Raw genomic sequence first — 72,089 nt, forward strand, 5'->3', positions numbered from 1 at the left:
GTGTAACATTTGCCTTACAGAAATCAGGAGGGGCAAGAAGCATGCTTGCGATCCACTGTCTCTTAAACCACTTCTTTTTACGATTTTCTATCTGGCATGTATAGCTACTATGCATTATTAGTGTTAGTGCTTAAAACATACTATATTCATAAACGATCGCATAAATACATTGGAATCATATTGAAATTTTACCAAAACACGGAGAACAAAATATAGTATTCGTAATCATTTTTCCGGTCAAGTTAACTATATTCTAAGGTTAATCTAGAGATAACTATAAATATAGTTGATTAGACAGTATATTGTTAAAATCAACTATACCGTATAGTTGTTAACAACTATATTTTTTATTGAATTTACATACGCCAAACGTCAAAATTCAACTATAATTTAGTTGACTCAAAGTAAATTTAATTGAGTTTATAATATGTTGCAATGTTTACTCAGCATTTTGTTCTTCTCTATCAGCATATCTGAAAAGATTAACTGCTGCTTTATCGATCAAAAAACACATTGCAACAATCAAAATAAAGTGCGCGTCGGCAAACTTGAAACGTGGTCCCCTGAGTGAGAGGTGGTCATCTTATCAACTACACTAATCCTTACAAGTTAAAAGTAAGTAGATTTGTGAGCATGACTTGAAGTCTAGGGATGTGAATGTTCTCGGATAGTGGTAATTGTCCAAGTTATAATTGATATAGGTACAAGTGGATAGCTGAATCAATGAAGTGTGTGTATTTGATTTGACGTTAATTTAGTGTTGGCGTAAGTTTAAAAAGAAATTAACGAGATAGTAATCTCAACATAAAGAAATTCTTCTGTGTGAAATCAATAGTGGAATAGGAAGTGCGCACTACATTTCCGGCCGTGTATCCAGATTAACCACCGATATCCAAATCCTTGTGGATGCATATCGAGGTGCAACTAATCCCCTGCACAAAACTGTTGAAATTTTGAAAACTGATCTATTGAGTCAAAAGATATGAGCAAAAAAGTGCAACAAAGTCCTCCACGCTTTTAAGGGTTAATGCAAGTAAATGTAGTAACATAATTTCAAATAAAAAACAGCCTACTGTGATGTTCTTTTAAATTCAAATTTAAACATCGCCATGTTCCAACACACCTGTCAAAAGATTCAAACTCTTGTTGGAATTGAAGTGTGCAGTTCTAAATTTGATTTTTTATTTCATTAATCAAAAAATAATTCGATAAGCTCAATTGAGTACCATTCATAAAATCTAGAAAATTACCCGTGCATTTGATTTTGTACACACACAGTAACGCCTACAGCAAACATGCCAGTCTCAGGCAGGGTTCCATTTTTTACCGCTAGGGTTCCGACACGATTGTCATATTGACAGTTGGGGGAACATAAATCATCATTTGACAGCTCGACGCTAGTTCAGGTGAAAATAATTTTCTTTCGTGTTTGCGTGAATGTTTTCGTTGCACCGAGAAGAAAAGATTTAAATTCCCTTAGATTATACATCAATAGAGCAGATTCAATAAAATAATTGTACTATTTTCGTGATTTGGCATGCTTGAACAGTGATAGACAGAATACTTGACAGAGTGTAGCCAAGCTTTTTGCAAACGTCTGCTAGAATTTGCAAAGGCTTCTTGCTGCTTGCCCTCCTCCTTGTGTTATCAGTGCAAACGATCGATATAAATATCAATCATGGAGCATATAACCACCCCGAAGGTAAGTGATAGTTCTTATTAGAAGCAAGTATGGGCTAGGAAATGATGTTTGAGTATTATTGTTATTGTACATCTAAATGTAAATAAGAACTCAATTGAATACAACAAACATATCTTGTACGGTGGAATCACGTTCTCATCATGGTTGTACGTAAATATGCAATCCAATCAATGTGTAAACTTGACATTAATATATAAGGTTTTACAATGCAGATAACAATATTAATTACAGAATAGTAAATTTTGTGTTTTGGATATATACTGCCCATAAAAGCATAAATGTCTTATATTGATTTTCAAGTCAGCACCTTTTTACTTCGCAACATCCATGTTTTAATGTATATTTTACTGTGCATATAAAAATTACCACATTTTGTTTCAAAGCGTTGTGGAAAAATATGAAGTTAATTCAGTCCTATATTTAAAAAAGGCATGACCGATTCTATATGAACTTTCAATCCAAATAACAGCTGCAAAACGTGAATTGTGTTCGAGTTTATATTTTTCGCTTATTAATAGAAGCAAAATGAGTTATCTGTGCGGTTGTGTTAAATGAATATGATATGAAGAAATGTACTAGAAAAATATGAATATTTGTATGAGAAGTCAAATTTCAAATTTTGAGTGCCATTTTCTCATTTCCTACATTTCATGATTTAAAAAATCTAGGATAAGCATGAATTGAATAGAGACATTTGTAGGGACTAGGAGGGATAAACCGATACAAAATGAATGTACGTCAAGGTGAGCCGAGATGCTGCTGTCACGAACTGTCACTGTGAGCCCGAATCTTGAAGAATGGACAAACATGATAAAAGCGCATAATTGATCAAACTGTATTTTTGCATTTCAACAAAGTTGACAACAATCGGTTGAAAATCAATTCCTGCACACCCAAATTTGATCGAATATAAAGTATTGAAACACGCATCTTTTTACTCTTTTCCAATAAAAATGAAAATTTAATGCACATAAAACTATGGCCCTTTTTCCATGTTTGTCTAGAAAGATCGAAGGTGCACAACAAAAGAAAACAAGCCTGCCTAGATTGTCGTTGGTGAGTGGGAATTATCTTGTAATTTGGAAAGGTGTTGTTTCATATTTCGTGAGTAGTATCTGTGCCTCCCGACCAGGGTAGGGGTAAGCGGAAAATAATGAATTAATACAGTAAATTCCCAATTATTTATGATTTATTGATACAGATTTTATAATTGATTATGTAGTAAAGAAAATGCACGAAAAACATGTTTATTTTGAAAATGTTGTTAAATGTGTTGATTGCCACATTTTCTTTATGCACTATATAAATCAGCTATTCAATTTAACATTATCGGGATCATAATCACATGGTAATTTATCTAGTGTGATGATAGTCTCGTTATAATACATTTTGTAGTTGTTCGCTTTTGTTTTGATGCGTATGAAAAGTTTTAGAATAAGCCATCGACTTGGCCGATCAACTGAGTTAGATTTTTTATAAGGCTGATACAAATATTAATTTTCTTTTATGCCACCCCCCAAAATGTGAAATCCGAAAATGTTGAAGGGGAGAAAAAAGTTTCATCATTTTTTTGACATCAGTTAGATTTTTTCAATTTTTAAAGTAAAAATCAAGTAAAATAATTATCCAGAGGACGTTTGAAAAAAGTTTAACAATTATCGTTAAAAATAAAAATTCGAAAATATAACTTTTTCTTTATATTTATTTTTTTGTTCCTTATTTATTTTTATACCCCCCCCTGGTACCTTCAAAGTTGTCTTGGACATGAAAGAAATTAAATATTTGTATCAGCCTAATTAAGGGTAAAAAAGAAAAATGCTCTGCCAATATAAGGCAATCCGTGAGACAGCTGAAGATTTTTTTTATTATCGGACAATTTGGAGGTACTCCGATTTGTATGAAATTTTCACCAGAGGTAGAGCACGTGGATATATGACTGTGTTCAATTGTGGGCCTCATAACCGTGCGTTAACGGCGACAGTAATTTACACGCAATGTAAGTATAACGCAGTAAACCTTTGTTTCTTCTCCAGTTAGAAGAAGCTTTTCGTTAAATGGAGCACTCTCCATTGGTCTGTTTGGTGTTTTGTTTGTTCTTTATTCGCAACCTTTACTATTGAGGCTAACAGTCTTTAATTGTAAACGATGCTAGTATTAAATAATATTAGTTTTAGTATCCGACATTCTTCAAGGCCGTGTTGATTGCCCTTACATTCTGCAGCAGATAAATCTCTACGTCCAGCCCAGACTGTTGCGGAACAACGCGTTGTTGCGTCCTCGCACTTCCAGGACTAATTACGGAATGAACAGTGCAATTACTGGCTTGCAAAGAGTATTCAATAGGGTGGCAACTGATTTTGATTTTAATGTGTCCCGTGATTTGCTACGCCATAGGTTTTCTAACTCTTTAAGGTAGACAGTAAGATTGTGTTTTTATTGGTTGAATTGATCACCGTGAACTTCTATTTAATATTATATATTGGCTTTTCTCGGTGACAACAGACAAAAACAGCATATTTTGCGTTACGCGTTTCGGCTTACTTCACTTCAGCCCTCATCAGACGCCTAAAATTACATTTATTAAACAGTTACAATTTACAAAGAACATTTCAATTTTCACATAAACACTTACAACATGCTGAACGCAACCTTACAGCTTGGTCTGTCACTACTATACTAATGGTTTTCCCAAACCCCAATTAACGAGCGCACCTGTACCCTACCACGTACAATGGTCTATTGGCGAGACTGCGTGGAGAGCCACATACACGGACGACTGAGAGAGGAAACATTGACGAAAATGAAACTGGGTGATGAGCAAGGTGCGCTCGTTAATTGGGGTTTTGGGAAAACCATTAGTATAGTAGTGACAGACCAAGCTGTAAGGTTGCGTTCAGCATGTTGTAAGTGTTTATGTGAAAATTGAAATGTTCTTTGTAAATTGTAACTGTTTAATAAATGTAATTTTAGGCGTCTGATGAGGGCTGAAGTGAAGTAAGCCGAAACGCGTAACGCAAAATATGCTGTTTTTGTCTGTTGTCACCGAGAAAAGCCAATATATAATATTAAATAGAGTGTGTTTTTTTATTGTTTTAATGTTAACGACAACAATTAATACATCATTGGGGCTAGGAGCCTGTTGATGTTCAAATAAATAAATAAATAAATAATATTAGTAATAGGTACTGGCCCTCAGTATCAAGTACTTGCCAAGCAAAAAGAATATTTATATATACATAATGTGTTAATTGTAATTTACTTGCTTATTTCAATTTATCAAATAATAAGATAATGAACTAAAAGCACGCGCATAGATTTTCAGCTTTGTTTTTTTTATACAAAATCATATGTTTGATAAAAATTCTGACTGTTGCTTGAAAGAATATGAACAAATTAAAGCTGCTCGAAAAGCTGCGCATGGTTGCTGCAGTAACTAACTGTTAGATAAAAGTCTCCTAGTGAAAGCTTCTAAGCCCGTGAATTCTACCCACTCTTAAACTAGATGAACGACTCGATTAGTCGAACTGGCAAAGGTAATACCGTGTACCGTAATCCGGGGGCAAATTGATCACTGGGGTGAATTTGATCAGGTCGGTACCGAATAGCATTTCCTTTCAAGGATGCTCAATGCTTCGTTGCCATTACAGACATTTCATGTTTTCTAGTTTATAGATGCCTAATGATGATTTTAAGCTATTTCATTTTAATTAAGGTCAGTTTTGCATAGATATATTCACAGTTTTTGAAGGTGTTAGCAATACTGTTGGAAATGTCGGTACTAAACAATCCGTTGGTGCTAAGCTAGCATGTAAACTTTGAGTGTTGAAAATGTTGTGTAAGCTCTAGTGTGAACTGCTGAACTCATTTTTGAAATCGTACAGCATTACAAAATTAGTGTTTTGCTCATAAAACCGTTTATTGTCGACTAACGTTGTAAGAATTTTGACATCATTTTCAGATTCAGGAGACCCAAATTTAGTAGATGGGAAAATTTTACATTCCAAAATATGCTTTATTATATAGTGATCAATTTCGCCCCAATGTGTCATTTTCAATTTTTGATATTAAAACTAATTGTATGAAATGTTAAATTTTATTTCATAAAAAATTGATTACGTAAACTGATAGAGATCAATGAAGTACTGATTTTACCGAAATAAATTTGACAGCTTTTGGATTCCAAAGGAAAACATGACAAAAAGTTTTGAAATAGTGATCAATTTGCCCCCGGATTACGGTATATGTCTAAACTTGCTTGTTGCTCACACTATTTCCCCATGCTATTTATGTTGGTCATGGTATTTCCCCTATATCTTGCCTCGCTATTATCAATAATAAGTTTATTTATTTTATCGTTTATGTTTTGACGGTACATTGCGAAGGCAAATCTCTAGTTTTAGTGGACCAATGTAGCAAGAAAATTGATGGGTTGGCATTACATATGTTCGCGCTCGTCTCAGGTTCGCTTCCTATTGTTCCAATGATGGCTGCTGTGGAATATTCCACTGCCAGTCAGCGTGCAGCGCCAACCCAACAAAGCAAAAGTTTGGGTTTATCTGAGCCACACGCAAATCATTTCGTGAGCGCCCTTCAAGGAATATAAGATTACGATTCTAATGACACCTTGTTTTAAAATTTTGGTCGATCCAATGCTGAGGAAATTAGCTATGTTTTTTCAGTGTGTTTTTTTTTTTGAAAAATGTCATAATTTTAAGTAAAAATTTAGTGTACAAAATTCAAAAAATGTTTTCGGAAAAATACATACGAAGTAAGAATAACTCTTTGCCTTTTGAATGTGGCTTAGAAAGTTGCAATTGGACGTGTAATTCCAGAGATGTGGACTGAACACTTTTATATGTTTTTTAGAGGGTGAACCCAAACTTATGCACGGGATTGTATATTGATAAGTTTTCAATAAAGTGGATCTTGAGATCCTTCCAACGTTAGAATAGTGATTGATTGTTACAAGAACTTCCCGTACGGCTCCCATAGAGGCTGCTAGCTTTAAGACTAAGTAACTTTGCTGATAAAGGGCACACAAAACACCACACAGACCAATGGAGAGTGCTCCGATTGAAGAAAAACTTCTTCTCACGGTAAAAAGAAGCAAGGTATTATACTCCGAAAAATGACACTTGGCAGTGACGTCATTCCTATCGCAAACTCGAACGAGTGCAAAAGAAAGCAAGGCCTGCTCTCCTTTACTGTCCTCAAGGCCTCGTGCTTGACGATAGGAATGACGACACATGTTTTGATCGAAAATCGTTGTTTACACGTGGGAATAGCCTACCTTGTTGTGTCTACCGTGCTTCTTCTGACAGGAAAGGGATGGATGGTTTACTGCGTTACACTTATAATGCGTGTAAATTACTGCCGCCGTTAGTGCACGGTTATGAGGCCCACAATAGAACACATTTTCCTATGGGAAGCGTGCGGGTGGTCATCGGTTTTTCAGTTCTGTCACCTAAACGGTAAAAGATACTATTTTGGCGTCTATGGACGTATGTTGGAGTATGGATTAATGAAACAAAAAATATTTTTTTTCGAAAATTTTTAATGATACAGACGATAGTTTTTCCGATATTTTTCCGACAATTTTCTCCATGGTGAAAATGTTTTCCGAAAAATGTTTTTCTTTTTATGTTTTTAATAGATTGCTGAGAAATTTCCTTTCGATTTCACTAAAAGACTTTTGTTCTACGATGTATAGTTTAGGAGATATGATTTTTTAAAGCTTGAGGTATATAGGGAAGTCGTGAAAATTCATCTAGAGTTTTCTGGGAAAATAGGCATCCACGAGCTCTACGAATCGGAGAACCTCCGGCTCAAAACCTATCCGATAATTAAAAAAAAAATGCCCAGCTGATTATTTGGTTACCATGAGCTTTTGGCGTTTCGCGATCGAAGTGACCATTCGATTACAAAAGAAAACGTAAACCTTTTGTAACACTCGCATGTTTTGTTCACTCTTTCGTTTCGGTTGCATATACACTTTTGGCTGTCAGTCCTTCCGCGGAAAGTCCTCATGGATAACCTTATAGCAGGCCTGCCCAACCTTTTTGAACCTTTTTTGAACATTTGGTGACGGGCCAAACTTTTTGTAGCCCACAAAAAGTTACTTACAGCTTCCTATCTTTATCGAGCTGCTTGAGCATCTTGCCTTGAATTTTATGAGAATGAAATTAACCCTCTCTTCTGGTAGCACAGCTGATCCACCAATTTTCAACGAACGTTGGTTAAACCGAATTGGTACGATTAGCTTAACAATTATTGGAATAAATTTATACGCTCATTTGTCTCATCAAACATCGAAATAAGTGACCTAAGGGTCAAACTATTGAAAACAATCAACTAACTATTGAAAAACAATCAAACATTTTTATAGTGATTTTGAATAATATAGCTCATTTGCAACAACGTTTGTTCAAGCGCTTTTTTCTACAAAACCCCATAAAAAAAAAAACAGATAAAATGTCGAACAAAGATGTGGGAAAGAAAGGGTTAAAGTTTGTATAGGACAACTACTCAAGATTCTTTCAGAATCCAACTTGTCCCTGGTAGTCCTGCCCAGGATTCTAAAAAACTGGTCCTGGATTTTCGAGAAATCCCTAGGTTTAAATGAGAACTATGAGCAGGATTTTGTAGAAAATATGCATAGTTTTACGTTAGAATATTGTTTAAGATTTGTTTTGTAATCCCATCAAGGAATATATGAAACTGCTGTCTAGTATTTTATTTGAATCCTACTCCAAATTTTATCAAAATTCCACCTAGTATTATATGAATGCCCTACCCATTATTATGTTCCCGATTCAGTATTCATTTTATCGAAGATACTGCCAAAGATTCTATAAGAATTCTGCCCAACCCACATGAGAATCTAGCACAGGTTTCCATAGAATTCATGTCAATGATATAATAAGATCATGCCCAAGTTTTTTAAAAATCTTACTAATATTTTCAGTAATCCTAAACATGTTTTGCTTTAATTTTTTCCAGAATTGTGAAAAATTAACGCCCAGAATTTTGTGACAACCAGTATTTTTTTTTTTTTTTACTAAATTGACCTACAACTTTTATTGAAGTTCGATGAAAATTCAGTATATTATTCTATCAAGAAGTGAAAAATAGGCTTTCTCATTACGAACTTCAAGTTTTCAAATTTAAGCTATATTTCTGTGTAGAATAGATTCAAGGCATATTCAGATTATGAAAAATTGCATAGAATCCAAATTCTAAATATTAATTCAATAAAATTGTTGTTAAAGTTCACTTTGTAAATAAAATAAAAGAAAAGAACAAAATGGACTTGGTATGCTCTGACTTCAAGTTGGTAAAACATTCATCGGGCCACATATGAAACGAATCTTCAAACTCTTCGCGGGCCGAACAAAATGAAGCCGCGGGCCGTACATTGAGTAGCCCTACTTTTGTCTGTCAGTCCTACCGCGGAAAGTCATCATATATCGCCTTATAACAATATATATGGTTTTGTATGAATTTTGCCCAAATTTTTCGTAAAATTAATTTGCTGAATTTTGTAAGAATCAAGCCTTTGAAGTTATATTCTGTTCGACTAGTAAAAGCTGCTACCATCATATTTAAATTAAGCTTGATTGAAGTTCAGTTTTTCTTGTTCATGTTCTTGTAATCTTCTCATAATGATTTTCTAAAGCAAGATTTAAATAAAATAAATTTAAAAGAATTGAAAACAAAATCACCATACAATATTAGCTTGAAATTCATTCGGAAGTTTGAACAATCATCTTTAATTGGTTCTAACTTAAAATAAGTACATTCAACGGGACAGAAGAATAATCTTCAAACTATTCGCGGGCCGTACGTTGGGCAGCCCTGGCTTAGACTGTCGAGAATATTTCATAATTTAATATCCCAATATGAGACATCCCAGTTTGTTCATTAATTTCATATTTGTTCACCTTCACTGCCTATTTTATACATTAACATCACGAATCAGATCACGAATTGCTCATTATACGCTTCATTTTGATGCATAATTTGAAAGAGACCACAAATTCGTTTGATATGGCACTGTAATTAAAGTTCATGCCAAATTTGTACGATGAACGGGTGGATTCAAATCGATTACTTTACCGTGATAAAAACTAAAATCGTGGGCCTTATGATCCGCTTACCCCTATATATACTTACCAGCGTGAAACACGATTGCAATGATAATAAAGTTTCGCTACGCTCAACTTCTTTGGTAGAAATATTTACACAACACGCTTGTTATAAGGTAACTGTTAAAAACGGTCCAATAAAAAGGTGTCAGCGCCTACCGATGGTTGTGTATTAGGGTGCGGCTTATTAATCGGATGTTCTCAAAATTTTTCTTCAAAATTAATTTAATGAATATCTTGTACAATAATTAAATTTACCTGAAACTGTATCAAGTATTATTTAAAAGAAGTGTTGTTTTCATTTTTCTCATTTTATTAGAATAGATCTTTGTTTGATCATAATTTCATGAACACTAAACCGATTGCAATATTTTTACATGTTTTACATTGTGCATAATTATTTTTGATTTCTACTTTTCGAGAATAGAAACGGTTTAGTATCCAACAGATCTATAGCCGGTTCTTCCGGGCATTAAGTCTGAGTGGCCACATCCGGAATATTTTAAACGGTGCAAAACTCTTCATTTCAAATGTTGAACATCAGATCTTAATTATTTATGCAAATTAAAATGATTGTCATCTATATAAATAAAAATGTATGTCACGAAATGACTTACGAACGGGTCAACGGATTTAAATTATTCTTTCTCCGTTTTGTTTATCAAGGGTTTCGACGTGTTCGTGTGTATAAAAATCCCAGAATATTCACCGGGAAATTTGGAAAAAAACGAGCGTGAACGGAGCTGTCATTTTGTATGGAATGTTCCATAGCGTTTTTCAATAGCCTACTTGATGGCAAGACGAAGTTTGCCGGGACCACTAGTTGCACATAAATAAAGATAACTTGGCATGTCCCAAAAAACAGCCCTTTTTTATTTTATTTTTACTTGACCCAGTGACCCACCAGAATAACTCTGGCCATAGGAATATTTCGGAGTTCGTCTGACCACTTCTAGAAACTAGATATGTGTGCCAGTATACTGACAAAAATCATTTGAATCCATTAAGATCTCGTTGAGCGGTGAGGGTTTTAGTATTTTTGATTTCACTCAGGCCTATACGGGTTAAGGTGAAGATGAATCGAAGCCAAACTTCAAATTTTCAAGAGCACGGATCTGGAGAACCAAACATCCGTTTAAGCTGAAAACTTAATCGATTGGTCACTAGCTGGTGGTGACCAATCGATTAGGTTTTCAGCTCAAACGAGTGTTTGGTTCTTCAGATCCGTGTTTTTGAACATTTGAAGTTTGTCTTCGATTCATCTTCACCTTAAGGACATAATGAACACACGGGGCGAAACGGACAGTCTTACTTTCCGAGAATTTGCACATTTATATTCGATCATAACTTTTTCGAATATCAATTCATTTATATGATTTTTGCTGAAGTCACTTACTTGAACAGCATTTGAGTCACATGCATAACATTTGTTTTAAAGTTAGATAGTGTGAAATCTCAAAAAGAAACTTTTGTCCCACTTTACGCTATGTAATTAAGATTGCAAAACTCTTTCAATTTGACAAACTACACTAAACTTAGTTGATGAACAGACCTGTCCTGATAATGATTTTCCATGCAATTAAATTCAGCTCCGCTCTTTGTGAGCTCATCCATCAATTCATCCATCCAACAAAATCCATAAACGAACGTTGTTGTATGTTATTATATAACCATGATAGTAAGGCAACGATGCACATCCAATAAGAGAGCGTCCACAAATAATGTAATGCTTTAATGGGGTTTGGAAATTTGGAAAAGTGTGATAAATTATAATTACACAAACTTTGAATTTTCATACTGAAGAGTAAAATTAGTGAGGGAATGGTTTGAAAATTACCAATTTTCGGGTAGCGTAATTAGTGAAAGTTCCTTAACATACAGTATAATATTTTTCTGCATCTCGGCCTTGACCTTGCTCTGTTTGAATTGTTCATTTCGGTTCAAAATCGCGTGGAGTGGTAGTCGACCGTCGACATATTATTTCAACTCCTGATTCGCTTTGCAGAAATACACATACCCATAGACAAACGCTTCTCAACGCAATGTCTCTCGGCAGCTGCTGCACTCAAAATCGACGTTGTTGAAAGCTTCTACGGAACGCTGGGAGAATATTCTTGGCATGGGTGACACGAGAGAGTATGATTGCTGAAAGCTTGGATGATGGATCAGCTTTTGCAGAGTGATGCCAAGGACCTTAAATGTTTTTTTGTATCCAGAAGTTTAATAGGTTACTAAAAGTTTTTTTTAATAAGGTACCACGAGGCAAGTGGGTAAATGGGGTAAGTGAAAACAATTGATATATTTTACTGAATATGTGAATTAACGTTTTAAACTTATGCGTAAACCTTTGAGGTCATTGAGAACATTACGATAGGTAACAAATTTCTGAGATTTTTCAGCCATTTTTGCATAATAGAGCAAAAAATTGTTAACCTGTCAACTGTTACTCCGTAACAAGTTGGCGGCGCACAATCTTATTCTAATATTTTCAGTAGAAAAAAGTTGCGGAAAATAATTTCCTGTACCATTTTTTTAGTTGTATTCTGTGACAGTTTCAAACTGCAATAAAAAAAAGTTTTAGAATTAATTCGACGTAGACCTAAAAATTACTAAATTTAAACACCGTCAATTTTCTTATCAGGTGGGGCAAGTGAAAAGTTTATCATTAGAGTTTGAATTTGTGTTTTCTCTTAAAGTAGCCATAAGTAAACATGGTTCGCAATTATCATAGAAAAACATAACGTGCTGATAATTCAAGAAACACTATACTCAAGCGTTAAAAGCTATTAGAAATCATGGAAATTCTCTAAAAGATGTTGCCAAACATTACAATATCAATATGTCTACTTCGGGCAGCCAATTAAAAGGAAGACGTTGACTGAAAAGTTGCAATATTAGAGAACACACGGAAATCTCATAGAATGTCTATGTAAATCTAGTTCAAAACATAAAAATGGGGTATAGGTATATCCACATAAAAAAGACCCTAAATACGTTATTGAAGGATTCCGTTTGATTTCTCCCGAAAAGTTATCCGACGTCATATCCGACTTTCTCAAAAACAAATAACGAGCGGTGGAAATTCTACAGAGCAGAAGTGCAATTGCTGTCCTATAATGTAAGAACTAACATTGGAAATGTTGCATTTATAATGTTGTCGAATCATTTCAACTAACATAACTGAATGGTGGGAGTCAAGCTAAAAAATATACACAACCTCATTTGTTTCAATTTAAAGTCTCTAGAATTGGAAGAATCTCAACTATGCGAATTCCATTACCCACTTGCCCCACGGTACCTTACAAATAGTTGTTTGAATTTGAAATTTTGCATAAGTATCTAAAAAAAACTATTTAATGGAAAGTCTTTGGAGTCTCTTTTTAAGAAAAATCTTAAAGAAAAACCGTCGTTGGGAGTGAGAATGAGTACGGATTATTTTTTGAATAACTTTCGCAATTTAACTCCAATAAACTTCAAATTTGGTGTGTATGTGCTTTGATAGTACATTAACAACTGTCCTAAACATTTCATTCAAAAATTTTATTCACAACGGCAGTACACGTAAATAAAAAATGACCCAATCTCACCCATTAGATCTGATGACATTGGGTCATTGTAGATGAAATAAAATATTTTTGAGAATATGATTGCAAAACCATTTACAGCTGAAAAATATTGATGAAATACGATGGAAACAATATGAAAAGACATCTAAGATTGTTCACAAATATGAAAAACCCACTTCAAAGTACGTTTATGCTAAAAAAAATGAAGAGATATGTGCAAAAAGTATATACAACCAGCAGTTATCGTCAAGTTTGCATATATTTTCTTGTTTTGTTTCTTCAAATTGTCCTTCAAATTGCAAAATCGTATTTTCATTGCCATAAAGCCTATCCAATTTGTACTGAAACCGTGATTATTTAAATCCTTCACAAACAGTTAAGTTTCGGTGTTACATTCAGCGATCAATAGATTTCAGGCAGTGTAACGAACTTTCAGTTCGATACATTTTGTGTCAATATAAAATATAAATTTAGCTTAAGTAGATGAATTGTTAAATAGAATTTGTATTAAGTTTCCCCGTCACATACACCGCAATTTGATTTCCCTATAAAAGTTCTTCTGGCTATAAAACAAATTCACGCTCACGGAAACGAGCAGAAGCGAACTCTCCAACTATAAGCCGATGAGTACCATAGGTAACAAAGTAGCGTCGGTTGGTGGCCATCGACTTCTGGGAAATCCTTGTCAGGATTTATTGTCCTTTTGGCTCGTAATTGAGAGGATTTCGGTTAGGTTCGGTTGGTGACATTCGTTGCAACCCGAATGATCTTTCTCTTTGCCACAATAGACTGTTAGTCGGGGCAAAGGCAATTTAGAGACTCGGGAGGTCAAATCCGGTAGCGAGGATTTTCAGAATAATCGCACTTTATCTGAGGGTTTCTGATTGTTACATGTTGACTTTGATCTGTACAGTGGAAGAGGCAGGAGTAATCCAAGTTAGTTCCGCGTCGTGAGGTGATATAATAGATTAGCTAGTTAGAAAGCGTAAAATTTACTTCGCTTAGATCAAACCGTGCAAGAGTAGAAGTGTGCGAGTGGATTTTGGCAAAAGATTTGTGGCAAGCGTGCCAAGCCCGCCACCTCACAATAGTGTTTAGGAAACTATTCCTGACCCCACTCTGCAGCTTCGAAGAAGCCCGGCGGTACACGTGGCCGGAAGGGGGCCGCGTCCGTCAATTTCGCGCCCCGGACAGGGCCAAGAGCAGCAAATCGTTTTCATCAAAAGTCAGTGGAGCCAGCAACCAGCGTTTCCCATTTCAGTGACAACCGTAAGGACAACGGCAGTACCCCTTTGAAGCCCACAAATCGTCGGTGAGGCGCCGTCGGCGCATGAAGCAGTGAGGCGTAGACGCCGGCAGGAGTGCGCATCGCGCGCTTTGAATGAGACGGGCATCGCAGAGATGTGCCGTGACTAAGCGTTAACCCACCAACCACCCGTTCAACCATTGATCAGCGTCAACCGATGCCGTAACCGTCGACACGGATCAAGCCATCCACCGATCAGCAGTGCCCCCAAGCACACCAACAAGACCTTAGCGTCGTCGTCCGGCGACCACCCACTTTCGTGCTGCTGATATGGTACCGTAATTAAATGCATGCAAAACAGTGAAAGTCCCATGCGCATGGTGTCAGCAGTATGCGGCGCCGCCATCTTTTCTAAGCAACCGTTGGATACTCAAATGCTTTCAATGCGGATACTCAAATGATCTTGGTTGCTGTCAAATCCATTAGGTGGGATTGGGGTTGCCATATTCGTGCATGGTGTAGAGTTTTTTTGCCCGATCTCGATTGATGGTTGGAGACGCGTAGCGGCGGCTAACCTTTTTTGTCGGACACTAGCCTTTCCCCCAATGTGAATGCCCACACCGCACAAAAGCACGTGAAGAGAAAATAGAGAGGTAGTAGATGAATATAAAGAAAATGAATTTGTAAATAGCTAGAGTAAGGAGAAGAGAGAAGTCGGTAAAGTAGCCCTACGCTAAATATAAAAATGAACTAGTTGAATTGAATATGGATGTTTGTTAATAAATGCATTGGAGTACCACAGACAAACCGACATGTGTTGAAATTAGTGAACGAGAAGGGGAGATTTCATGTCACTCGAGTACGTTTAGTAGTTCCTTGCTATTTTATTTTACTGGGGAGGTTGGCTCCGAATCCAACCAAGGAACACTCTCTAGTCTTTCGGGTTCAGTTTGAGGTTTACGGATACAGCCAGCCAGTGATGAGAATTGGTGCGAACGTAGTCTAGACTATCGGCTAGGTTTTCTTTTCTCGGACTAACAGTCTAGGGTAATCTAAAGAGGAGTCTTCTTGTCGCAACAACGTAGCCAACCGTGTTTCGTGCTTTCCTTCCACTATTGGACCCCAAAACCCTTTCCCTTGAGAGGTCTTAGCCCGGGCAACCCTGAAAACAGGTGAATCTCCAACTGGAGTAGCGCTCAAGCCATCCGCTAATCTTTCCGGAAAGCACGTTCGGACGTCCGGTTACAGCAGTTTGCCCAGTTATTGACGTCATATTCCCGGTATTTCCAGAATTCAACTCTCTTCTACTTCCGCGAAATGTTTCTATAATATGAAATCCATTTTATAATTTTACGATGTTGCTGCTCGCGAAAAACAAGTTGCTGATTTGATATAGCATAGTGCATTAAATTCGCAAGTCGACTTGTTTTATGTTTGAGAAATTCTGTATTTAGACAGAATAAACACATCTTAATGAGGAAAGAGAACACCCATTTTTAATTTTTTAGGCACCGTATCGAAAAAAAAAAGAATTTTTGTGTTAAAATCAAATGGATTCCGGAACATACGAGTGACGTGTATTGAACAGATTTGCAACCTTCTACTATTACAAAAATAAGGGTTAAAGAACATGCGTGATACTTTGCCCAGGAGAATTTGAATGTTGTACATTTTCTTTAGTTTCAACATACAAGTTTATTGTTTTGTTAAATAAAAACTACTATTTCTGAACGTATATATTTAGATCAATGATTTTTAATATTATGTTCCCTATCATATGAATTAACAATTTAAGTAATATGAGCGGTATAATATAATAATATAATATGTTACTTTGTCCACTCTGACTTAACGCCGACCATATGTTAAATGAAAGTTAAAGTCCTGGTGGATTGGATCCCTGAAAAATTTGATAAATCATACCTTAAATTTCAAACATCAATAAAACCAGAGTTTTACAAAACTTTTGGTGACCTCTAGCTCAAAATTGTGACATGCAGGAACATTTTTAAAAATGGCATCAGATTAAGTGACCCCAAATCTACAAGAGACACATAATTTGATCCTTGAGACACGCAAATGTCATTTTTGTTACACTTGGTAATTATATCCAACTTGCAATCCTTCATTGATATAAGGTGGGTGAAGGTGGGGGCCTTCCTTAGCCGAGTGGCAATAATAATATAAGCAAAGCCATACTGAATGTGTCTGGTTTCCATTCCCGGTCGGTCCAGGATCTTTTCTGTGAAAGTGCTCATTGATCACTAAGCATTAGCAGACTTTGTCTAAGTGAGAACGTATCCCAAAAAGAAGTAGAAGACATAGAAGTTATGTTCCCAATTGAAAGAAACAAAATATGTTACAGTATTAAAATATTTGAGAGATCACAAATTTGCAATTTTGAAAGCTATGTTGAGAAGCTACAGATTTCTATGCAAAAGAAAACTCAATTTCTCATAGATGCTTCTAAGATGAGATTTTCCTGGCAATGACGTCACTAGAGGACTGTTATCTTACATGGAAGCTGGCAGCAGTTGTGTACAAATAAGAATGCATGTTATGAAGCTTAGCTTCTCCGAATTTGTAGCACGACAAAAGAGCTTTTCTCTCTGTTTTGATTCTACTCTGGCATGCCTTTTCCGATGAAGAGTGGAAAACCATCCTGTCTCCATATCTATCTACACATATCCAATCATCACTTTACTAAAGTCAGAGAGAAAAACGCGCGGAATCGCCAGGACTCGCTGCTGCCTGGTGCCGATTATTTGAGTTGAGAAGACGAAGCTTTCCAGTTCGAGTTTTCCACCCGCATCGGTAAGACCAGTTTTCGGCGGTGGGTCTTTTGACATTGTAGTTCAAAGAGGTATTACTGTAATTGTGTTGGTGCTTTTTCCCACACTTCAGAGATACAAAGAAGGATCCATCGAGGCGGGATTTGGTGCACTTGAGAACGCTGCTGTCCTGTTTACAAATTACAATCGATTTTCCGCATAGCGTAGAATTTGCCCTTTTTCTTCAGTAATGTGCATTTGTGATGAGTGAAGCATTGAGTGTGGTGCTTAAAATTTAATTCTTTCGAAGTTTATCAACCAACGGGAGAAATTTGAATGAACCATGGCTGAGCCATTATCTCCCTCCCAATCAACATTCAAACAAAATTTCGATCTCGTGACTCCGGAATTTGAGGAAGATCCTAAAGTGCTGTGGGGCGTTCCCGTTCCACCGTTCGTCTCCGATAAAGTGGTCTCGTGGGTAGAAGAAAACTTTCCCAGTCCACCGCCGCAGTTTATCGAGTTTCAAGGACTAAATGTGTTGAGAAAGGTAAGTAGAAAGCGTGACGGGAATTAGAATTCAAGTATTTCCGAGTAACAAAGTTAAAAGATTCACCAAATTTGGGTAAATTTAGATGTGCCAACAATTTATTTTATTTCTATAAAACTATGTATTGGACACATCAAAATCTTGAAAGTTTTTTTAGTTCTCAATCAATGTTGGTACAGCTGTATATAGAATTAGGGAAAGATCCCCCAGTATTGGACACCTAAGCCGACAAATTCACAATCCAAAAGTTATTGGTGTAATGCGATGTTATTATCCATTTTTGATAAATATCATCATTTTTACTAGGGCCTGCCTGGGAGGGCGGCATAGATATTACACACGAAATATAAGACAACGTTTGTTTGAACTGCAAGATAACTCCAGCTTGCCATGAACAATCAAGGCACACTTGGGGAAAATCGCTAGTTTTCTTTTGTTGTGTACTTTCGATCTTTCCTGACAAACATGGAAAAAGGGCCACAGTTTTCTATGCACTAAATATTCATTTTCATTGGAAAAAGTAAAACGATGCGTTTTTCAATGCTTTATATTCAATCAGATTGAAAGGTGCTCACGTGGCATTACTTGCATTATGTGCATGAATTGATTTTCATTCGATTTTTGTCACTTTGATGAAATCGAAAATGTGTTTTAATCAGTTACGCGCTTTTTCCATGTTAGTCCAATGTTTGAGATCTGGGCTCACAGTAACAGTTCGTGACAGCGGAATCCCGACTCACTATGACGTACAGAAATTTTGTATCGGTTTCTCCCTCCCAGGGGCCTGCTAGTGCACAAAGCCAAAACAAAAAGTGCACTGTTGTTCGATACTTTCTTCGTGAGATTTTTGCCTTTGAAGTTGTAGTGCAATCTCAGAAGTTGATTCCAAACTGTTTCACCTTAACAGAAGTATAAACTTAATGCACAGTCTGACTGAAGTTCAGAACAGCGTTTTTTTAGGATGTCAGTCCTGAAATTAAATAATAAAAGATCATTCATGACAAAAAGGATAGGGCTTGTCGAGAGCATCGCTGTCATGCTTCGCCACTTAATAAGATGCTAATACATGTCAAACCTCTTTTGGGTGACGTTTGGAATGCGAATAAGTAGGTGGAAAAGAAATTCCTAATGGAAGTAATTCACATTATCATTATTACAACTAGGCATCATGTCATTTGCTTGTTTGAACTTAACTATAATGAAGTCTTTCGAATTATTATGTGCTGTAACGATGTGTAAGACATATATGGTCGATAGGGGCAGTATGGGCCACCTATTCAAATGGGTTTGAGTCACCACACTAAATCATAATGAATTTATGATTCCTTAAGAATATAATGTTTTTTGTTTTTTTTTTTTAAGAATTGTTCAACAAGTTGTTTTATTCTTCAACGATGTGAACATAATGTATTTTGTTTTAATTCATTTTATGTTTTATTCTTTAAACATTTTATCGTTCTTCGTAATGAACTGCTGATCTTAACGTTCAACGCTCCGTCATCATAATTCATCATCATCATCGAAACTTCAAAATCAGTTTTTCTGTTCTAATCTAAAAATTATTCGATGAAAATATGTTCACTGTGTTTCGGTTGGAGAATAGAATACAGTGAACACATTTTTCTGTAAATTCTCTTGATTTTGAACGAAAAAACTGCTTTTGAAAATTACGAAATCAATGACGGATCCTTCCTTCTTAATGTGATGGAACCGTTCGGAGAGATTCTTATTTTTAAATTCCGGGTCATGAAGCTTACGGACGTGGGTAAGATTATGGAATGCAGAAATTAGACTCAAAAATGGCTCTTAGGAAAACCTTTATTGCAATTTTTTACGAAGTATCGGCAGTAGGATACATTTTTTACTTATGTTCAATTGGCTTATTATTACTTGATAACATACCTTGGGTTTTGCTTACGATGTTGATGACTTCAGGTAAATAACATAGTTTGCGGTGGAATTCGAATGGTCACGATTAGAGACCGAGAAATGATTTGATCAAAAAAAACTTAATAAGAAAATTGGATGAGGTAATACGAGTTGACAGTGGTGACAAAAGTCGGCCTACTTCTTTTTTAAGATCAGCTCGCCTCGATTCGCAGAACAAGCTTAAGTCAAAAAGCAGCCTGAAAGGTCTAACACTCAAAGGGTAGATCAATATGTTGAGAAAGTTGGTTTATCAAATGATATTACAAAATATTGTCAAGTACCTATTAATTGTTGATAAAATAGCTAGTAGTTTTTTTTTTTTAATTACATATTCAATCTCTCTGTGTATTAGGTACAAATGCTGTTCTTAAGAGCCAGTTCGCGAGAGCCGCAACCCCTTCTTGTATCGATGTTCTTCGATCTGGCTGAAATTTTCAGGGATTGTTCTACTATATGAAAAAAGATGTTTTGCAAAATTTTAGATTTTTATATTAAGGGGAAGTGGGACAAAATGACCCCCAATGATTTCATGTCACTAAACATGCAAAATCTCAAAAACTGATATAACTAGTAAAACTGCATGGATTATGTTGAAATTTGACATGATTACTCTACGTTATATAAACTTTGAGATAAGCATGATATATGAATTTAAAAAGTTCTTGAAATCGAGAAAAACAAGTTTTTCATAAAAAAAATTGTGATTTTCAAATAGATTTTTTTCTTACCAACCGAACTAGGTCAAGAAACTAAATATGACGTTTTGTAGGGCAACTCATGGGCTTTCATTTGAGGTGTAATCCACCCAAGTAACCACTAAGCCGTAAAAACTGGCATCAACTCGGTTCTATAGTCGAATAAAAGGCATAGCCAACAGGGCTAACAGGAACTATATCATAATTAAGGGCTGTTAAAACGCCACTTTTGGCGAATTATTCGGCTGATAAACAGCCTATTCGTACCGAGTCACTAAAATGAGAGATGTCATAATTTTATAGCAAGCAGCAAAAATGAAAAAAAAGTTTTGTTTATCGTTTATTGGTTTTTTCCTTTTCTCATGCTCTCTTCTGTGATGTTTTTTTTGCTGCGTGATCCAGGCTCAAACTGCAGTTGTCGGTGTTCTTATCGATAATGCTCGTCGTTTTCCCATCTGCTCCATTGCTGCACAAGTGGATTAGTAGGTTTAACATCGTATTTGAAAGAGATAACTTTGCAGCGGCATGTGTATATTTTTCCAGCTAAATCATGAGCAATGCTGGTTATGCCGGCGAGGTTCTGATGGAATGTGTCTATAGATATTTATTGTCACATAGCAGCGCAGCGAAAGCAAAATCCACAGAAAAACTAACCGCTTATCAACCAATACTCCCCCCCTCCTTTCCAAACCTTTACAATCGATTTAGTATATATTTTATTTCATAACTAAAAATCTCCAGCATCATAATAGTGCAGCATATATCAAAGCATTCATGGCAACGTCTTCCGCCGCAGATTCGTTCTGAAAGATTTTCGGGACCTTGAAGGTCCTGATACATTCGAGGATACATTATTTGCATTGGGTGTGCGAAAAAGAGGCAGATAAATGTGTTTCACTTTATTCTCTCATGCGTTGCCAGTTGCTTACGATATTTTTCGTAGGTGCAAGCGTGATATGAAATCTCTTCGCAACCCCGATTCATTTTTGTTTTGTTTCACAAACGTCATGACACTAGGCCGTTGAACAGCATTGACGGCCGATGTGAACTGATTATTGGCACAGGGTTTACGAGCACTAAAATAAAGCGTTATATACCCATATAGGGCCAATATCAGTGCCTGAAGGTCACAGTGCCTATTAGCATTCGAAAATTTTCTATGAAGCTAGTAGGCACTGAAAAGCCGTTAAATGGCTCATATGCCGCTTATAACAGTGCTTAATGGTTACCTGGGCAGATATGCCGTTTCAAAAAATTTCGAAAAAAAAACCTTTTTTTCGGGGTAGTGTTTGAACTTGAGCCATTTTGCGAGTACCGCAACCGCCTTGTCTGAAGAGGTTGTATTGAGGTTCTCCGATCGAGCTGAAATGTACAGTAGTTCTTTTCATATATAAAAAAAGATATTTCGCAGAATTTCAGATTTTTATATTAGGGGGAAGTGGTACAAAACAACTAATAATTATGTAATATATAATATAATATATAATGTAATATATATAAAAAAACAATAAAACTGCTATAGCTATAGTAAAAATGCACGAATTTGTATGAAATTTGACATGTTTACTTAACGTTATATGAACTTCAAAATAAACATGGAATTTGAGTTAAAAAAATGTTTCAAATCGAAAAAAAACTGTTATTTTATAAAATGAAGGTTAATATGTTTATTTTAATTCTTTATTATTTTTTGTTATAAACATGATTGATCATTTTACACGCATTTATAATTCAGTTACCATTGATAAATAATTAACAATACACAAAATCACAAGAACTACTGTAAGGTTTAAGCGGATTATACTGAAAAATGTTTTTTTTAGAAAAATACACAATTTTCGTGGACCAATGCAATTTTTAACAATCTTCGTCTCTCTTTCACTCTTTGGAGAAATTTGCAAACATCAAGGCTAGTAAAAGTCAAAATTCCAAAATTCTAAAAGTCAAAAACGGTACAGTGTCTCATAGCAGCCATATGTGCAGTTAGTCTAAACTAAGCTAAACTCAATTATTTACAAATTGATCTCTAGCAAACATACCATCATATAAGGTACACACATATATGTGGCCCTCCCAATCGAACCTATCAAATCATTACCCAAATTAAAAAAAAAATGCGGTAGTTGATTCCCAACCAAACAACGTGAGCAGAAACAACGCTTACTACTGAACCGCCGAGGCTGCTAACGAAAACATAGGTGCAATTAGAGGGTCTTGTCCCGGGAATCCCGGGACAAAAATCCCGGGAAATCCCGGGATATAAAAAATCCCGAATCCCGGGATATTTTCGAAAATCCCGGGATTTCCCGAAATTGCATGTTTAACTAGAAAATGCTGATGTATTTTTTCAAATAAAGGCACAAAACAAGCAACATGTTTTTTTCAACTGTTGATGCAAGAATGTATTTTAGTAATTGCATTCAGCTTACTTTCTAACAGTTTAAGGCCACTTATGCTTAAACTTGTGTTTTTCTGGTATGTTAGTTATTACGTAATAAACTATTACAGGCTTCTCTACGGTTTGTTCTATTTGCTAAATATTGATTTGGTGGTTGATTTTTCTTTATCTTCCCGTAACCATTTCGAATTGCCCGGTGTACCTGGTCTAACGTAGCTATAACCTAACGTTAGCCGTTAGCTGTAATGCAAATCATTAAAAAGCATGAAGATTTAATATGACACAACAATCTAAGTAAGTTGCATAATCATGAGAGTAGATTTTAAAAGATTTTTTGATAAAATTTGAGAGTGATAGGTATTACCTACGCCTATATCTTACGCATCATGATTGATTTTCGTTTCAAATTAACTTTAATGAATGATCATTACCTTCGATTGCAGATATATGTAATTTTGATGAATAAAATCTAAGGTTGTATTGTTTTTTTCTTAAAATAATTCAACTTAACCTTCAAAAACAGGTTCGGTAATTTTGAAACTTCTCTATAAAACTAAACATTGCTTCAAATCCCGCTCTAACTGTTCTATAATCATTTTGGAAGAATTTAATTTTTGTCCCGGAATCCCGGGAAATCCCGGGATTTTTAAAAATAAAATCCCGAATCCCGGGATTTTTTCGAGTCCGGGAAACAAGACCCTCTAGGTGCAATGCCTTACCCAGACAACCAGAAATCGCATGAATGTTCACATTATAACTTGTTTATTCATACTAATTACATCAAACTCGCAAAACACCGTGGATCAACTCGCCAGATTGATGAGTTTCCTCGCATAAAACACTTTTTTTCTGAGTTCATTTGTACATTTTGCTTCGTCCCGTACACTCGTACAAAGTGAGTCGAATCAATCCGTAGCAGCTGTCAAATCAACATTTATTATTATAAGTTAAGTCGTATAGGATCACTGGTTAGTACGGTAGAATATGTATACACTCGCAATATATATTATTATTCATCACATAATATATGCACGCATATCGCCTCCACTTTTGTACGTAGAAGGCCTTTTCGCGACATCTTATAAGTGAAATTTTGCACATACAAAGCCTCCAGGTGATTTTGTTATACGTACATTTTGGTTGTCTGGGTATTGTTATCCACATCATCACTTTTGCAAGGAAGTGACATTTCTTTTAGATATGGCAGCGGCAACACGGTATGATATAATCGGTATTACAACTACTGACAAGAGGCCTCCATACGCTGCTCATAACATTCGGATTTTGATTCACCACGGTACACTGCAAATGAAAACCCTTGAGTTGCCCTAAAAAACTTTATATTTAGTTTTTTGACCAAATTCGGTTGAAAAAATTAGTCGATTTTAAAAAAATACTTATTTTATAAAATAACAGTTTTTTTCGGTTTGATACATTGTTTTTATCTAAATACAAATTGAAGTTCATTTAACGTTAAGTAAACATGCCAAATTTCATACAAATTCATGCAATTTTACTACAGTGAAACCTCCATGAGTCGATATCGAAGGGACCATCGACTCATGGAAATATCGAGTCATGGAACAGCAATCCTTTGGAAAGTGGCTTCTAGGGACCATCATAGTAACCATGAAATTTCGTTTTTAGTATGGTTCCATGAGTCGATATCGAGTCATGGAACATCGACTCATGGAGGTATCACTGTATAGCTTATATCACTTTAATTGATTTTGTTTATTTTTATATATTAAATAATTATTGGTTATTTTGTACCACTTCTCCCTAATATAAAAATCTGAAATTTTACGAAATATCTTCTTTTATATAAAAAACAACTCCTGTAAATTTCAGATCGATCGGAGAACATCAATACAACCTCTCTAGGTAAGGGGGTTGCGGTACTCGCAAAATGGCTCTAGTTCAAACACTACCCCGAAAAAAAGGTTTTTTTTTTTTCGAAATTTTTTGAAACTGCATATCTGGATTACACCTCAACCGAAAGCCCATGAGTTGCCCTACAAAACGTCATATTTAGTTTCTTGACCTAGTTCGGTTGGTAAGGAAAAAATCGATTTGAAAATCACAAATTTGTTTATGAAAAACTTGTTTTTCTCGATTTAAATTACTTTTTAAATTCATATATCATGCTTATCTTAAAATTTATATAACGTAGAGTAATCATGCCAAATTTCAACATAATCCGTGCAATTTTACTATAGTTATATCAGTTTTTGTGAATTTGCATGTTTAGTGACATGAAATCATTGAGGGTCATTTTGTCCCACTTCCCCCTAATATAAAAATTTAAAATTTTGCAAAACATCTTCTTTTATATAGTAGAACAATCCCTGAAAATTTCAGCCAGATCGGAGAATATCAATACAACTTCCCTTGGAAAGGGGTTTGTGGTGCTCGCGAACTGGCTCTTGAAGATAAAAAAAATTGACGTAAAACATTTGTCCATACTATTAAGACTCGACCAAATGACCTTTCGAGTAAATGTTGGTTCGACCAAATGTCATATGCTTTCAATTAGAATTTCGATCAAATGTCTTTCGAGAAAATGTCATAGATTCGTTAAATTAGGCCAAATTTTGGTTTCTACCGAAGGCGCCATCATTTAGAGCAGGGCTGCCCAACGTACGGCCCGCGGGCCGCATCCGGCCCGCGACCTCATTTTGTGCGGCCCGCGGAGGGTTCGAAGATTCTTTTCATATTTGGCCCGTTGACTATTCTATCAACTCGAAGTTAGAACATACCAAAACTGTTTAATTTTTAATTTAGTTTCAACCTAATATTTTTGCTTAGTTATTATTTGAATTGTTTTAATACTCAATTTTATGAATGATTAAATTCTAAATCTCAAATTTATGGATGTTTCAACAATTTTCTACCATGACTCCTATCGAAATTCAAAAAATGCAGCCTGAACAAAACTTATGGACAAAAGGTTAAACTTTCGTACATAATTTCACTGAATTTCAGACTAACATTCTCTCAGAATCCTGGAAATAAATTTTACCAACAACTGAGACGCAGAAACTTTCGCAGGATTATAAAAAAGGCTTTTCACAAAATTTTGAATAAGATTTTTTAAGAATTCTGGACACGACTTTCATTTCTCCGCGAGAAAAAATCTTATTTCGTATTTTTCGCCTATGTTATCGAATTCTTCTTAGAAACGTATGAACATTTTTACAATTTTTCATCATAATAGGCTGTTTTTCACCACGCAAATCTGTCATGAAACGACTTCTTTCCTTCACTGAATTATGCAGTGCGGTAATAGGCATTACGCAACTGAAACCAGTGCTATAATGAATCATTACTCAATGTTTTCTCATTACGCAATTGCTTTGAGCTGCGTAATAAATTATTGCACAACAGTTTTTCAGAAATTGTGAAATAATGGTGAGTGCATTCCGATATGGTTTCTGGTACTCTCAAATGGTCTTCTACGAAATTGCAAAAAAATATTGTACGCAATTTGTTGCAGAACTTGATTTTTATAACACTCGTCGTAATTATTCAGCTCGGCAAGCCTCGTTGGATAAATGTACGACTCGTGCTGTAAATATCGTCATTCTACATTTTGTTGCGTAAACTACTATTTTACTATAGTTGCCAAAACAATAATTTCCAATTGCCTAAAAGGTTAATTAAATTTAAAGGAAGTAAGTTAAAATTTTCCCATCATAATTAATTTTTAAGATTTTTCTAAAGATTTTTTTCACTTTGAGCTTTGCAACAATCTCAATTATCTTAATAGTTCAGATAAATGGAAGGATTTCTGAAGACGAGCTAGCTACCAGGATTAAATATGTTTTCATGAAAAATCATGTGACATTGGAAAAATTTCCAATACGTTTCAAACATTTTCGTTTTTTTTTCCTGTTTCAAAAATCCTTATGAACTCAATGATATCTGCTAAATGTCCAGCGAGGGTTTAATATTTAGTTGGCCAAAAATTTCATCATAAAATTCTCAATTGTCATTGATAAATGAAAACAATTTAAATTGTATTTAAAGCAAGCTCAAAAATTTCATTTATACAAATTTTATTGTTAAACTAGTGGTCCCGGCAAACTTCGTCTTGCCATCAAGTAGGCTGTTGAAAAATGTCATTGAACGTCCCATACAAAATGACACATTAGTACTCTCCAGTTTTACCAAATTTTCCATTAAGCTTTCCTAAGCTTTTCCGTCACACGAACACGTCGGAACCCTTCAAGAAGACAACAGTGATAGAATTGTGCAAATCGGTTGTCCCGTTCTCAAGTCATTTCGTGACATACATACACCACTCCATTTTTATTTATATATATATATCTGGGTATCTATTAACCAACAACTACAGAAGATATCACAACAAGTCTATAACATTTTAGGTGACTGGATTGTTCTGCAAGAAACCCTAAAAATTATTGATATCCAATTGATATCACTCAACGGATTTGCAACAAGTTTAAAATAAATAATTAAATTTATTGGGCAAAAATATTTTCCAATAAATCCTTAACATTCACCGATGGAAATGTTCTTCAGAATATCAAAAATGTGAATATTTTTTTAATATTTTAATATTAATATATTTAATTCGCCATTTCATAATTTATCCTTCTCATTTTTGACTAACCTACACAGCAAAAAATTCTAAAATTTACATGACACGTATTTTTTTATGATAATCATGTAAAACGAGTTGCAACTGAACATTGAACAGTAATTAATGTAAACTGTCTCATTGCATTCGAAAATGCTTGCAATCTTGAGTGAAATTGAAACATTTCATGATCTTACATTCAAAATTCACCAATATTGCATGCTTTCTTGCATCTTGAAAGTGAAATTGCAAACAATAATGCTCAGTTTACATGATTCTACGCTGAATATTCTGACAAAAATAATGCATATGGATGGATCGACGACTTGTCATTCCATGTGCATTATTTATGATTGAATTTTCAGCGTGAAAATCATGTAAACCGAGCCGTTTTGCATGCAACATTATACGAGAGAAGACGTTTCGCGTTCAATATTAAAGATTTTGGTAACAATGTTGTTATAATAGGGTGTCTGATCCAGTCATAGTGTGTGTACCAATAATAGTGGTAGTGCCGTTTCAAGCGTGTTATAGCCAATTTTTATTTTTATGTGTATTTTTCTAACATGGACATTGTCAAAATGATATGAATGTGTGAAAAAAAACTTGTGAAATAGTAAGGAAATAGTAGAAAACAATTAAAATCCTTAACTTTTTTGCTCCTTTGCACCATTTATAGTGGGGCGTTCCTATAATAGTGAGTCTCAATGGGAAATCAATGTAAACCACTATTATAGGAACAAAAGTTAGCAAATACCACTATTACTGGAACGTGTTCCAGTAATGGAGGAAATGCTTTTTTGATAGATTTAATGATTTTATCATTCGAAGATTATTTTTTACGTGAAATATAATAAAAAAGCTTTCGAATGACGTATTCAATTATAAAAAACGAGTTTCCGTTATTTTTTGGCGATTTTTTATTCCTCAACCCGTTACTATTGCCACTATCACTGGTACAGACGCCCTAGATGTGTTTATAGGTTTTATCATTGAATAACACATGAGAAATGGCTTTGCATGATTGAGGCTAAAATTACGTTACGTGTAAATCTAAAATTTTTGGTGTGTAAAAAAGTATGCAAAATGATTGTTACGGTGAAGATGAATCGCATCCATATCTCAAATTTTCAAGAGCAAAAATCCGGAGTATATAACTTCTGTTTGAACTGAAAACTACAAATCATCAATCGCCTTTAGCCTGAACTAGGGACGTTCCGATATTGCGAAGTATCGATATTTAATCCGATACGATTATCGAATCAAAGTATCGATACCACCGATATATTGATTCAAAATATCGATATATCGGAATATCATATGATATATTTGAAAATCCCTGTATCGTTTAGTGACCTGCCAATTAGTTTGATGAGATTAAACGAATTCAATTGTTTGAAGACTCAAATGTATTGGTATTTTGACCGTTATGGACAAAAGTATTTTCTGATATGATACATTATAGGTAGTACAATTCGAACGGTAACTTTTTTTTTGAAATACAAAAAATAATTATATCTGGATAAAACCTTACAATTGTTTTTCTTCCGATACATCGGAAGGAAATATCGATATCACCGATATATTGAATAGAAAATATCGATACCAAAATATCGAATATCGAAAGCAAAATATCGATATTCCGATATATCGGAAGTATCGGAACGTCCCTAGCCTGAACAAATGCTTTGTGCTCTTGAGAAATTGAGATTTGACTTTGATTCATCGTCACCTTAAACATAAAACTCTAGAAAAAATTAAATCCTTAGCTTTCTTCAACAGTTTTTATTTGATGTGTCGTGAAAAATGAACTTGACGGCTAGGTAGATTGTCCACCTGGAAAGTTTGGGAACCTATGATTTAGATCAGTGTTTCCCAAACTTTTTAAACTTTCGCCCCTTTGAGAGCTATATATTTTAGAATCGCCCCCCTGATATGTAGATAATATTTTGCATTGAATAATCGCTATACTGTGTTGAGATTCTGATCTACATCTTATCATAAGTGTTTAAGTATCAGTTTAGGTGTTGATCAAACAATCACATTTACGGGTGGAGTACTTTATCTGGGATAAAATGTTAGCCATTTAAATCATAAAAATCATAAAAAAGAGTACCAATATTCGACCTAGTATTTGTATTCGACCCATCCGTATGATTTTAGCCTACGTTTTATAAAAATGAATTCTTGACCTTGTAAAGATAAGTCAAAGACTTCTGACATTTATCACGCCAGTTCTATACAAATGTTTTACCAAACAGTTAAGGTAAAAAACTACAGCAAATGATGCAAGTATGTTGTTTTATGAATACTTAGGTTACGTTTTCTTGAAATTACTATGAAATATTAGTCCGGTCTAGCAACGTCAAAAAATATCCTCGACTTGCATATCCATAAAACAGTCATGAAATAACTATCATATTCAATTACTTTGCAGTACCGTAATCCGGGGTAAAATTAATCATTTTTCTGAATGTTTCTTTAATATTTCGTTTGAAAATGCGAATGTAGCAAATTTTATATTTTTAAAACAAGTAATGCCACCCATAGCTCGAGACTATTTACTGTATTTTGTTTATTGAAAGATTTAAGCATGTTAAAAAAAATATTAGGCCATTTTTTTATCTACCTTATATGGTGTAACATTGATCACCTATGTAAACAAGGTTCGGTAATACTGAAAATGTCGTTACTTACTTAAATCAGGGCCTATGAAGCCGAATATGAAGGCCAAACGCTTACAAGTCATTTACTTTTTGAGTTATTTTAAAATTAAAAACACCTCGAACAACGGAATACGCCTAGAGGTAGGCAATTTCAAAAGGGAATTTTACATTCTTAACAGTAATTCGGTAATGTTGCCTAATTGAGCATACTTAGTAAGAACCACATTTTGGTTGCTTATATCGTTTGCAGAACTTACGTGAGACATGAATCTTCGGTATTGTCATCCTTAACATTTAAAATCATTGTTTCGAAAAGTTAACAAATTTACGCAAAAAGGTAACGCAATTTTCGCAATAATATTAGATTTTATTAGCTCATGAATAGAAGAAAGAGAAGCACCATTCATGACTTGGGAATGTTTCATCAATAAATGATAATACGAACTTTTGATGAGATGAGTCATTACGATCAATGTTACCCTGCTGATCAATGATACCCCGGATCACGGTATCAACAAATCTATCGTTTTTATTTATTTTCTATCATCAACAGAGTTCGATATATCTCTTTAAAAAACATAATCGATAATTATTAACATGATCAACTGGTGAAAATGTTCATTTGACTTTTGTTTATTATTGGTTTCTGAATCAATTTTCTCTAAATTGACTATTTTGGTCCACTTCCTGCTTTTCAAATATTAAAAAATTCGTTAATGTTTCAATTTATTTCTAAAATTGTTGAAACATGTCAATCCAAAACTTAAAAGAAATACAGTCAACTCTCCACATCTCGATATCTCTCCCTATGTCGACGATTTCATAAGTCCCTTAAGTCTGCATACATTTGCAATCTCCATATCTCGATATCCTCCTTATCTCGGTATCTCCATGTCTCGATGTGAGTCTGTTGATTTTTCGTTCTCAATTTTATCTCCGTATGTCGATATGATCAATATCGAAGGTTACTAGACCAAAGTTTTGGGATTCAAAACAAATTAGGAGCGCAAAATGACGTCTGTTTGTGTATTACTTTCTTGGCAACGGAGTGTTTTTCAATCTAGTATTCATCAAAAATTTGTTCTTTGTCTAGATCTCTCCCTATCTCGATGGTCCCTTCGATATCGAGATGTGGAGAGGCGAAAATCCTAAAAAAAATCCACTTCTATCTACTTGATATTTTTTGAAAATTTGGGAAAAATCTGATAACTTTCTTTTTTCCAGATATTTTGATGAAATTCTGCGTGAAAAACTAAATACCAAAGATAAAAGCTTAGTTGTCTTAAGGCGAAGTAGGCCGTCATTGAAATTTGTACGTGTCGTTGATGATTGTTGCTAATTCATCTCATGATTTTGAATCAAAGAAAATCAGTTGGTTTTGCACTGTCAAATCTGAAAAAGTATCAGCATACTTTATGCATGTTAGCGCGTACAGTGATACTTTTTCAAGTCAATATAAACTATTAAGACTGAGTTTTATCACTTTAAAATGCAAGCTGAAAAGTCATCATTGATACCAAAACGAATGACGGGCTACTTAGCCTTAAATATAGCCATTAAAATAAGTGTTTTCTACAACGACTCATAACGTTGTTCTCAATTTCCATCATACCAACGTTTCGACCCTTTCAAGTTTTTTCGCCCCACAAATTTAGTTTTACACATTTTCGCCCACTTTGGGAATCACTGATTTAGATGGTGCCAGAAAGCATGTAGAACTTGGTAGATTAGTAAAATAATGTCCATACAATATGCGTAGGATGTTCAGACATAAAAATTTATAAGAGAGTGAATGACTGTGTGAGTCTTAATAGAAAACTTTGTGCATGAAATTGCATATTACACGATCTTTGTTTTGGCCCTCAATTTTAGGATTAATGATTCTGTAAACAGTTGATTGTTGAAAGTCCATTGTTTTTCAATATTTTTATCACATCGATTTTTAGAAGAAAAAAATCTCAACTCGATTGCTGTCCATACAAAATATAGGGCAAAATTTTTACTGATGACACGTTTATAAAGTGAAGAGTGGAAACCAAAATCGTGGAAAAAATATATTCACGAAACGCGACGTCAGGCAAGACATAACATTTATAAACCTTACTTACATCAAGATATCTTTAAAATTACCTCTCCATCGAACGTTTGTACATTTGCATAAATCACACAACTTGATAATAAAATTATATTGTAATAAATTTTATAGGTCCCTAAAGTGCAGATATGCAGCATCACCATGCTGGAGTCGTGGATTTGAATCCATCGAGCTAGGACCATATTTACTCTACTAGAGTAGTTTCCTTTGACAGATAGACGTGTTTCGACATCAACGGCGTACACTAGACTCGACTTTTTCTATGAAAGAAACCACATCAAATGTGAATGATGTGGTATTGAATGAGTATGCATTTTTAACGCACCTTACACACTGTAAAAAAAAAACAGCGTGACGATTTTTGAGTTAACGGCGCGCCGAAAAAAGGTCGGCGGCGTCGGCGTGACGCGGCGGCGCACACCTCTAGTCAAGTCACCTTTAAAATTTAAATTTAAATCACATTTAATGTGAGTTTATGTTACGCAGATGCCTCTAAGAGATCCCAAGGATATATGGGTCAAAATGTGTTTTCAAGTTCAAATCAAAGTTGTTGCTCCAGTCTGTCCCGATTAATCGTATTGCTCCGCATATACCTATCCTATTTCCGCTTGATTAATAATTTTAGGATAATAAATCCTGCAATGAAAACGCGATAAGAGAATTTCCATGCTGCATCTAAAAATATATGAATTAACCAAAACAAGTCTAACAATATTACCGTTCATCCTCTCGTTGCAGATCGAAAATGTGCGAATGATAGACCGATACAACAGCAAAAATCCAACGGTGGGGGTGTTGTACCTCACGGCGACACATCTTATTTTCGTCGATCCGGATGTCAACAAGGAAACATGGGTAAGCGTGAAAATATGTTAATTTTATGATGCTGCCTTTAAGAAAAAAAAAAAAGACTGGTGCACATGTCAAACAAAATTCTCGATATGGCTTTCCATAGCCGAGTGGTTAGAGTCCGCGACTACAAAGCAAAGCCATGCTGCAGGTGTCTGTGTTCGATTCGCGTTCGTTCCAGGATCTTTTCGTAATGGAAATTTCCTTGACTTCCCTGGGCATAAAGTATCATCGTACCTGCCACACGATATACGAATGCGAAAATGGCAACTTTGGCAAAGAAAGCTCTCAGTTAATAACTGTGGAAGTGCTCATTGAACACTAAGCTGAGAAACCGGCTCTGTCCCAATGAGGACGTAATACCAAGAAAAAGAAGAAGAAGTAGAAGAAGAAGATGTACTTATTATTTTCATTACAATTTATTATCATACTTAATATATAATTTGTTCAAATGTGGATTGCTACTTTTGGTGTTTCAACACAGAGCTTAATATCCTTAACAGATTTTGCACTCAATACATTTAAATCATTGGAAAATTTATTTGAAAATTCACTTGAAAATTGCATCAGTCTAGTGCTCACACCCTGTGTACCTCGTACCTTGTACTCATGAGATGCAGGATTCTAATCCACTTGGTACTCTTTCTAACTAAAATGATATCGATCTCATGAAATCTAGTCAATTGGAATGCATAGAAGTGGTTTACTCAAAACGCACCCATGCCCGAGGATATGAGAGAGTAATAAAATATTGGGTGCTCAAATAAATTTATTTGTTTAGGTTCCTTATTTAATAAGTAAAGCTTGGTTATCCACTGTACTGTTTTGACTGTTAACAATAATATTTTATATCAACTTATTTTGTGACAAAACCTACGAAAACGTACAAGGACATTTTTGGTAGCGTTTATCGATATAATAAACAAAAACCATTATCTAAAAGTGTATATGTTGATTAATCATGTGAATTAATAATTTTAGTAATATCAGCGTTATTTCATATATCATATTTTTCCATTTTGACCCAATCTCACCCCCTACACTCATTGTCACCTTCATCGACGGTAACATTTTGAATCATTCTCTTCCAATAATATACCGTCTGTTGTTCATAAAGCAATTGACTTCGTGCTCAAGGAGCTAATTCTCGGAATGGTGCGAATAAAAAGGGATACCAGAAGGTTTTTTTTTATATCGCACCATAGCTTACGGATAAATAAGGGATGTCTGGTGTGAGTTGCTAAATATGTATAAAAATCTATTTATGGACGGATGAAAGACATAACTGAAATCGTTTGTGTAAACGAGTATATTTGTGGTAACAAAGTCACGCTTCACATCGTAATTGGTCCCTATTATTGGGGAATATTGTTTGAATCTATCATTAGAAAAAAATGTATGTTTTATCCCATAACAACACTCAATTACATCAATGATATTTTATTGCATCGTTTCAGGTTTTATATATGCACATTGCTAGTGTCGAAAAGCTTCCACTGAGCACGACGGGCTCTCCGCTACTCATACGCTGCAAAACATTTTTGTCTATCACGTTTGTCATTCCCAAGGAGCGTGAGTGTCATGATGTGTATACGACGCTGATGAAACTATACCAGCCGGTAAACATCAAGAATCTCTATTGCTTCCAATATACATCCCATGCCAAAGAGTTGCCAAAGACGGTAGGGTGGGATTATTTCAAACTGGAGAACGAATTCAAACGTATGCGGACCCCCAACGACCACTGGAGTCTTTGCACGCTAAACCAAAACTACGAACTATGCGACACCTACCCCCAACAGTTGTACGTGCCATCTGAGGCGACCACTGCAATGCTGCTGGGTAGTTCTCGCTTCCGGTCTAAGGGGCGCCTTCCGGCTTTGACCTATTTACATTCAAACAAGGCATCGATTTGCCGTTGCAGTCAGCCGCTCTCCGGTTTTAGCGCCCGTTGTTTGGAAGACGAACAAATGTTGGAAGCGATAAGGAAAACCAATCCCAACTGTGGATTTATGTACGTCGTGGACACGAGACCAAGGGTAAGCTGGTTCGCGTCATTTCTATAACTAGCTAAGTCATCTATTTGCTGCGTGTCCTTGATTGGCACAAGAACATATACAGTGACGGACAAAGCATGAAGACCACCTCACCAACATAATTTATATTTGCTGAATTTCTGTAATTTTAGCATACTGTTATTATGATTTTGCGTGTGGACAAAACAAAAATTTGATAACTTTGGAATATTGCAACAATGTATGTTGGAATATCAATACCAATATGCTTAAGATATAGCAATTCAGCGATTCGGACGAATTTGAGAGAAGGGGTTTGTCCGTCACTGTAGTCGATTACAAGCTCATGCTCACCCAGTTTATTGACTATATGTATACTCGACCTGTTTTCACCTGTCATCTTTTTAATCATTACCTAATCATTCAGATTAATGCAATGGCGAATCGTGCAGCCGGAAAGGGATATGAAAATGAAGCAAACTACGAAAATATCAAATTCCAATTCCTCGGCATCGAAAACATTCACATAATGCGAACAAGCTTACAGAAAGTCATCGAATGTATGTATTTCTCGTACAGAATGGAAATGCAGCTGAGCTGCAGGAAACGAATGAATAAATGAAGAATAACTCGTTTTTTCCTCCCTTAGGTTGCGAACAGAAAGCACCCACCATGAATAGTTTTCTGAGCGCACTTGAGTCTTCCGGTTGGCTTAAGCACATACGGTCAATATTGGATACATCTAGGTAGATATATTGCCCCACATTATTGATGTACGGCAATTGTGCAAATAAAATGTACAACTTTCCATTTTAGCTTTATTGCGAATGCCGTCGACAAGGGAATTTCCGTTGTTGTACATTGCTCCGACGGCTGGGATCGTACCGCACAAGTTTGTTCGTTGGCAGCGCTAATGTTAGATCCGTATTATCGCACTATCAAAGGATTTCAAGTAACATTCGATATGCCCTAATATACACATGTAAAACTTTTCTAATCTATCCTTCAACAATTCAGGCACTTATCGAAAAAGACTGGCTAGCGTTTGGACACAAGTTTAGCGATCGCTGCGGACATATCCAAAACGATCCGAAGGAAGTGTCTCCTGTTTTCACCCAACTGTTAGATTGCACTTGGCAATTGATGCAACAGCGCAACGACGCATTCGAATTCAACGAGCGCTTTTTGCTGATCTTGCACGATCACGTTATGTCTTGCCAATTCGGAACGTTTGTCGGAAATTGCGAGAAGGATCGTCTGGATCTGCGGCTGTCGGAGAAGACATTTTCCCTCTGGGGATATATGTCGAATCATTTGAATGAGTACATCAATCCACTCTACCGGCCGGAAATGGACGAAACCATACGACCAAATTTGGCTCCTCAATGCATAAAGTTCTGGCGTGGAATGTACAGTCGATTCGAAAGTGGAATTCATCCGAGGGAACCTTTGGAAGACATGCTGATTGCTAGCAAGGACCATTCAACATCACTGGATGATCATGTGCAATTATTGACTAGGGTAAGTGAAACATGTTGTTTATTATCTAGCTTTCGCGAAAAAAGCTCCGAGATTTCTGGTTTCAAAGGATTTTCGACTACAAACTGGTAGTTTACTGTTGATTTCATGGATATACAATCGATTTGTCTTTCAAAACTATATAAAAAATCACATCTTGTTTGGTTACTTATGAGTAAATAATCGCGCGTATTCTCGTCAGTCTAAGATGATGCCGCGCTTCTTTTGTAATTTTCTTGGACATCAGCAGACAAATTACGTGTTTGTTTGTTTACATTTATGCGCTGCTAAATCCTTTATCGATTCACAACGAAAGATTCATTAAAAGCTTTCTGGAAACATTTCTACAACGCTTCGAACATCTCTTGTCAGTGTGACTTGTCGGCAGCCTCATTTTCTTCGGCAGCTTTCCCATAAGAACTGCTGGTGATTCTCTTCGGCAGCTCCAAATCAGTCGCTTTTTGAGGCGTGTTCATTTCAGGGGGTGAAATGAGCCAATAATTAGCTTCCCAACATTTATTCAGCAGGGCGTCCAGTGTTTGAATCTTTTGGGACTGACAAAACATATATCAATGATACCTCACTGATGCGTAAAACATACAACAAAATGTCGAAAAGAGGAAAAGCGTCATCAAATACGACGATTCACCGCAATATATATAATTGCCAGAAACTAGCACTGACAGCACATGAGCCGTACACTCGAAAATCAGGAGCAAGTTAGGGCAAACCGACCAAAAAGTGGGTATTAAAACGCGAAGTACCAAAAACGATGTGAGGAAGAGCCGAAATGTATGCAAGATGACAGCCGTGTCAGTCCTCTGGTTCATTTGAATCAATGACATCTCTGCTCTGGCGAAATTGTTTGTTAGGAAATCTCATCAGCGGGAAGCTGACAGAACAAATAATCATATGAGTGTTTTCATTGGTGTTTTTTGGTAGAAAAATACTGTGTATTTGGTTGTCGATAATAGTCGAAATGAAAATGCCGAAGCCATAAATTACCCTATGTTCTCCAGAGCAGGCGAACATCAAGCCTGCTCGCGAGCCTGTCATGTTTGTTTTACGTTGATTAACTTTCGTGAAATGCTTCGTGATGCGAACATTTCCACCACTGTTATTTCACCTAAAGTTTTAAACATTTATTAACAAACAATTCGTTAGGCAATGTCTTTAGTACGACATTATTTGATTATTAATACTCACAACATTCCATTTATCGTATTGAAACTGTTTAGTACTACAAAGTTTTTAACTAACCTTAAAGCCTGATTCGCTGCTGACAAGCAATTTCTCGGCCTATCTTGATGCATGGGAATTTTCTGCAAGGAATCGCTCAAGAATGCGCTTTTTTCTGATCGCAGTACGCAGTTGAAAAGAAATGTCAGTTCAAACGGGAGTTGCTGTAGAAAATTTCTGCAAAGAATCGGCGAGATATTTCTTTAGCGAATCCTGTTCAGCAGCAAATCAGGCTTAAATTTCAAAATATTCCGAATCGTTAGATTTTACTGTCAGTTTTTTGATGAAAAAGCATACTTTTATGGGACAACAATCGAAAAATGTTTTTGATGAATTTGTAAAAAAGCCGTTCGCTTATACTTGATTGATTTCTATATTTTATTCTCCAGTCCCAACGAACCACGCAAAACAATTGCGTTGTGTGGTAAAGAAGCATTTCATAGATTGCATTCTGAAAGTTGCCTAGGACAGGGCGTGACAGCTTAACTAAGACTGCCCCTTTGTTTTGCAGTCGATAACCTTGACGATACAGAAGCCAGCGCTACCCGTATCATTTTAAACAAATCTTATGAACAAATTGAAATGCAGTCGACTCTCCATAACTCGATATTCAAGGGACCATCGACTTATACAATTATCGAGTTGTAGAATATAATATACCTACACAAAAAATCACAAAACTGAATTTTATTTTCAAAGTACTCGAAAAATCACGTAATTTTTACTGACAATATATGTTTTTTATTTTCATGTTTTTCAACATTTATAACAACATGCAAGTATTTATTCACCTTTAAACAAGTATTAGGGGCTCATTCACAAATTTCATAACGCTGTAGGGGGTGGGTTGGTTGTCCTCGTGATGTTACGGCTCATACTAAATTTGGGGAATATTCATACAAAAAGTGTTACGAGGGGGTGGGTGAGTTATGATGGGAAATTTGCCTCGCACGTGACATCGACTAGTGGAAACATCGAGTTATAGAATTATTGACTTATGAAGAGCACGATGTATTTGAAGGGACCGAAAAATCCATCGAGTATATCGAGTTATAGAATATGGAGTTGTGGAGAGTCGACTGTATCAAAGATCATAATTTGATTGTTTCTTGCACGCTTCATTTATTATGTACAATAGAGGATGAGCTTAAAATTCAAGTTAGTATTCAACAACTCTCGCATAACTTCTGATCTCGCCCTAAAAGCCATTGGTAATCATGTGTGTAGCTCGTTGTTTCTGTGCATTTGAATGGAGTTACATGTTTTTTAACAACGCTATAAAGAAGAAAAGATCATTCTCTACCTGCCAGTGGTGTTGGTTTGGATACTTATTCATTCATTTGCTCAGAAACAACGAGCTACACAAGTGGTTACCAATGGCTTTTAGGGCGTTATCCCAGATTATGCGAGAACTGGTGATATTTTTTGGAAAAAAAAAAAAATGACACAATTTACATTATATTACTTCTAACTAAGTATTTTTTATTGATTTTAGGATTGAAGGAGCACATGTGGTAAACTCAACATCGAATATAAATGTACTTGGAACAAAAATAATTCATGAAAAATTTCCAAACCCTAACTGATAAACAACATTTATAAGGTTTAATCACCGCATGACTTTATTATTATGAAAATGTATTGGCTTTTTTCGGTGAATACAATACCTATACTCAGAGTGAAAGGGAGTAACGAAAGTAATGAAATGACGTTAGGCAACGATTTGTCGTTTCGATTGTGTTGTTCATACATATGGCCCTCTGTTAAAACAAATTTTCAACTTCTATTCATTTCTCTCGTCGCTCGCTTGCGATTCTATCCATCTTGTCATTTCATTACTTTCGCCCTTTCACTCTGATTATAGGTATTGTAATCACCGAAAAAAGCTAATAAATTTTCATAATAACTGATAAACTAGCAGCACGGCCAGGCTAGCAATAAAGTGCCCTGTTGTAGTCCAATTCAACGATATGTAAGTAGGCCTTTGCCAAAACGATCTATGTGAAGTGGTCTTTTTTGACAGACAATTGGTTGCGTTTTTGTACTTTGACCAGACATGTCTTGTCTTAGGCTGTGAAACGTGTCACCGATTCGTTTAACTTTTAGTTAAAACTTGGCAGTTCTATAGTAATTTCCCCTCCGGTTAAACACAACCCTGCTATGGAGCATAGTTAAACTTGACAGTTCAAAAGTTACTACTCGACTGTCAAAGCACAAATGGGTCGACCGCGAAGTTCAATTTAACCATTTGAGGGGAAAATAACTATCGAAATGCCAAATTTTAACTAAAAGTTAAACAAATCGGTGAAACGGTTTACAGTCTTTCCGGGTAGAGATGAATAACAAAACAATGATGAAATTAGAACAAATTTTGCAATCATATCTAGTTTAACCATTATTAGCAATAGCAAAACGTACAATCGTAGCCAAATTTATTATTGGTATGTTATACTTGAAAGTCATGTAATAACTAATCAATAACAAAATATACTATCATGGTAAAAATTGTTAAGGTACCGTGGGGCAAGTGGATAATGAAAATCGTATAGTTGAGATTCTTCAAATTCTAAAGACTTTACATTGAAATAAATGAAATAAATTGATTTTTGAGTAAAATTGAAGAAAAATGTACAGAAAAAGTTTTTGAAAAACGTTTCTTCTTCTTCTTCTTTCTGGCATTACGTCCTTACTGGGACAGAGCCTGCTTCTCAGTTTAGTGTTCTTATGAGCACTTCCACAGTTATTAACTGAGAGCTTACTGTGCCAATGACCATTTTAGCATGCGTATATCGTGTGGCAGGTACGAAGATACTCTATGCCCTGGGAAGTCGAGAAAATTTTCAACCCGAAAAGATCCTCGACCGGTGGGATTCGAACCCACGACCCACAGCTTGGTCTTGCTGAATAGCTGCGCGTTTACCGCTACGGCTATCTGGGCCCCAAAACGTTTCTGTCCCCGTGAACAATAACAAACGTAACATGTAAATAAAGAAAATGTTATTCTTATCAATTCAATTTTCTTCTGTTCAGTCATATATGTTCAAATGATCCTTCGACATTATTACTCCAACATTTTCAATGTTAGTTCTTACATCATGGGAAAGTAATTGCATTTCTTTCCTGTAGAATTTTTACCGCTCATTATTTGTTTTTAAGAAAGTCGGATAACTTCTCATGAGAAATCATTTCTTGGAACGGAATCCTTCAATAAAGTATTTAGAATATTTTTTGTATGGGTAGACTTATACCCCATTTTTATGTTTTGAACTAGCTTTACATAGACATTTCACGTTCTCTTATATTGGAACTTTTCAATCAACATCTTCCTTTCAACGACCATCCGGTAAAAAGCCACGCCGAGAAAACGATGACGACGAGCAGGATGAGCATTACCAACCGCAATGAGTATCACATCTTACAATATCGCGTCCATCAACATTGGCACCATCACGAATCCTACGAAAATAGCAGTGCTGCGCACCCTCGTCAACAGCCAAAGCCTCGATATTGTGTGTCTGCAAGAAGTGGAAAACGACCAGCTTTCCATGTCTGGCTTTGTCTTATAGGGAAAGTGGTGGTAAAATGAACAGGGGTGGTAAAATGAACACCGTTCCTTTTACCGGGGAAAAACAAATTTCGATGAGTTTTTATCAAGCACTTTCGGACTTAGTCGTTTTTTCCATCATCTTTTCATCTTCGCATTTCTATCACCAGCATGCTGATGGTGACGATTTTCCACGGTAGGAAGATAGAATAATACGATCCGTGGGTATCTGCAGTGGATTTGACCTCTCCTCGCAGCAAACTTTCACGAAATTAAGAATGATTCGAAAAAAGTACTAAGTCCAAACTGTAAACAACAGGACCAGTACCTGTCAAAATTGATGCGTGACGTCACAGTGCAGCGGAGTATTGTCTGTTCCGCTGGATATGATATACCGCATGGCTGTTGTAAAGTTTCCAAAAACGCTCATTTGCCCAAAAATCTACGTGGCGAACGGTCCAGGAAAGAAACGACCGCGTTTGACGAAACACCCCAAGTAACCGTACAGCTGTATAAAATTGCGATAAGATTAGAGATTTAGGTGTCATATTAGATTCTAAACTTACCTTTACTGATCATTATAAAACGATTATCCATAAAGCTACCAATATGTTGAGCTTTATTAAGCGTTTTAGCTACAATTTTCGGGATCCATATACGATTGAAACCTTGTTCATTGCTTATGTAAGATCAGTTCTAGAATATTGTAGTATTGTGTGGTCCCAACATATAAAACCACATGGTGATAGAATCGAATCAGTACAGAAGCAATTTCTTTTATATGCCTTACGCAAATTAGGCTGGACAACGTTTCCATTGCCATCATACGAGGCTCGATGCATGCTTATCGATATTCAAACATTAAATGAGCGTCGCGAAGTAGCCATGATTTCATTTGTCATTGATACTGTATCGCAGCGTATTGATTCCACCAATCTTTTATCATGTTTGAATTTCTACACGCCCGCTGCCTGCCCATAAAAGCATAACTGTCCCATATTGATTTTTGAACCAACACCTTTTTTCATCGTTTTCAAAACATTCATGTTTTAATATATTCTTCACTATGCATATGAAAATTTATAGACTTTGTTTGGAAATGTTGTGAAAAAATATGAAGTTGGTGCAGTCCCATATTGAAAAATAAAGGCATAACAGTCTCTATATGAACTTTGAACCCCAGTAGCAGCTGCAAAACTGGAATTATGTTCCACTTTATATATTTTACTGATCAAGTTTAGTAAAATGCGTATTCTGTGGGGTGGAGCTGGATGAATATGGCATTCAAAAATTTACAAGAAAATTATAAACATTTGTATGAGAATGCAAACTTCAAACTTTGAGCTCTATTTTCTCAATGCCTACTAATTCTATATGGGACAGTTATGCATTTAGGGGTAGCGCTAGACGGTAAAAAAATCGGAATTTGTTTGCATCAAATAATCATCGAACTAACTATGCAAAATTCGGCCAAATGAATCGAATGATGTCTCTTTATAATCAGCATTGCACAGAAATTGATCTGACCATGTCGCGAACAAAGCTAAGACAATATTTTAATTCCTTAAGATATGATACAACATAGAATTAAGCAAACATGTAGTCTACTATTGATTGACGAAAAATAAATACCGTTTTGTCTCAAATTCCGAACAGACTCATATTCCGAACACTCGGTTTTTGTATGGCGATGATGTTGAAATGTTTCGCTGAAATATATCATCAAATTACCAGCAAATGGCAGCCAATTACAATTCAATTTAATCATCTTCCAATCTATTTTATACCTCGGAAGTAGTGATGATTCTCTAGTTTGAGACCAGTAAAACTAGCTCAGATAAATTTATTTGCGAAATTATTCATTTGAATACGATTTATTCGTGCTGTTCGGAATTTGAATCAAGGTGTTCGGAATATGAGACAGAATGAACACATTGTTCGGCATTTGAATCAAAATGACGTTCCGTACTTTTACGTAAAACCAATACTAAACAAATTTAAATAAATATGTTTATGTGTACACTCAACAGGAAATAGTAAGACATTGCGAAGAAACTAAAACTTCCATAAAGATCAGCTAATTTATGCCCACCAGGTGCCTTTGAAGTCACTGTTGGTCTTAAGTGTTCGGAATATGAGTCAAAACGGTAAATAAATAAATGTATTGCGGGGAAATTTAAAAATTTGGATTGCTTCGCGGAAATAACGCGCAGTGAGCAATCCCCGCATAGAGGAAATGAACCACAGTAAGCAATGCGGTTTGAAGCGCAAAATTCAACTCATTGACAATGTGTACCAAAAGGTATGTGAAGTGTGGAAAGAGAATGAAGCATTCTTTAAGAGATTCTACTAAATTAAAATTTTTGATGGATGTAAGTCATGTTTTGTAGATGCTGAATCTTGTAGATTACGGTCCGACATGTATACGGTTTAACCAAGGGTAACAACGTTCGAGACCAACTTAGTTAGAAACCGCACTTTACATGAGGAATTGTGTTCACTTCATCAAAACGTTCCAAACGGCCCCTCCATGTACAATGTACATGAATTCCATCTACGCTGTGTCAATTAGCGTATCACGTGTAGTTGTTTTTATGATTCAAACACTTCTAATCGAAGTCTGACAAAAATGAGAGTTAAATGTTCGATTTAGTTACATTAAGAAAATTGAGCTGTATGGCGTAATGGTGCAATTGATTTAAAAGATCTCCATGACCTAGTATCTTTCAGGAAAGATTCATGTGAAAACCGAGGACTCCAACGAAATCCGTTGAAATCATACATTTCACGGTGACAGCAGATACAACATAAGCAGCTTCAAAGTCGTCGGTGACTATGACCATTTTGGTGGAAAATTTTGGTGATCGATAGCTCTGGATTTTCCAGGAATCAAAATTTTTCTTGCAACGCGTAATATAGTTGCATCAATATCACTTTATATGCTACTATAAGTGTGCCACATCAAACTGTAACTGGGAAATCACCCATCATGTAGATCACTGCCTCGGAGAGGAAACACACGTCTTCCTTCGTAAGCCACCGAACTCTTACTGGCGATTAGCAACGACGGGGCCGAGACGTCACAAACACACTGTTGCCATCTCGCCCCACACATCCCCCTTTCTCTCCGGTGAAAAAAAAAATAAAATAAAATAAACCGACAGTGAAATCTTATAGAAAATATGTATATATGAAAAATGGTCTGGTAGGTTCTAAATCTAGATGAAGTCTTGATTCATTTTTATAGTAGATATACCAAGCCTATAGGTTCTAACCTACCGAATCTACCACATCTGCTTTCCTTTATAGTAAATTTAGTTCATTTTTAATTTTCCGTGTTATAAGACAAAATGTATAAATGTATAAATGTCAAAAGATACAAACTATAGTGAAATTAAATGGTAGTACTAAATTCGGTTTTTCATCTACGTATAAACTTCGATTGTCCAGTTCGCTATGTGTACCTATGTGATCAACTTAATGGTCGCAGTGGTATCATGTCCCCACAGAGGAATGTGTACCACCAATCCTCACCCAAGTAACATTTTTAGTTTTTACATTTACTACAAGCTGTTGTTACCACCATATCGTTAAACTCATTTTAGAGCTTATTAGTCTTAATAACCTTAATAAACCTTTGATAAAACTCCGTTAAGCCCGAAAAGGCCCACACTACAGGAGGTTGTTAAGACTATACCTTAAAACCGTTTCTAAACTTCTAGGTTTTGTATCGTATGAATACATCTACCCTTGTAGTATGCTATAAAACATTCATAAGAGCTATTATATAGCCTTATTGAGCTCAACTAGCGGTATTAAATCTTTAACGATATCCTTATACACGGAATAAAACCAATGTTGAGAGCTAATGATTGAACAAACATCAACCAATAATTTGTTTATCAACCATAACCTTTTTTTGATTTTGAAACCATCATGATGTCTGCCGACTCATAATAATCAATTAAAATAATCATTTTTTTTGCGTGGCAGAAAATTTCCTTATGATCGCGTGAAATTCCTGCCAATAAAAATTTACTGGTGGAATGACATAAAATTTTTCGATTTACAGCAACGCGCCACAATTACGACATAATTATTGGCTATCCAATATTTTATTCCATTCCATTTTTAGAATGATTTCATGCTCATCTCAATAATGAATTGAAATTTCCCACGCATATTGTAATTATCAATCCGAAACGGCGACAATAAAAATGGATTCCATCCAGTTAAATCTTGTTGGTCTTGTCTGGGATGGTTTAAGATCAATTGGTGATTATTTCGAACAAAATAATCATTCATAAACGCTTTTGATCTTAAGAACCCGTGCGCAAAACCCTCTCTGGCTAAAATATTCCTAAATCAGAATATTTGTTCTGCACTTAGACAAATTGTTTTTTTTGGGAGCCTTGACTTAAACTTAATGCACTCAGGAAAGCTAGTGCTGTCAGAAAGGTAAACAAATCGGAAGATTCAATTTTGTGATGCAATTCATTTTAATTAAATTTGTGCCGTTATGTATCTAACTGTTTTATTGGAATAATTGTTATAATAAAGCTCGTCGTGCTTGATCGGTTGTACTGATGCAGAAAACGGTAAGTGATAAGTGTCTGAAAAATGAAAGCTTTTTTCGTGTAGCTTAGCTGTTGTGTGCAGCATAGTTGTCCCACTAGAACGGGAAGTTCAGGCAAGTATGGGAAAAGTATGCGATAGTCTGTTAATCTTTCGAGAGGAATATTTTCATTTCTATGTTTGCGTTCTGATCAATTCGTGATTCACTACATGATTATCATTATCAACATAATGATATTGATAACAAACGCAGACTGCATTCCAATAACATGCATCAGACAGTTGAGATTTAAGATGGCTTTAACATGACTTAGCATAGTCTTAGAAGTTTTACTTATGCCTTGACAAGACAAGCAAGATGAGGTTTTAAATATAGGTTTTAATAGACACTACACAGCTCCTTCAAAATACAATTTATTATCAACAAATGTGGCCAGCAAAAAAGTTTTAGCGGTAGCTCTTGTAGATATCTACAAAGCGTTCAAAAGTGGGTTTTACCGAAAAGAACGTTTGGCACTTTGCAATGCTTTATTAAATCTGTTAAGAATGAATACATCTCTAATAAAACCTTCATAAATAACATCTAAGATCTAAAAGCACTGAAATTGTTACTTGGGCAATCAGCCTTTAGCGAAATTCCAAAACCAAAAGCAATCAATATCAAGGGCAAGAAAACATAACGGCACATTTCATGAAGACTAGAGTGGCGCGGAAAGAAATTTTGCATTGTTTATAAACAATATTTGTAATAACAATCATAATTAAGGTGATTCGAACGAAGATCCAAACAATACTTTATTTTGCGTATCATTTCGTGAATCATTACAAGAGAACAAGTTAATCAGTGACGTTACTTTTGCATCACTTTACCAACACACTTTCAACGCCTTTTATTTGTGCCATCTTTCTGAAGCTCATTGAATTTGCGCGACTAGGATTGACAGTTAAATACACAGGACTGAAACGGCTGTCATCCACGAACAACTGGAGTGAAGGCAAAAATTTGGTACTGGAGAAGGTTCTGATTTGACAGCTCGTCCAAAAATAGTGGTTATCACGCTCAATTGTATAAGTCCTCAAGTGTAGAAGTGATTGTGAAACTTAGAGGAAAACAATATGCACTATGTCTCGAAAAACACCTAGAATCTGGGTGTAAACATTTCAAATTTGGTAATATTTCCATATGCATTTTGATTAGTATGGAATATGTGTGCATGTTTCGTTGAAGAAAACAAAAACAAACTGTGTATGACGAGCGTATCGGAATGTCCGTGAGTTCAAATGTCACTATGCTCTATACCGTTTTAGGCACAAGACACACTAGTTTTGGAATGCGACATTCATATTTTACTTATCATGAGGGTAATAAGTGCGTAGTAGTTTTTCTTATCTTCTGTAACTGCTAGATAATTTGACCACATTTCATTAGGCACAATAATAAACGATTATCAATAGTATATTTTTTCATACGACATTTGTTGCTTCCGCACGCGGTTTGATGAGGGCAAAGCCTAAAATTTGTTTACTCAGCACTAGCGCCACACAGATGGTGTCGGCTTCAAGAACTAGCGCTTCCTTCAGGGGGTTGGTTAAAATCAGTTTCCTTTACGGAACTAACCATTTCGCTGGCGTCCTTCAGAGCACAGAGCACAAGAATCAGATTGAACAAATGTAGGAACAGAAAATTCCATCATCTAGGCACAGAGGGAATAATTGAAAAACGTTTAACCCATGGTCCCCAGCACACCAGGAAGACGGAACTATTTTTGTTTTTGCCCTTTTAAGGCTCAAGAATCCGTCATTCAATCATCAGCAATCATCAAAAATTGAAAACCAGTTTTTCCGTCCAAATGTCAATCAATCCTTTTGAAAATCTATCATCGTATTTCAGATAGCAAGTGCAATGCGATGATAGATTTTCGTGAACATTGCTTCGATTTTGAGCAAAAAACTGGTTTTGAAAATTTGTAAAACGATGATGGTTATTTTCCTCTTAATTCGCTGCGGGAAGGGTAGTGACAGTTTTCACAACTTGTTCTATGCATAGTCGATTTCTGATATTAGCGACCTCTTAACTCGCTATTAATCTGTTTACAAGCGGTCCTCAAAACTCGCTATTTATTCTTCGAAGGTGGCGGTCCTCAAAACGCGCACTTACCCTATTTGTCAATTTTAGCGTTCTCTCACGCTATCAATCCATTTACACGCGGTCCTCAAAACTCGCTATTTATTCTTCGAAGGTGGCGGTCCTCAAAACGCGCACTTACCCTATTTGTCGATTTTAGCGTTTCTCTCACGCTATTAATCAATTTACAAGCGGCCCTCAAAACTCGCTATTTATTCTTCGAAGGTGGCGGTCCCCAAAACGCGCACTTACCCTATTTATCGATTTTAGCGTTTTCTCTCACACTATTAATCCATTTACAAGCGGTCCTCAAAACTCGCTATTTATTCTTCGAAGGTGGCGGTCATCAAAACGCGCACTTACCCTATTTGCTGATCTGAGCCGTCCTATCCACGCGCTCTTTGTTTCGGTGCAAGCGAACTCTCTCAACTTGATCCAACACATTATACATACTTGCCAGCCATCTTGGTTTTCTTAGAGTCGATCTCACTAGATTCATTTCTCTACGCAATGGGTGATTTCCGTGAGTTGAGTTTTGTAAAACGTTCATTTCTTTTGCCATGATAATATCCATAGTTATACATAGCAAAACCTGCCACGATCGCCAATGTGCCACATCAAACTGTAACTGGGAAATCACCCATCATGTAGATCACTGCCTCGGAGAGGAAACACACGTCTTCCTTCGTAAGCCACCGAACTCTTACTGGCGATTAGCAACGACGGGGCCGAGACGTCACAAACACACTGTTGCCATCTCGCCCCACACAATAAGATATGGCATATAAAGCCATACTGCATTACATGTCTCATAAATGCAGTATTAAAGTGGAAAAGGGCAATATTAAAGTGTTAATACGGCTACATTTCCTAGCTCTATGTTGGCAGTTGCTAAAGTTTTTTTTTTTTTTTTTTCTTTATTAAAGAGATTTTTAGCCGAAGGCTAGTTCATCTCTAATATTGCTAAAGTATAATTACTGTCTGTACCGTATAAAAGCTTTAGCCGAAGTGTATTTAATGCATGAAGGAAACCATAATTTGAAGATCAAAAATAGAAACACAAAAATATTATCGGATGTCAGGTCAGCGTTGCTTACGAACTTATTTGCCCGTCCACTTTTTTTTGGTATGATTCATGTGTGTTTTGATTCTTTCCTTTGCTGGGATTCGAACCCAAATTAATTGAGATGTTATCGATGACTCGCTACGCTTATCCTCCGGACCATGAATGCTGCATGTCTTGGCCGGGAAAATTGTGCAACTTCAAGCAGCGCCATTTCGTTGCCAGTGGAAAATATTGTCGATTTCACACCAAGTTGGACCATCACAAGTGTGTAAGCTCCCTCAAAGTGTGATAGCAGGGTTACGTCGAATCATGATAAATGGTTTAAGTGCACTTATACCTTGTGATTCAAGGAACAAGTGCACCGAATACGTTGAGATTATGAGTTGCAAGTGTGCACTCTTATCATACTTTTTCTGCACTCTACAAATTTCGTGATTGTTTAATTTGGGTTGAAGTGCGCAATAAGTTGGTGGACACGACTGCTGCACTTCCAAGTTTAACGTGGCTGTCGCTCTTTTGCTGTTGAAATTTTGTTTTGTTTTGATTGTGTGTGGCTAAAACGGTTGCTCATCTTCACGCTTTTTGTATCGTTTTAGCATCTTGCCACATTGAGTCGTTGATAGACTTGTGGAGTACGCACGGGCCTATCAATCGAAAGGTTTTTGGTTCAATTCCAGGTTGTTGCAACTTTTTTTTTTGTTTTCAAATTCTGGTTTCTCATAAGACAAATCTACAAATTTCAACCAGATTTCTTGTGGCGAATTTTCATAAGGGATATTTAAGTATTTCTATAGGCTATTTGCCTGAGTAAATGAAGGATCGACGATAAATACTGCATTGAAGTCTTGCCGTTTTTGATACGATGAAGCATTGAGTAAGATGATACAATGAAGCATTGAGCGGTGACCGTATATAACACATTAATGCACATTTCATTGGTAAAATAAAGCAATGCTACATTGCATTCATAAAATAGAATTAAAGCATTATTGCACGCAGAATAAAAGCAATGATGCATTTCATTCGTTGAATTAAAGTTAAAAAAGTAGAAGCATTAGCCTTAGAATGCTAATGTCGCAACTGTTCGTGTGATCAACATCTAGTTCGCCAAACTCTGACAGCTTGAGTACCGGGTCTATAAGTGTCAAATCAATTATTTTGGCAAAAAAAAAACATTCTCTACTACATGGCACTAAACAAACAATCAAAAAATGCTTTGATGACGCCATTACTCAAAATCTTTAATTTGTCGCTGCAACGAGGAAATTTTCCTGCTGGATGGAAAGTATCGTACCTTACACCTATTCACAAGAGAGGTGATAAATGCAATGTTGCCAACTACCGTGGGATCACATCCTTAAGTGCATGTTCGAAGCTGCTCGAAATTATTATGAATAATGCTCTTTTTGAAACCTGCAAGAATTATATTAGTAGTGCTCAACATGGCTTCTATCCTAAACGATCAGTTACAACCAACCTCGTCGAATTTATATCTCTATGTACGCGTTCCATGGATGCTGGTTTGCAAGTGGACGCTGTTTATACTGATTTTAAAGCAGCTTTTGATAGAGTCAATCACGAAATTCTTCTGTACAAGTTGGAAAGAATGGGTGTGTCGATAACGGTAGTATGCTGGTTGAAATCTTACTTGGCAGACAGATCTGTGAGAGTACGCATTGGTTCAACATACTCAGAAACATTCTCAATCTTGTCTGGCGTTCCGCAGGGGAGTAATTTGGGTCCTCTCCTATTCTCCCTTTACATTAACGACATGTCTCGTGTGATACCTAGAGGTACCCGCCTGTTATTTGCGGATGACGTTAAATTATTCATGATTATCGCCAGCTTAGATGATTGCCAAGTACTTCAGCAAAATTTAAATACGTTCGAGGATTGGAGCACCCGTAATTGTTTGGAGCTGTGTGTAACTAAATGTTGCACAATTTCATTTAGCAGGAGACAGAATCCTATGCGTTATGACTACTGCCTCTGTGGTCATATTTTAGAGCGCAAGGACGAGGTTAAAGATCTTGGAGTGATCTTGGATCGCCACATGACATTTCGTCCTCATTTCGATGATGTGATAGCTAAAGCTAATAAACAACTTGGGTTTATATTCAGGATTGCCTGTGGATTTGATGATCCCCATTGCTTCAAGTCACTCTATTGCGCTTTAGTACGCTCGATACTGGAATCTTCTGTGCTGGTTTGGTGTCCTTACAGCAGAAACTGGATCGATCGATTTGAGGCCATTCAGCGAAAATTTGTGCGATTAGCACTTAGGAATCTTCCATGGCAGGATGCCCTCAATCTCCCACCCTACGAACACCGATGCATGCTGCTTGGATTCGACACCTTGGAAAAGAGAAGACATAGTATGCAGGCAGAGTTCATTTCGAAGGTTCTCAACAGCGAAATTGATGCACCAGCTATTTTAGCGGAGCTGCAACTCTACGTTCCCGAACGTCCCCTTCGTCGACGAAACTTCTTACATTTACCAAGCCGCAACAGCCGTTATGGACAACACGATGCCCTGAGATTTATGGCCCTCCGCTACAATGAAACTGCTGAGCATTACGACTTTTACATGTCTGACCAGAATATTCCTTTGATAAGTTGAAGCTTACATTGTTTACTAGTTTATTAATTCTTTGTATTTAAGTATTTTGTAATTTTGTTTATATTTGTGTTATAATTACTAGTATTTTAATTTGTATTGCCAGACGTTTATATGTTATGTATGTGTAAATCATTGTCGAAAAGATATGGGGTTTTTATGCCAACTTGAATTATGCACCATGCTAGCAATTCAATTTGGCTTTTCCCCCCATCAATCTTCATTAAGACAATCGTGTCAGATGGAGAAAATTAATAAAATAAAATAAAATATAAAAGCTTCCAAAGTAAGTATTAATAAAATAATTCCATTTTGTGATAACAGCGCCATTAGCATTCTTCTTCTTCTTCTTCTTTCTGGCGTTACGTCCCAACTGGGACAAAGCCTGCTTCTCAGATTAGTGTTCTTATGAGCACTTCCACAGTTATTAACTGAGAGCTTTCTATGCCAATTGACCATTTTTGCATGTGTATATCGTGTGGCAGGTACGAAGATACTCTATGCCCTGGGAATCGAGAAAATTTCCTTTACGAAAAGATCCTCGACCAGCGGGATTCGAACCCACGACCCTCAGCATGGTCATGCTGAATAGCTGCGCGTTTACCGCTACGGCTATCTGGGCCCCCCAGTGTTCTACGACTTCTATTTCTATTGTTAAAATACGGTAATACCTTAATGCTTGTGGTTACTTGGGTTTTGTTTGCGTTTCTTCGGCGTGATCTATCGGGATCTCAATCTCCTGCTCAACGAAGCACTAGCAGGCAATCTTCCCCCTGCTTTTGTGGAGGGCCTCATCGTGCTAGCAAAGGAGAAGGGAGGCGAGAACACGGCCCGATTATATCGACTTATCTCGCTGCTCAATAGCGACAACAAACTCCTCTCGCGCATTCTCAAACTCAGGCTAAAGTGCGTCGTGCGAGCCCACCACGTGCCTAGCGATAGGCAGTAGTGTGGGACAAAATTTAGATTCTCGCTCCAGTCCATTTTTTGGATTGCATTTAGGTCTCATAACAACTGTGCAAAATTTCAGCTCGATTGGAGAAACTATATTTTAGCGCCAGCCGTTCAAAGTTTGTATGGGATTTACTATGGGAAAATTTACTTTTGTAAAGAAAAATCGCCAGCGGTCGCCCATTGACCTCTATAAAAATTCTGAACACAGACCTCGATAGGCATTTTTACGATGAAGAATATTGCCGAAGTCCGCGAAACAATCCGACACTTGTGAAAAAAGTTATTGGCGACCCCCCGAGTCTCGTCACCTCGCTTTTTGTAGTACATGCAAAGCGAGGCGCTGACAGATCGGAGGGTCGCGAAAGCCAAGTTTGAGATACGATGCTCTACTAGAGCGTTCCGTTATGCGCCTTATGAAAGTGAAAAACACATGAGAATGAAAATATTGAATGTCACAATTTTTTAAATTCATAATATTTTTCGTAATACTATCAACAAAATAAAATTACTTTCTTAAGGAATCACAGCAGCATTGGAAATACAGAAATTTGTTGCTTTGTAAAAAAGTAAATCAGCGGTCATCGCCAGCAGCACTACACTTGTGCTAGCTTCGTTTAAGATGTGTATACACAGTACACGATGCCATTGGTCTTTGGTGAAATATTCCAACGATTATTTGAAAGTCTCTTAATAGTTTTCCATGCATATTACAGTAATTTGTCAAGAAAACTTTCAGGAATGCTCATGGCAATTTATCTAAGAACATCTGCATCTGGTTGTAGAGATTCTGTAGGAGTGATGTCATTTCATGTTGAATCATACGTAGAAGAATTCTTTGACTGTTCTACCCATGTATTTATGTACGTAAATGACGTTTTCCTATACGTCGTTTACGTACATAAATACATGGGTAGAACAGTCAAAGAATTCGTGTCCTACCTGTCTACTCACGTCCAGCGTTACTGTGTATATGCATTTTGTTGGAGATGAGCACGTAAAATTTCATTTCAGCATTCTGTGCACAACATTTCTCGCGTTCAGTATCATAAAGGAGTAACTGCAGTGATCGATTTCTATCCATCGATTTCTGTTTTGGTAATTACTAGGCAAGCAAACTGATTTCTATTGCTGTTATTGATTCAGTAGAAAGTACTTATCGTCCTTCGTCATGCTGTATCGTAACATGTTACAAACATCGAGTAGTAATTACTGTCGATGGTGTAATGTATCTTCAACCTTTTTTTTTGTTTTCTCTTTACAGCGTATCAACAGCTTCAAAAACATGATTTCAAAATCAGCGAAGCGATTACAGGGCAGCAAATACGTTGACAACCGTACCATAGAGGTAAACGACAATCGCTACAATTACGATAAGAGACTGAGCGAGCTGTCCTCTGCTGATGACGATCACCCACTCAAGACTTCCAACTTTTCTTTTTCCAATCTCTCCGTACGTATCACACCATCGAACAAGCATGTGATATTTGCTTAAAGCTCTGTAACAATGTGATTTCCCTTTACTTTATTAACAGTCAACCGAGTGCAATGAGAATGTCGTTGACGCGAACAAAGTCACGGAGGAAATTAACTCGGTTGCCATCGAATGGAAGCCTCTTAGGAGCGTATCGAACTGCCCTTCCTGTTCGGTGCCATTCGACCAAATCACAAGAAAGGTAGGTAACGTTGCGTGCTCCTGTCGAGGACCGCCTTCAGATGCTGATGGGTCTGGCAAATCTCAATAATGGCTACCTTACTAAAGCAGAACCACTGTTGGAGATGCGGCGGGGTCTACTGCAGTCGCTGCATTGACAAATCACTCGCACTGGCTGGTCATGATAGTGGCAACGTGGTGCCGGTTTGCAAGAACTGTTATCGCGTCGCGACGCAGGTTAGTCCTACTTAAGCGTTTAGAATTTTGCCCTGTACCTTTTTTGTCTAATAATGTAGCTTAGCTTCACTGGCCTTAGAAGCGTGACTGTTCCATGTAACAATGATGATCATAATTTCTACATTTTGTTTTTGAATCATTCTGGAAAGCGTTATAGAAATATGACGCGAAATCGTCTCTCTCCTATGCGATTTCAAAGTCGCCCAGAAACGAAAAACAATGTGGAAATTTATTACCGCCGTGCGGGGTGACATTGGGCCTAGGGGGTGACTTTGACCGCCTCTTTCGATGCATCTCATGGCTAGCAGGAACGCCAAAAAACTAATCTATGACCATCTTTTGGCTATTTATAACGTATTCTTGAAGCTTGACATATTGTTTTGATTATTCCGGCATTAGCTTGCTGTAAAAATATTGGCCCAAAGTCACCCTTATGGATCAATGTCACCCCGCACGATGGTAGTTTTGATTTATAGACACGATTTTTTCGATCGTCGCTTCCGTAATATGGGACAGTTATGCTTCCCCTGGCAGTACATTTCATATGAATATATTGTAAATTAGTATGGATATGTATTAATGTATGTTTAAATTTATGATGATGGTCTGTTATATTTATTTATAGTCTTTGAGTAAAAAACTAATTAAAATACAAAGGTAGTGCAGAAGAAAGGAATACACAGAAAACCGTTTATGGGATTAGCGTTCCTATTATTCATATTATCTTCAATGATAAGCTTACTGTACAACAAAAACTGATTGAAGATTGAATTATAAATTATTATTTCGCTTTCAAGGATAAAGTCAACAAATGTTTTAAGGTACACGATACACGGTGACAAATATTTGACTGGGATCTAACAGCGATACAAGCATTCATTTGAAACTATTAGTTTTTTGTAGCTTCAAACGAACGTTCTTCATTTCAATGACATTCGAATGTTTGACCTCGTGTACTGAAGGCTTCACACTAACAATGATTATCCAGCTTTTTACGAGCGCTAATGGTTGCCGCCAACAGGCTCACTTTCTAGTATTATTTAGTCGATTTGACGTTTGGCTTGGGTTGGCTCAATATAAAACGACCCAAGCCAAACGTCAAATCGACCGATCCCTACCAGAAAGCGAGCCTATTGGCAGCAGCCATTAGCGCTTTTAAAAAGCTGGATAACAAAACGTCAGGTAAAACTATTGGCTAAGAATGAATAATAATGGAACACTTCTTCTATTTCATCACGTCATTTGCTCCTTCGTTTATTCACTTGGAAATTATCGCTAAAACTTAATTGCTTTTGACGTGTGCCCTCTTCAAGCACACTATCAATTGGCTCTTTCAAATAGTTTAACATAAGATAACAATCGTTCCCTGATCTTCGTTCAGTCGATATCGCTGAAAACAAATGTTTCAATTAAAATACTGACTAAAACAAAATGGTCAACTTTATTTTTTACTGGTTCAATCAGTAAAACATATGATACTAGTTGAGCAAACACTCTAAAATAAAGTTACACCAAATCGCACTCTTCTGAGCCAACACACCTTGTATGTTATTCGCACACATCCAAAAAAATCAAGTTTGTGCTAAATCTGCTTCATTTTCTCAAGCTTCATGACGCATAGAGACGAGCTTACAGTCCTTTTTCTGCATAAATCGACAGGAGAGCTAGGAAGGTATCGAGCTATACATCAGTTTTTCGATTATATCACCGCTCAATAATTTTATCTCGCTTCATTCTGTCCCGCTTGATTTAAAAAAACCAGTCAATACTTCCTTCTTTGATCCATTTCATATGTAATTTTCATTCCATTCCCAATCGAGTTCTGCTATGTGATAGTCAAGAGACCATCGAGGTAGCCATGGAAACTAATTTTTACTGTGGTTCTTCAACTCGATATCGAGATACTGAATATCGAGTAAGGCAGAGTTGACTGTAGTAGTATGGGGCTCTACACAAAAATCATTCTCTCTCTTTCACTCTCCCATGAAATCGGTAAACAACAAGGCCAGTAAACGTCAAAATCCCATACAAAATCAAAACAGTGCAGAGGCCTATTGCACCGCTTCTTTATGTGTCATTTACTTTGAAGCTTTTTCAGCATGTGTTAAAATTATACACCTGATGTATTGGTCCAGAAGAGTTGGATTATGTGCGATAGTACTCACCACAATCACAACACAAGTAAAACTTGTAAGTAGCTGCAATCAAAAGCAATTAAGTTTATCACGATGTCATTGATTTCAAATTATTCATTATTTTTCCATCCAATTAATTTAGTATCAGGATCAAGACTAGATGGCGAGTACAAGGTACTGAGGAGAACTGCATATAGTTATCAAAATATGCATACTTGTAAAAAAAAAGCATTGAGCGTGCAGTTGAACGGTACAAAGTACTCGAATTTACCCTTGATTCTGTTTATTAAAAAATCAGTTCACAGGATTTGAAAATACCCGAGAGGGTATTTAGTTACAGTTTATCAAAGCATCACGAACCATTTCCAAATAGTCTGTAAAGTATAAGAATTGGTCACCATATTTCAAATATGGCTAGAAGTGCCACTTATCGTAGTTAGGCTTTAGAACGAATGCAACCTGAAGGCTGTTATGTTCCATTTATTCCCTTCTTATTCGTTAAAATTGTGATATTTTTGTAATGTCTTTTATTTTACTACATGCTACAGAGCAAGAAAATATATATGAGTTAAAATTGTTAGTATCTGATAAATGAATATTTTATGTCAAGAAATCTCGAGCTAGGAAGTCGATTTCCTAACAATCGGCGTTCAAAAAGAGAATAAATAGTAAATCCAACTGCTTGCTCAAAGTCTTTTACTTTTTCGGGAGACAAATTATTCATAATCAATATTTCAAGTATCCGCACATTGTCTACATTTTTCTTGTTTGCTGAAGTAGAGGCTATGACCAAAGACCGTTCACGCCGATTTCTGATGCTTTAGCCTCTCTAGGTTGATCCGAATATTCATTAGCAGTACTATATGTTGAAAATTTTGCACAAGCAAGCCCAACTGTAGAACACATTCTGGGCGATAATGTCTATTAATGGAAAAATGTAAAACTTGTTGCTAAATTATATTAAAATTTACTATGTTTAAAAATGTCAATGCAATGAAAATAAAGTATTATAAATGGTTGAAGTATTTGTATTATAATTTTCTAAGAAAGAAATTCCATTATATCATAATAGGGTTAGGCGGAACATAATGAGCAGGTGGGACATAGTTAGTACCCTGCTAATGCAAATTTACTTCTATTACATTTGAACTAAATTGTGGTTAGTACGGTATAATCAATACTATCAGTGAATAGGGTAAGTGTTCCTTTAGTTGTGGGTGTTCCTATAGTTGCGGTAGACCGTTTTCACTGATTTTATTATATTAGCCACCGAACCGACACTGCCAATCGACGTATTGACTTGTTGATACACGGAATAGTAAAAAAAAGCGTTCAAATTGCTTCAAAACTGATGAAATATCACTAAAATTGCTAAAACTTTTCTTACCTGTACCAATAGTTGCGGTAAAGTGTTCCTATAGTGGAGGATCCCATAAGAAAACAACGGATACCGCAACTATAGGAACACAAATTAAAAATTTACCGCAACTAAAGGAACAGTGTACCAATAGTGGAGGTATTATTTTTCACTGACATGGCGTGGATTACTGCGATTAAATCATTTTTCTCATTAAGTCAAAGGTTGTTCCTTCCCGTTACAACATTAACATGTACATTAATTGCGCTTTTTGAATTTAGACGGTTAAATGAAGTAGAATCGTGCTTAGTACCTCCACTATTGGTACATCTACCCTAGTAAAATTTTGAACGAAAGATATGTTTACTTTGTGAAAAAACGAAAAAAGGATTCGTTGATCATGTTGTGGATCCACGGTTTAAAAATCAACCCTTTTAAAATAATTTACTCGAAGTCTAAATAATCTTTAATGAATATTTATCCAGTATAATGATCAGGGATTGAATCCTTAGAAAAATGAGAGAATCTCTCACGTATCGCTCTCTGTAACTATCATAACATGCTGCACATTATGAGAGACTGTTTATCGTATACTGCTACAACTTTGATCAGGTTGGGGGGATAGTAGTGCATGATAAAACCCCTCTAAACATGCTCCAATCCTGGGGGACACTATTGCTATTGGAAGTTCGTGGATTGTTTATCGTGCCAGTAAAGAAAAACACCTATCCCCAACGGTAAACAAGCGAGAAAAATGGATTTTATCATCGCTCTCTCTTTGGGGCTCTCGCTCGCTGCTTCCATTTATCAGACTTGTTACACCTTGCGATACAATGACGATCGTGGACCACAACAGATGGGATGTTTTTCTTTGCTTGCTTTGATCGTGTTTCATACTCAAATGAGAGCGAATTCTGCAATGCCTGATAATGATACTTTAATGGTGTATGAGATCTGTTCACATCACCTTACCCATAAATTTTGGATTAAACTTTGAAAAAAAAAAAAACTTTTAAAATTTTATACTAGGGTTGGTCAAACTGAGCAAATGCAAAAAAGAGAAGAGCAAAGAAAATCACAAAACTTCGAAATTAGTAGTTGCTTGCTTTTGTTTTCATGCATATGGCATGTATTTGAAATTTTGATAATTATTTATTATTATTAAAGTTTGAAAACCTAGTTGTTCAGAGCCTTTGGGCTACAACTCTTTATGATGAATCTTCTTTACTGGGCTCGGTCCTGGGCCAATCGCTTCCAGACGTCCTGAACGTTAAGTGTAAAATGTCCATTTCCCGGCCATTTTTCTCGTCCCGGGATTCGGGACAAAAATCTATGCTTTTCCCGAGAAATCCCAAGATCTCGGGAATTATCAAATTTTCAATAAAACTAGCATTTCAGATGGAATGGAAGTACAAATTTAACAATACATTTTTTTTTTCAATTAAATAAACAGATAATGTATCTTTTCAAAATAATATGTTAATTATAGCAATTCACATTTTTTATAAGACTTTCTTATTCTGATGAAGTAACCTAACAAAAATCAAAACTTAGCTTGATTAATTACGGGTTTGCTATAGATTTTTTCGAATTCTTTATAACACATATGAATGGAAGTATGATAAAAAACTTAGGTCATATTTTTAAGGCAATTTGCTTCAAACATTTGGAAAAGTCATAAAAACTTTAGAACAAGAGAAACGATTAAAGATCATTGAAGGTATTGTAGATCATGCTAAAAGTTAATTACTAAAAATTATTGACTGAAGTTTACTGCCATGAATCGCAAGTCAGTCCCATCTGCATTTTGGTCAAAATTGAGTTGATACAGTATTCATTATATCTTCTTATGATCTTTCAGCTGCACTATCAAAAGAAATCCCTTTTTGTTCAGTAAACTTAGGAAAAAAACACCAAGTCGATTTATCCCATAATTAAAAGTAAACGCATGTCAGTCCCACAGCAGATTTTCGCATCGTATAACAAAAGAATGAATCGTTATTTATTCATCTTTATATTTGTCTTGGAAAGGTTACGGAGTGAAAAGCAAATTATGAAAGTTTCGTTGAGATCGAAACATGTTACAATCTCCTGGCATTTTTTGAACATTTATATACAAAACGAGATAGAACACTTCTCAGTCAATTTTATTAATGCCTACTTTTTACAGATGGTACTGATTTGCAATCTGTGGCAGTTTATGTGTACTTTCAAATTTGTTATCACAGCATAGGCCTATAAAAACAGCTTATGTTGAAATGAAAAGCATTAAAACTTTGCAACTAGACAAATAAAATTATGTGTTTCTTACTTGGTAAATCGATCCTTTCATAAAATAATTACTCGTTTATTCTCTTTTTTATCATGTTTTTCTATTATATTAAATTAGGTTAATAGTGATGAAAAATGTCATTGTTGTTCATTGAAATTTAGTGGTTTTCATCAAATTCTACATACATTTCGGGAATCCCGGTATTTCCGGAATGTCAGAAATAAAATCCCGGGAACGGGAAATCTCAAAATTTGTCAAATCCCGGGATGTCCCGGGATGGACACTCTAGTTAAGTGCTCTTAAGTCCTCTTCAACTGCAAAAAGCCATCGTGTGAGCGGTCTACCGCGAAGTCGGTGGCCTTGTCCGGGTTCTCTTTTAAATATAATCTTTGCTTGACGTGATTAGCCCAAAGCATTTTGATCCATCAAACGTTGCATGAGCTAATTAGACTAGCTTCGCCAGAAAGCCATGTTCGGACATAATCTGCCACCACAACTCGTTTCTCTTCACTGAATCGTATGCTCCTGAAATCTACAAAAGGATGATGTGTCTGCAAGTTTTACTCCCGGAACTTAGCTAGGATTTGATGTCGTTGATCGGCCCTCTTGAAAACCAGCTTGGTATTCGCCGACAAAGGACTCCTCGTGCGGTCTCAATCTGTTGAACAGAATTTCAGTCATGATTTTGTACGCCAAATTAAGGAGTGTTATACAAATGGCAAATGAGACCATTCAACCAATTAGTAATCATTTGTTCTTCCTCCCATATCCTAGAAATGATACGTTGAAGGAGTTCGTGCTTACTTCCTTGTTAGAGAAGTTCTACTGGGAGCTCGTCTTTCTCAGCAGCCTTATTGTTCTTCAGCCCATTAACAGCTTTTTTAACCTCATCTTGCGTTGAAGGTTCCAAAGCCTGTCTATTGTCATTGATTTGGATTCTGCTACCAATTCCACTTCCGTTATCTCCATTCAACAAGGACAGATTCATGAAACCGCCGCATGTCGTTCTGTTCCATAGCTTCTTGCGACTGCGCAATGACTGTCTCTTCATGCTCCATTTTTTATGCGATGGATCCGTTTTTCGACTGCCCTTCCTTCCTTGTACCGCTCTCTGCTGTGACGGGTACCACGGCTTCAAGCCACGTTCTTCTCGCCCTTCATTCTCTGGCACTCCTCGTTGAACAAACCGTTCATTGGTCTTCGTTGGAGCAGTACTTAAGGGAATCTGGGGTAATATGCACCCTTGATGCAAAACGGAAGAAGTCCTCTCTTCCGACCTGCGCATTAGCGTCGCCGATGACAAGGTTCACGTCGTGTTTTAGGTATTCTCCATAGGTTTTGCTGAGACATTTTTTTTTATTTGTTTAGCGACATTTTACACCAAAAGGTGCATTCATGTCGGGTTAAAAATATTACAAAAAATATACAATTCAATATTTCTTTAAACTGGCTATAATCTTCTTTTGTCGTTTCGAACGCCTATTAAATTTCAAAATCCATCCATCAACATCATCGGGAGCTGGATCAGGTCCTGAGTCATCATCGTCAGAATTCCTCATTTCAACGTCTCTGTTCTCAACTTGACTGGACGCATCAGTTGAACGTATTGCTCCTATAGTTGGTTTTTTCTGCGGTGGTGGATAATCTAGCGAACTCAAAGATCCACTGTTCGTTTGTTGCTGCCGTTTTTTGTTTCGCTCTTCCTCTGGGTCGCCACACATCATCTGCTTGTGGTTGTCAGCTACACTGCATGCCTTGTCGGCTGGTTGTTGTTTTTGTCACGCTGGTGGGGCAATGCATGAAGATTCTATTCCTGTTTCTTCCTTCTCTTTTTCCTTTGCTGCTGCTTCTGAGCACTTCAGTTTCGGGTGAGCCTTCCTTTCACACTGGCGGCAAGTGGGTATCTGCGAGCGGTAAGACACAGCAGTGTGTTCGTTGCAAATCCGTATGAATGATGGAACTTGTTTTTCTAGTTCGATTCGCACCACACGAACGCCGTTTGGTATGCCAGGAAAAAACTTTTTCCACAACTCGCGTGCAACGGACTTTACCTTCCCATATGCGCTCATATGTTCGGCGACCACTTCATTCGGCATGCTTGGCGGCAAATCATGTATGCGGACGTTTGTTGCTGTGTCTTCTATGTGGACAGGTATATTGTATTCTTTCTCCCCCGCTGTCATTGAGTGCTTGAGGTGGTGTAAAGATGCTACGCGTTCTGCTGCTTCTAAACTGCGCATTTCGATAAGCGCACAATTCCTTATGGTGTGTAGCTGAAGATTTTTGATGGATGCCATCTCAATCTCCAGACTGTTTCTCAGAAACTTCTCGATGTCCCCAGCGTTTGGTTTGACTGGTAAAACACTGAAATCGATCACCAGTGTGTTTCTTCGTGCGGAGGCCATTGTTAGCGTTGTTAACAATGCACGGTATCACTGGCTGCTATGCAGCAAAAAGACGACCGATCCGATCGAGCGACGGCTGACAACTGAGGTGCTGAGACATTCGTAAAACGCATCCTTCACGTTATCGGGTTTGTCGTTTGTCGGTGGATAGACATTGATCAGGCTGTAGTTGAAGAATTTGCCCCCAATTCTCAATACGCATATCGGCTCGTTGATCGACTTGCACTCAATAACGCTGTTTCCCGATCACTATGAAGTCGACTTCGTGTTCAGCTTTATCGCCACCGTTGTGGTAGATGTTATATTTGATTGCAGTTTTGGCGACGCAAACTTTTCACAATTCATGAGCCAAAATGCTCACTCGTGCAGGTTCATATAAGGTCCTTACGTTCCAGGTACCGATTTTCCAATCATAGTCCTTATTTCGTTGCCAGGACGGTAACGTTCGTTTCATATTTTTCTCAATTTTTCGTGGTGGTTAATGAATGCGGTATGCTTCTTTACCGGGGTCGCGCAACCTACATCACGTTGATGGGGCTGCCATATTACGTGTAGCTGACGTGATACAGCATTTCATACTCGGACGCTGGATACCAAGACAAGCGCTCGGAACGTACCTCCTAACTCTAGCTGATATCAGAAGGACAACAGCACCCAGGCTGCACTACCAGCTAAGTACTCGAGCCTAACCTGGCGGTCTTTGCCATCATTTGACCCGTGGAAGCGTGAGGTTGAAAAGCTCAAGTGGTGAACAGTAGCTACACCGACATTACCCTTGGCCTCAAACCCTCTGTAGATGTATGGACAATCAAAGCATGCCCGTTTCTGACTCTTGATTTCTATTTTGAGCGCTATCTATGCCTCTCTGAATGCTGCACCGCGTTTTCCTCTATGTGCTTCTGTGCGTTGCCATCTTCGTCAAGCCCGAAGGCAGATTGCTCGAAGATTTGCAATCGATTTGCACCACCAGTACATCGACGGCCTGTCCTCTCTGGGAGGGGCTTTTATCGACAGGCAAGCATCACACGCGCGTACGCTCGTGTTATCACAGTTACTACCTCTTCACTGGTTAGGTCCAGGACCAGGGCTGCTGATAACCTGAGCAAAGTTCAACATCAAAAAGAAAACAATTCGTAAACATATTTTGTTTTCAGCATCAAGTTGATGTCATAATTTGATATCAATTTATCATTGAAATATTCGATGTCATATGTTTCTGTTTTCGTTCTGCTATCATTTTAAATTTTTGGTTATGTTTTAATTTTATATTATTATAAATTTATTCGTGCTACATTAGGGCGGTTCAAAATTTAAAAATGTTTGAGAATCCAATCTCCCATATGTTCCTTATAATCCTTACCATAAAAATAGTGTTCTGTGCAATTTTCAGCTTTATAGGTGGTGATTAAAAGGTGGCCCAAGGACAATGTAGCTTTATATGGAAATTACTATGGAGACATTTTGAGAAATGTTCCAAACACGCTTGTAATGTAATGTAAGTAGAAACTTATTATCCCATATTGAAAACTTATTCTTCAAACCTTAATAAAGGATGTGAAACAAATCCCTTGAGATAATTTTGTTTGGGATTTTTGTACATGTTTGCAGGGCTATAATCCCATATTAAGCTAAATAATAGCACACAAACTCATGGATATCTCTTCTGCTATCCTTCGGATTGAATTTCTCTCTTCAGCAAATTTCTTCATTATGGTTTGAAGAACGAGTTTTCAATATGGGATAATAAGTTTGTATTAATATCACAAAACTACCGTGTTTGGAACATATCTCAAAATTTCTCCATAGTAATTTTCATATAAACCTACATTGTCATTGGGCCACCTTTAAATCACCACCTAGAAAGCTGAAAATTTCACAGAACACTATTTTTATGGTAAGGATGGTAAGGAACATATGGGAGATTGGATTCTCAAACATTTTTAAATTTTGAACCGCCCTAGTGCTACATGTATAAACACTCTGAGAATTTAAAAATAAAGCATTTATTTTGTCGCAGACTCGTTTCAATATCAATTGAAAATATGTATATCTCAATGAGTTCTCAATTTCCTCTCCATGATAGCAGAAACAGTTTTCAATTTGATATACACTCTCGTGCAGAAGTTTGGGTTCACCCCCTCAAAAACATACAAAAGTGTTCTGTCCTTATATCTGTGAATATACGTCCAATTGAAACTCTTTAAGCCGCATTCAAAAGGCTAAGAGTTATTCTTACTTCGTATGTATTGTTCCAACAACTTTTTTTGAATTTTTTTAAATCGAAGTGTCATTAGAATCGTTATCTCATATTCTTTGAAGAGACCCCACGAAATTTTGGCGGAAAATCTTGAAAGTACTCAAAATCAATGAAACAGTCAGTCAAGTCTTCGTGCAAAAGTTTGGGTTCACCTGAGCCGCATGCACATCATTTTTGTCAATATCTCTGTCATTTTTCAACCGATTTTAACAGTTTAAAGCTTTTACGAGCGCAAATAATGATTGATTTGAGATTTCACAGATTTTTTATGGTTAAAGTATGTTCAGGTAAACCCAAACTTTTGCACGATACACCATACTGAGGGGTGAAACCAAACTTTTGCACGATGACTTGAATGACTGTTTCATTGATTTTGAATAGTTATCAGATTTTTCCGCAAAAATTTCGTGAGTGCTCTTCAAAGAATATAAGATTACGTTTCTAATGCCATTTTGATTGAAAATTTTGGTCGATCCAATGCTGAGAAAATTAAATATGATTTTTCAGTGTGTTTTTTGAAAAATGTTACAACTTTAAGTAAAAATTTAGTATACAAAATTCAAAAAATGTTTTTGGAAAAATACATACGAAGTAAGAGTAACTCTTTGCCTTTCGAATGCGGCTTAGAGAGTTTCAATTGGACGTATATTCACAGAGATATGGACAGAACACTTTTGTATGTTTTTTAGGGGGTGAACCCAAACTTATGCACGGGAGTGTAACTAATAGCAAGAAAAGTTTTCAATCTGATTTCATAGAAACATTTTTTTGCTCTCAGTTTTGATATTTTAACCGTTAAAAAGACCGAAAACAAACTGAATTATCGAAATTCGCGTTATCACAACATCAAAATTAGTTTGCAATCTGATTTCAAGCTTTGCTCGGGAAGCTAATTCGGCTATCATTCTGTGCCCATAAACCAAGAGGCGTTGATTTTTTTTTTTTTCATATTTCGACATATAGAATAACACAAAAATAGTCCGGTATACAATCCTGGGGTTCACCACTATCGTGACCCTCTCTTATCTGGGTGGGGTCTGATTTTAGTCCTAATTAAATAAAAAAGCAACAGGTAGCTCTGTTTACCGAGATCATCACCAGTTCTTCATTATAAAACGTCTATGCTTCATTTTTTTATAAAGGAACAGTAATCGATTGTTTTCAAATTGGAGGAATCATGATATGAACGCACGGAAAAAAAATCCGTTGCCGGAATCATGAACAAAAAGTCATGAATTTATACAATTTTATGTTTCATGATATCATGACTTAAAGTCATGAAATCGTGACTATTATGCAAGAATTTGTAAGCTCAGGGCGTTACTAACTGTCATTTTCTCTACCTTAGTCAACGTGTCTCATGGCGATCGGTGATGTTTTCTAGTGAAATTATAAAAAAAGTTTTGTTTTTGAAAAAGTTTAAGTTCTTCGGAACCATGTCATCATATCGATGACATTCTTGGTGAAATTTTCGTGAGTTCCCACATTGTTCCAAAATGTACTTTACTTCTTCCTGACTATGCAGAACTGGGTAATGTTTGACTTCGAGCAAAGATTTTGCTTGACAAGCTCGTCGTCGATTTTAACTGTTTGGAAGTGATGCATTCTTCACATCTCATAACAGAGCAGCACACAAAAGTCCTTCGGTGCCGAATGTTCCGGTTCCACTTTCAATATCCGCGTCGTTAAAAAGTGTTCCATCACTCATGTAACACATCAGTATTTTGTGAGCCCAGAGATGATTTGCCAATTCAATTGATGCTCGAAACAACATTTTGCGTACAAACCTAACCAACGAATGTAAGCGTTCCTGCTGACGATGTGGCACTCGTTATGTTGACGTTTTTGGAATGTTTTCACGGTTTATTACGAAACTACCGGCACAAAAACCGTAACTATTTTAATCTTCATTTTATTTGTTTACAAATGGCAACTATAAACTGGGATCCTAATTGACGTATAATGCCTGTTTTCCTGAAATGAGTTCATGATTCAGGGTTCCTGCGTCATGATTCCATGACTCAATTTGCCACTTTTCAGCACCAAAATCGAAATCATAAATGACAGGCATCTAAATACATGAAAAGTGCTCATGTTTTTATGAACTGTGTACATGATGCCAGATCCTGCTTCATGATTTCATGACCGAAATTGCCACTTTTCGCATCAAAAAAAGGAATCCTAAATGACAGATGACTAAATTCATGAATAGTGCTTATGTTTCCATGAATTTTATTCATGGTTCCAGCATACATGCTTCATGATTTGAGGATTTAAATTGACATTTTCCTTCGCTAAAAATTAAAAACGTAACGTACAGCCGGCGGACTTTTGGTCATGGTGTATTTTCATAACATGAAAACACACCTTCCTCCCGAAATCATGACTCTTTCTCCCGTTTTAGAGTGCCGCATTTTTACCCGTGCGGTGAAACAAACGTTGGGTGGAATCCGAGCCAATTGAGATTGATAACACTGCGGAACACGATTTTGTCTCAAGTATCAAAATGCCACTATTAACTTAATTATGGGTTGCTGAATCCATTTCCGTTTTCAGAAACATCATAGCACGACTAGTTTTAGAGATATTGGCTGCTGAAAATGCAAAATTTGACTATTTCAGCCAACTTGCATGCAAGTTTGCCATCTTGTATGGCAATTAATTTGCTTAATTTGACACAGAATTCATACTACATGTGTAAAACAATACATATCAACAAAGTTTCACCCAAATTATATCTGAAACAAAAGTTTCAGTCGTATTTTACATGCTTGGTGGATTAGATCATAAAAAATGATAAATCATACTTAAAATGTTATGTAAACATCAATGAAATCAGTGTTTTATACAACTTTGGCGACCTGTAGCTAAAAATTGTGACGTGCTGGAACTTTTCTGAGAACGGCAACAGATTCAGCAACCCCAAATTTACTAGAGACACATAATTTGATCCTTGAGACACGCAAAAATGTCATTTTTGTTACGCTGTGTAATTGCTTTATTTAGAGCTCTTCTATATTGATTCACTGTCGAGTATCACCATGCGTGTGATTTTATGACCGATATTAGCGTAAACATTTATCAACCGCCGTGACGAGTGGAAAGAACGTCAAGGTAGAATAAATTCCCGTGATTTGTTCACTTGATTTGGTATTGACTGACTGATGATACAATATGATTTACATCTTCACATGGCTCGCATTTTATTTAATTTTCCTGGAGTTTTCACAACAAACTGTGACCGTCTAGCCGGTTACTGCTGGTTCAAAGCGGTAAATGTGATTTCCCATCGGTGGACTAATTTGTTCTAAAGGCTGTAGTCAATTCAGCCTACAACGCAAATGCAAATAAATAAACCTAAGTACAGTCGAAGCTCGTTATAACGAAATCACTTGGGAGATTTTGTTGTCAGCAATGAGGAATTTACTACAGAAGTTCAACGAAATAGTTCAGTGGCTACTTATTCTGCTTACTTAACTGAATGTCACTAGTTCAATTCTAGGCTCAACGCGTGTATGAAAATAGCCTGAAGATGGATCAAAACATTAGTCAAATTGTTATTGCTTTTGAATTCATGATTGGAAAAATTATGTAGAAATTCAAGTTATGTCTGAATACTGTGAAAATTTCATTCAAATTGGTTCATGAATAATTCAGATCTAACCCTCTAAAATTGATCGTTTTGTATATAAAATCGAAAAAGTTGCAAATATATTGACCAATACTGTATTATGAAGTGCACGATGTGTTGCGTAAAACAGAACAATGTCAATACAAAAAACGGCATCGGTTCCATTTGAATTCGAATGTCGGTTTACTTTTGTATATTTTTATTTGGCTGAAATTTGGCATATGCTTTCTTTATACCCAAAAATGCCTATTTGCATCATCGGTTCACCATTTTTACCCTAGCGTAACTTTTGAGAAGGGCCTAAGAAAAAAAGCCTTAACAATTTTCAAAAAATTAAAACTCAGAAACTATTTGTCCGATCGGTTTGGTGTCTTCCGCAAAGTTTTAGGTTATTGTTGGAACTATCTGGAAAAAATATACACTGTTGAAAAAAGGTTGTATTTATTTTTAAATAAAGCTTAAAAATCTATTTTCTCAAAAATCGTTTTTTTGATTTTTTTTAAATTTTAAAGTAGACAAAAATAGAGTCTTTTGCACAGTGGGTCAAGATGAAGAAATCATGGACAAAAAAGTTATGATTTTTTAAAAAAAGGTTGATATTTCAATATGGTCTAAATAAACTTTTTGAATGCTTTTCGATCCGATTTTATGAAAGTACGCAAAATTTGCAACAAAAAAGGTATATGAGAAAATTTTGCTAATTGCTACCGTTTCCGAGATACAGCGATTTTAAAATTAAATTTACTGAAAATTCACAACTTTTGGTTGTTTTCGGATGTTTTTTGAGTTGATAAAACAAAGAATATTTTTTTTCTGAACGCATTTTATTTCATGTTCTTATACAATGATGGAGCGTCCTATTTTGATTCAGATTTCTTACTTTTTCATAATGTTTACATTATTTTACTATCATTACAGTTTGAAAATTGTCCAACTTCTATTGTATCTACGGAAACTGGAATAAATGAATGGTATTTTTGCGTTCCCTGAATAGTTATTGCTTTCGAATATTGTTCGCCGGTTCTATTTTCATCCAATTTAGCTTCCTTATTTAGCGCAAAGATGTTTTGTCTAATGCTGTTTACTTTCTCGTGACATATTTAGTAGAACTAATTTTTGTCTTATCGATCGGCGCTACGAGTATACTTGATATTGACTCATTGAAAATATCAATATTCACTTTTTGGATGTATTCAGGGACGTTAGAATCCGTTGTCTCAATCGATGTTGCTGACGTTGCTTCTAATGTCTCCTTACTAGAAACATTCAAGTTGGAGTTCGTTGATTCTATTGAAGTTGCTGACGTTGCTTCTAATGACTCCTGACTAGGAATATTCACTGTATTGAAGTTGCTGATGCTGATGCTTCTATTGTTTCCTCTTCCATGCAAACATCTTCCTCTTCACTACTTGATAAGTCATCACTGCTTGATAATGCAGTTCTTTTGGCCGATTGTAAACGACACGCTAATTTTAAATTGTTTATTAAGCTGATTTTCATCTGCAAATCCTAGTTCAACTAATTTGGCAATATTACTTTCCGTGAGATTTCGGTAACTTTTTGAACACTTTTTTGAAAACACATTTACACAACTTTTGTTGATGGTGTTCATTTTATACTTCATTGTTCTAAGCTATCTTTTACTTTTCACTTGATTATCACTTGCTTGTGTCTTTTCTGCATGGGTACTTGAATCAACTATTAGGTACGTTTCTGTCTGACCACAAAAATATACTAACGTGCTGTACTTTAAGAAAACATCAGGTATATTTGTGAGAGACAACTGGGCACGTTACTCCTCTACTCATAAAGCTTTTGTTTTCGAATGGAAATATTTCATTATCTTAAATCGATATAAATGCATTTCACGTATTGATTGCTTTATATTCGTTATTTTGTTATTTTTTTTTACTTTTAACGTTTTGTTCCATATTTTCTTGATAATTACATATCAAAATATCACAATGTTGAATGTTGAAGTTGTGTTTCGTTAAAAAAAAAATAAATAAATCATTTTTACAGGGCACATTTTTTATTTCGCCTCATACCATGAAAAATTACAAAATCAATATTTTTTCAAACATTTTAGTCAAAAATTATCTGCTCTTTCAGACAATGAACAAATTTGTAGGCTTATGAGTCTCGAAAAACATTCAAAAATGACCGAAAATTGAAAATTATATTATATATTTGTATAAAAATCGCTGTATCATTAAAACGGTAAAAGTTAGCCTGATTTTCCCGTGTACCATTTTAATTGTAATGTTTGTGTACTTTCATGATATCGAGTTGAAAAAACATTTAAAAAGTTTATTATGACCATTTTTTAAAAATTCACCTTTTTTAAATAATCATATCTTTTTCTTAGACCCTTCTCAAAAGTAAGGCTAGAGTCAAAACGGCGAACCGATGATGCAAAAAGGCATTTTTGGGCATGAAGAAAGCATGTGCAAAATTTTATCCAAATCAAAAAATATAAAAATGAAATTTGGGAAAAATGTCGTCATTTTCTGTGGAACCGCTCATGTCTAAAATGTTTACACAAGAAAAGCAAGCTCCTTTCATTTGCAATTTTAACAAAACAAATCGGTCGGGGGGCTAGTGCAATTCTTTTTTTCATTTTTTTAATGGATTTTAGGACGTAACTTTAAAATAATAATAAAAAAAGGTGAACATTGAAGTTGTACAAAATTCAGATTCTTGCTCCAGTCCACCTTTTCGATTGTATTTGGGTCTCATAACATCTGTGTATAACTTCAGATTGATCGGGAAAACTATAATTTATCGTTTCAAATGTTTGTAAATATGGTATTTACTATGGGAAACTTAGTTTTGCAAATCGCCAGAGGTCGAACATAGAACATAGACCTCGATGGGCATTTTTACGATGAAGTACATTGCCGAGGAACACGAAACAATCCAACTTGTGAAAAAAATATTCAATGAAAACCGAATGGAAAGATGACGTTGGTTAACACGCAAAGAAAAAAGAATAATAATAAAATTAGGCTAAATTTCCGAATAGTCAACATCAATTCTTTACAAAAGTAAGTTTTCTAAACAAAAGTCCTTCAACTGGTGCTAAAATATAGTTTCACAGATTGAGCTAAAATTTTTTACAGTTCTTATCGTGCAATCCAAAAAGTGGACTGGAGCGAGAATTAAAATTCTATTCCACACTATTGCTTATTGTGCCAGCCTAGCTCTCAACCAGTAGCATTGCAGAAGTCTTTTACATGAAACTTGGTAATATGATACTTCGAAGACTTCGGCAGAC

At 36.1% G+C, this 72,089-nt stretch overlaps 1 protein-coding gene and 2 long non-coding RNA genes across 5 annotated transcripts; 2 read left to right on the forward strand and 1 right to left on the reverse strand.

The window, feature by feature from the left end:
- Positions 1 to 1,379: 1,379 nt before the first annotated feature.
- Positions 1,380 to 56,303, forward strand: LOC5576998 (myotubularin-related protein 8). 3 transcript variants are annotated; one of them, XM_021843880.1, is made up of 10 exons: positions 1,380 to 1,702; positions 33,104 to 33,220; positions 34,672 to 35,253; positions 35,657 to 35,789; positions 35,879 to 35,975; positions 36,046 to 36,181; positions 36,247 to 36,750; positions 54,129 to 54,317; positions 54,400 to 54,540; positions 54,627 to 56,303. In XM_021843880.1, exons 1-10 carry the CDS (start codon positions 1,679 to 1,681, stop codon positions 54,768 to 54,770), a joined length of 2,067 nt encoding a protein of 688 aa, XP_021699572.1. In that variant the 5' UTR covers positions 1,380 to 1,678; the 3' UTR covers positions 54,771 to 56,303. The 3 variants fall into 3 exon arrangements, with proteins under 3 accessions (XP_021699572.1, XP_021699571.1, XP_001663101.2); XM_021843879.1 differs by lacking the exon at positions 1,380 to 1,702 and adding an exon at positions 17,445 to 17,979; XM_001663051.2 differs by lacking the exon at positions 1,380 to 1,702 and adding an exon at positions 17,445 to 17,979 and having other exon boundaries at positions 54,630 to 56,303.
- Positions 4,166 to 4,396, reverse strand: LOC110676355. Its single transcript, XR_002500302.1, has 2 exons — positions 4,335 to 4,396; positions 4,166 to 4,267 (listed from the first exon to the last, which is right to left on the reverse strand). It is a non-coding gene; the product is annotated as an uncharacterized LOC110676355 (long non-coding RNA).
- Positions 4,548 to 4,774, forward strand: LOC110676356. The gene is made up of 2 exons (XR_002500303.1): positions 4,548 to 4,605; positions 4,673 to 4,774. It is a non-coding gene; the product is annotated as an uncharacterized LOC110676356 (long non-coding RNA).
- Positions 56,304 to 72,089: the final 15,786 nt, after the last annotated feature.

Source organism: Aedes aegypti, chromosome 2, assembly GCF_002204515.2.
Source record: "Aedes aegypti strain LVP_AGWG chromosome 2, AaegL5.0 Primary Assembly, whole genome shotgun sequence".
In the NCBI taxonomy this organism is placed as follows: Eukaryota; Metazoa; Arthropoda; class Insecta; order Diptera; family Culicidae; genus Aedes; species Aedes aegypti.

What these genes read in the sequence shown, in the direction of transcription:
- LOC5576998 (XM_021843879.1), top strand. Translation starts at nt 17,773, where the DNA reads ATGGCTGAGCCATTATCTCCCTCCCAATCAACATTCAAACAAAATTTC. An exon ending in TCGTGGACACGAGACCAAGG is followed by an intron (nt 35,254 to 35,656) that starts GTAAGCTGGTTC and finishes CTAATCATTCAG; the next exon opens with ATTAATGCAATGGCGAATCG. An exon ending in TCAATATTGGATACATCTAG is followed by an intron (nt 35,976 to 36,045) that starts GTAGATATATTG and finishes TTTCCATTTTAG; the next exon opens with CTTTATTGCGAATGCCGTCG.